Source organism: Diorhabda carinulata, chromosome 5 (genome assembly GCF_026250575.1).
Source record: "Diorhabda carinulata isolate Delta chromosome 5, icDioCari1.1, whole genome shotgun sequence".
NCBI lineage: Eukaryota > Metazoa > Arthropoda > Insecta > Coleoptera > Chrysomelidae > Diorhabda > Diorhabda carinulata.
The window spans coordinates 1,286,721-1,358,809 of record NC_079464.1 but is presented as its reverse complement, the minus strand read 5'-3'; the positions used below and the strand labels follow the sequence as shown (position 1 = coordinate 1,358,809).

Below are 72,089 nucleotides of genomic sequence, written 5' to 3'. Positions count from 1 at the left end.
GAAAGTGTTTCATTCAGTTCCTTATGATGGTGAATGAATACTAAGAGTACTTGTTCCTTTGAAGGAAGCCGAGCTCCTAAAAACTCACTACTAGGCACTTTTTCTAACAGCCAAATTCCTCTTTTAGTTGCCATTTTATATATTAATTACCTGAAACACAAGAAAACAAAGTCCATTAGAAATTAGTGTTTCCGATATAACTCAAAATTAGAAATACGCAAACCAGGTTGAAAACTGTGCAACCTCTAAATGTTGTCCGATCGTCCTGAAACTCGAGACAGTTAACGTTTGCATCACTTGGACGCAGGGCAAGAGCAAAGTCATTTGAAATTCAAACTTTTGGAAATTTTAAACACCCTAATATATATAAATATACATATACATATATATATATATATATATATATATATATATATATATATATATATATATATATATATATATATATATATATATATATATCCTTAAGTTTTGCTATAGAAAGTCTAATTTGATTCTTGTCAGTTTTGATGTAGGGTCTTTCATTGAAAATAGATGAGTCAATGGTTTGTGATCTGTTTTTACTATGAACTTCCATACAAGTAACATTTGAAATGGTTGATTCCCCAATGTATTGCTAATAATTCTTTTAATTGATAAGAGGTGTACATATCTCTGCAAAATTTGGAATGAAACGTCTGTAATAGTTACAGAATGCAACGAATATTTTTACTTCACTCGCATTTTTCGGGACTGGATACTGTTCGATTACTGAATATTTTGCTTTGCTGAGACGCCTTCACTTGATAAATTGTGACCTAAATAGGTGACTTATCGCCTGAAGAATCGGCATTTTTGTGGATTCAGACTCAAATTGTACTTTCGACAAGCATCAAAAACGAAATTCCTATTACTACTATGTCATCCATATAGATAAATGCTTTTTCTGGAGTTAAACCCGAGAATGCTATGGACATCATTCATGAAAAACTGTTTGGACTAACGTTCAATCCGAAATGTAGTCTCGTGAAGCATGTGAATTTTTTAGAAGATTTTAATGTTTCTCGTATTTATTTCAACATTCTCATAATTCATGTTTAAAATTCAAACATATGGATATTTACTTGAAATGATTGCTCTAGCTAAAAATACTCCCTGTGCTATCTCTTGATGTTCTACTATTTTTTCTTTTCTTAACCTTTTGAAATTTTCTGCCAACCTGTATATTTCACATCTAGGTGGTATAGCTAATGTGTCATATTCTGGGTTTTCAAAAATTTGGACAGATACTGGGATTCTATTTTTGCTCCTTATATGCAATTGCCATTGGTCATAATCTAATATACAATTATTGTTGCTAATAAAATCTCTACCTATTATCCCATTTGTAGGTAAAGGAAAATTTTCGTCTACTACATGAAAGTTGTGATAAAAAGTTATATTGATAATGTTAAGAATTATATTAATTTTTCCTAATGTTGTAGCTAATCCTATGCACATAATGCTTATTTTTTGATTAGTCTGAATTAATTGTTGTGGAAAATTTTGTGATATTTCAATTAATGAAATGTCTGCTCTTGTATCTAAGATAAAGTTGCAGGTGTTATCTGAGATATTAGTCTGAATTTCTACAAAATTTGAAAGTGATAAGTCAAGCGTATAAATTAAATAATTATCTAAAATCGTGGATTTATCATTTGTTCTACCCTAACTAACTAACCCCAACCGTTGATTTTCATTTACGGTTTCACTCTTGAAAACTTGAACTGTAATTTCTTGACCTGTAATAGTTTTGATTACTCTTATAATACAGTACTTGCCGATTTGTCATGTTATCTACTGAAACCAATTTCCTAATTATTTCTTGTGTCGATTGGAAGTTACCAGCTGCGATTAGTGTCTTGGTCGAATCGGATGTGACGTTTGTCATTATTGATTTTATTACCGCTTCCGTATTTTTCCGGCATTCCTTCGGATATGTAAGCTGTTTGCAGGTTTTCTGTCAACTTTTCAAGTTCTGTGGCGTAACTATTTATATCTTTTCCTGTTTGTTGTAGTTTATTCAGTTTTGCTAACAGGAGACTGAGATTATCTCCTTTGATTCCACTTTTCAACTTTCGGCTTATTTCCTCTAATGACGTTTCTGTAGTTATTAAATTGCTTTTCTGTAAGTCTTGTTTTAACAATTGCTACAGCATTTGTTTCGTTTCCCTGTATGTTCAATTGCAGAAACTCCAATGCGTCTAAAAATGATTGCAATTTGCTGGCTTCTCCTCTGAATTCTGTTGGTAAAATTCTGCTAGCTAAATTAAAAAAATTCATTCATACTCAACGCCATTTCACCTTGTATATTGTTTGTAAAATTTCACCCTTTAGTTCTTGCAAAATTGAGTGTGGTAATGAGATCTGATAATTTAATATTTCAAATATTCGTGATATTTTATCTTGAATCTTATCAAAATATAGTTTGCATAATTCCTGATGACTTATAATTAAATTTTTCCTTATTAAATTATTAATTTAATTAATTAATTAAATTATTAATATTAATTATTAAAAATAAAATTATTATAAGAGCTTAATGAATTACTAATGTATTTCGAGTTTCTTTAGAACCTCTTTTTTTTAAAACTCTTACTTTGTCTATTTACATTTTCCACTATTTCTTTTAGCTTCACATCAAATTCTTCCCAAGTTAATGACATTGATTAAGTTTAGTGTGTCTCGGCTCGTTTTAGTATAATCGTACAATACATAAATACATAAAATCTAGATATAGGATATAACCATGTATAGACATAAATATTAAAAATTTAAGAATATAGACACATAAAGAATAAGAATATATATAACCATAAATTACACGTACAACTTATCATACACGAATTTTGTAGAAGTACAGTTTTTATACACTTAGGGTTGCGACTAGTGACTTTAGATCTCAGGTATCTTCTGTGTGTTTTCCAGACGGACCATACCAGTTTCAGGATTAGAATGATCATTATTACGTACATTAGCTCTGTCATTTGATTCATTGATTGTTCGTCCTGGACTATGAAATTGTTATTTACGGCTCCGTTGTCTTGGACTTCTTGTTTTGATGATTTGCCTCCCATTTTGTTTCTTAATTAATGATGTTTTTGCTGAATCAGTTAGTTTACTTAACCAATGTATGTTGATAAGGATCATTAGTAGCCTTGTGTTTCGCAGGATCGCCATGTGTTGTTGGGGTATTTGGTCAGGAACAGTAATAATAATAACATACAAAAATCACTGGGTGTTTATTACGTTAACATAATACTTACGGCTAAGCCTTTTGACACTAAATACACTTTTCTATAATATACGTAAAACCGACCTAATATACTAAGTCGACGAACTACCATGTCGAGAAATCATGTTTCCATTAATACTCTCTCTTTCGTATGAAGTGTTAGCAATATATATGTGTTTTCATGGTTATTGTGTACTGGCCAAGGCTGGTATTGTTTACCTCTAATGAAAGTGAACACGATCTGTATTTGTTTCTAAACACGTACTGTTTTTAAATTCCTTCGAGTAATTTTAATAATTTAACATATAAATTATGTAATTAATTGAAAATATATATAATCAGATATGGAATCAGTACAGGGACGTATTTATACCTTTTCAATGGGGGGGGGGTTTAACCACTGATTTTTGTTTTGCTCCCCATAGGCTAAAGTGAGCTAACCGTATCTTGGTTTTGGAGTACCTATTAAAAAAAAAGAAAGTCATGCCAAAAAATTTATTCTTCATTCATTCTTTTTCTTCTTTCAGCTAACTTATTTATAATTTCGGAGGCATTTAATTTTATCGCGATATTTCGATGCACACTCATAAGCGCGAGGCCTGTAAGCCTCTCGTCTCCCATTCTATTTCTAAAGTACGTTTTTAGCCTCTTAAGAGTGGAAAAATTGCGTTCAGGCGTGGCAGTTGACACTGGAAGTGTCGCTAAGATTTGAAGAAGCTTCTTAACCGTTGGGAAAAAGAGTTCGTCACACCCGTCCATAGCTTCTAATACGGTAGAGGGCTTTTCCTGATTAGACCAATGATTGTGCCAGAGCTCATACTCGCTTACCAAACCTTTTATTTCCACTTCACTAAGAAATGTTGCTCCTATCCCTACTATACATTTCTTTGCTGCTTCGGTATTTTGAGTCTGGTTAGGCAGAAGCAACTGAATTCCTGAAATTGCTTCTTCGTGCATCAAGCTCGGTGGTTACGTGTTCGATAAACGGGTAGAACACATTTCGTCGATAATAAACTTCTGCAGTTTGACCTGGTATATTACTGCGATTTATTTGTCTACCACTTACTCTTGGAGCTCTTATATCAGTGGAACTCAACTTTCTTGCTTCCTCAAAAAGATTTGAGAATTCCTGTTCATTACGTAGGTTCTGCAAGGTGGTTTTAATTGTTGTCACATAATTGCAAGTATTAGCTTTATTGAGCTAATACTTGCAATATTGACTTTTTGCAGGACACGGTTCAAATTTGATGTATAAGAGAAAATTTTCTTTAAAACTATCATTGACACTATAAACTGGCTATTTTCCATTGCGACTTGCAACTGGTAAGCTTGGGTTGCTACTTACCTTTCCGACTCTTGGAGAGCTTGAAGTGTAGCAAGTACCACGGGAAACATCTCGGAAAACCTTTCAACGGCTGTGTGTTTCTCCGCCCATCGTGTCTCACAAAGCGAGATAAGGGTTGAATGAGGTGCTCCAATCTCGTCCGCAGTTTTTTTTAGAAGGCCATCTCGGAGTGCTGATTGTCTAAAGAAGTTAATTATGCTTTTAATAGTCCCGATACAGTTTCTGATTGCAGGGATCTGGCAAGAATGAGCCAAAACTAAGTTCAAAGTATGACCTGCACAGTGTACGAACTGTGCTCGGGGATATTTATTCGTAATTATGGTTCTTACGCCTTTCAACCGTCCGCTCATCACAGCGGCTCCATCATAGCCCTGCCCAACTAAATTCTTCAAATCTAATCCGAATGATTTTAGCCTTTGCATGATCGTCGAAGCTAAAGCTGCAGCTGTAACGTCACTAACATGAACAAATTCAAGAAAGTCTTCTCGAATAAGAGCCTTTCCAGAAGAGCAGTCAACATAGCGAAGGCAAAGTGACAGCTGTTCATGACGTGACACATCCTGAGTTTCGTCGGCAAGCACAGCAAAGAAACCTGACTGTTTGACTCTACCTATTAGTTCCTCTTGAATAGCACTTCCACATAATTCAATTTTTTCATTTTGAATAACGGACGATGTGTACATAGCCCTAGTATGAGTACTTTGAGTAAGTAAGTGATTTTTAAGAACTTCATCACCAGATCGTGCGCGAAAATTTCCATCATTATTTAACGGATCTATAATGCCAATTTCACCAGAGTCTTGATTTCCCCTCAAAGGCAACTCTTGACGTCCGCAAAATAAGATTGTGTCTATTATGGCACACAGCCTCTGTCTGTTTTCTTCGGCAATGATTTTATTTTGCGCATTAAATGATTCTGTAACATCACGGGATTGACCTTCCATAACACTTGCGAAATTGCTTGCCCGTTCAACAGCATATTTATGGTAATTTGTATTTTGATGTTGTTCGATCTTCTCCAGAGCTTTTTTCCAGTTATTAAATGGCTTTGTGACAAAACTTCCAAGTTTTTGATCACCGCGACCACCTTCAGTCTGTCCAAACAAAACGCACATTTTGCATAGTGCCCCTTGTGCTATATTTGAATAAGCTAACCATGGGTTCTTTTGGGTCCAATGACGTTGAAAACAAAGATTTCTGTTACCAGTGACGGGAAACTTAAAAGTCTCAGGAGGAGTCCAGGTTTCTTTCAAAGCTTTTAATTTTTCATTATCATTTTTTGGAGCTTTTGACACAAATTTGCCAATATCGTACTCGTCTTCCATTATAACAGAATCCAGGCTATCTAAAAAGAAAAACACGTTAAAGATGGGTGTGAGATTAAAATTAAAATAACTTACTGTGGCTTGTTTCATCTTTGTTCTTAGAGCTGGAGGGAATTGAAGCATCTGTATTGATATCCATACGCACACTGGGTGTACTTTCATTGTTTTGCGAGTTCGATTCGTCGTTGGTTTTCACCTTCTTTGGAAAAAATGTAAAACAATTTCTAGTGTAAATGCATAGAAAGTAACGTGTTTTCTAATAATAAAATAGCTTGAATTATAAAAGGACCGGTGCTAGACTTAGGCACCTTATAGCTAGAGAGGTAGTGGCACAGTGACTGTAAAAGTAAGTCATTTCATCCTGTCTGCCATTTTTAAAATTTGGTTAAATACAACTCAAAGACAATAAAAATATAAATGGGAGACCTCTAAGTGGAGCTTCTTGTCCAGGGAGGCTCATAAAGTTGCAAAAAAGTAGCTAACTAGCTACTTTTTTTGAAACTTTATGATTTCCTTATTTAAGCATAGACATGAACGGGCCTCTCCAAAACAAAGGTTTTACTGTGCTAGAGAATCATATCAGGTATGTTTTTCAGGCTATAATTTATAATATTTAATTTGGGATAAATGAACTGTAAATGAATAATTGGGACTCATAGATTTGAGATGGTGGTGAGCGAGAATCGAACCAGGCCCTTCGTCAAGTCTAAAAGCAGCCGAAATTACGTCACAGATAGACCTCGTCGGTTGTCTCAGCTTTTAGCTATTTAGTTTAGCTCTGTAAATTTGCCGACAGGCCGGTTACAAGTAAAACGCAATGCAAATACCCATTCCAAGATATTTGAAAGTCGTAAACCAAAGGTAAAGGGATTAGAATCATAAGCCCCTTACGTTACCATAACGATAGATCGACAAGCCAGCATTAGTGAGTAAATAACCTTTACATTCCAGGTGCCAGGGCCGGATTTATGTCTGCTTTGAAACTTAACAACAGGAACAGATATTTGCAAAATCTAATTCTATAAGAACATAAAAAAATTATATTGATAAATTAAGAAACAAATTAATTTCAATAAAAATTTTGGTTTTATCTAAATGAATTCGCTGGTAATTGAATTTTAGTGTTATTTTTATTTTAGAACTTAACATTTATTTGATATTTGCAATAATAATTTTTTTTTCATTTTTGTTTATTAGGATCAGGATTTACCTGTATACTGTATATTTTCTTCCCTTTGATCACAAAAAATGTAAAAAAAACCTAAGTAAATACAGGTAAACATGAACTTTTTTATATATTAAATCACACATTTATAACTATACTATGTATTATAACTTATAACTCGGAGATCAGTATTATGTGAAGTGACTAATAAATATAAAGTTTATATATTTTTATAAGTGTACTCAATTAAATACTTTTTTCATCCATAGATGAAATCATATAGGCAGCTATATATAATTCCACTACCTCTATTATGTAACTTTAGTGAGTTTTGCCATCTGCTTAGCGCATTAATTCTTTTTTATGTTGATTTTTAAGTTAGTTTTAACGTAACAGCAATTACATTATTAAATAAGTATATGTTAGGGAACTATAGATACTTACCACAGAGTTTCCAAGCTTAAAAAATTGCGCAGCACTCAAAAGTTTACTAAATTTGCACAATATAAAAAAAATGAAGAAAAGCACCACACGTATGTCGCACAGCTACTTTATCGCGATCACCACAAACTTTGCAAGTTCAAAAAACTTCGCAGCACTAAAAAGTTTACTCAGTTTGCATAATATAAACAAAATAAAGAAAAACAATACACATAAGTCGCACAACTACTCTAGTGATTCAGTACACAAGACTTAAGACTGTTGTTGACGTCCCACTCCCACGTACCCACGTTGCAGAAATCAAACGCGGAGTGGAAGACATGCAGCCACCTTATTGGTCAGCAACCGCCGTACAAATTTTCCTCCAATGTTGCTGATACATAAGTGCATTCAAAATAAGTTTGTTTACTTTAAGTCTAGTTTTTAGATTGAATAATTGTTTACGTAGAAGAATGATGATAATAATTGTATGCATGGACGGTTCTATGGGGGGGGGGGGTTTAAACCCCCTAAACCCCCCCTTATACACGTCGTTGATTCAGTACACTTTGTTTCTGGGTCGTAGAAATGTACCCAAGTCTCATCCATAGTTACAAGTCGGTTTAAGAAGTCTACATCGTTTTCAAATCGAGCACAGATCAAACGAAAATACTCTACCCTTCCACGCTTCTTGTCAACATTCAAACATTTGGGGATCCATTTTGCAGCAATTTTTCTCATGTCTAAATTGACGTAAACTATATAATGAACGCGTTCGTATGAAATATTCAGTGCTGCAGATATATCCGTTTTAGCCCAATTCAACGATCTGATAAAATCATGTCATGAACTACATTGATATTTTCGGGGATTGACACAGAAACTGGCCTTCCCGATCGGTCATTATCTTCAAAAGAAAATTTACCTGTTTTGAAGCTTGCAGTCCAATTTTTCACGGTCGCATACGAAGGACATTGATTACCAAGAGTATTAAGCATATCTTCGTAAATCTGCTTACCTCTTAACCCTTTTAATTAATAATTGGATTAATACCCAAATTTTATTTTTTGTAGACCATTGTGTTTGCCATTCATACTGGCACCGTTATCCTGACCTCTCATGTCGGCAATATTAATATCCATTTCTTTCAATTAATTCAATAAAAAATCAGATAATCCCTAGCCAGTAGTATTTGTAACTGGGCAAAATCCTAAAAAATGTTTTCGAATTTCTATACTTTTTGAATTGTCATTAATGAAAACGAATCTAACAATAATCGTTATCTGGTGGCTGATATCAGGTGTACAATCAAGAGTAATTGGAAAATATTTACAATATTTTAAGCTTTCAATAATAGTTCTCTTTACTTCTTCTCTTTACTTCTCCTATCAGGAAACTTAATTCATTTTGTATTTTATTGTCCAAATAGTGTGACATTTTTTTACTATCTTTTTGAACCTTATCAATATGTTCGGCAATTACGTTATCAAATGTTGCAATTGTCTCCATAAGTTTAAAAAAATTGCCGTTACCTTTTTTGAAAAGTGTTTGAGTGTCCATCTTTTATTTTCCATTTGAATTAAATTTTGATTAAAAGAGTCGACAGTAAAACTTTTCTCAATTGATTTCTTCAAAGTGTTCGTTGTAGCCTGATCCAGCGTGTCCTTTTCCACTTCTTCGGGCGCTTCGGCGTACGATTTATTTTCTTGCAATTTTTCCAGTCGTTTTTCTTTGTCCTCTTTTGACTCAAAATATTGAACATGTGGGTCTTGGCTACATGGAGGTTGTGGTTTTTTATTGCTCCTGGACACAAAAAATTTTTTTAATGATCCAGCTAATCGTTTTTTGTCTCTTTTTCTAACTTCCTTTTTCGGTATTGTAAACCAGAAAGTTTCTTTCGACCATCAGACATCTAAATAATTGAACTATGATTAAAAATTTTGGCAAATTTTCTAATATAAAATAATTAAAACCTACCGTTCAGTCCGTTCAAAATCACTGAATAAAAATAAATCAAATAGACACTGATCTCTTTCCCTAATTCGTAATATCGCAATCTTTACTCTTTGCTCTTTAGTTTTCAACTAATCAACTTAAATTAAAAAAGTTAAAAAAAGGCTACGCAAACTTAGATAAACACGGCATTAGAAAAATAAAAAAATCCCACATTCTCAAAGTCGGCAAAGAGTCTAAGAGTCAAAAGCCAAAAGAAAAGCCGCGATCCCTTTATTCAAGTAATCTATTAATATATTCTATCATTTTTGCGGCAAGCAGCTTATTCTTTATTATTACCTATTTATTATCTTTCTTACGCCGCCCGATTCGCCCGAACGCTCAACTCACTATTTTGGTATTGTTGTAATAATAAGAAAACAATATTTCGGAGAAATGCCCCTTATCAAAGAAAGACACTTTACGCTTTGCGATTGAATATTGCATGATAGGGCTCTGTTATTTTTTTAGAGATATTTTGCCTTTTGCCGCCCCGTGTCAGTGCCGTCCGGGTGCCATGCACCCCCGGCACGGCTCGGCTCTGATCTTTGGGAATAATATTTTTTTCTTTTGCCTGGATATTACCTTAAAATTATTTTCTTAAAATATTTTTGAATTTTTTTCTCGAGAAAATTATTAGTTATTAAACTAATTTCAGTCTGAGGCTGAAGTTTCTGCTCATAGTTCTATATATCACATAGAGATGACAACAATACACAATTTTTTTAAAAACTTCCTATTTCAAATTTTTTTTATTGATATTACGATTTTTTTGTTAAGAAGTATGTGGAATGTCTGAAACTATTTTATTATACTACTTTGAATAATTTAATTCACACAAATGATGAATTTTTTTTATTTGCGGGTTCAAAATGAGTAATTTTCTGTAACAACTCTTCATGATTGAGTTTCTCCATTCACTCAATGATTTTTTGGAAAAGTTTTTTATCATTAGACGAATGAAAAATTTGTTGTTCAACTTTATTCTGTTTACGATCTTTATTGCAGTAAAAACAAACATTATTAAGTCGTGGAACTTAAATGTTATGTCAGAAATATCATGAAAAACATTAGTTTCGTTGATACTTAAATAACAAGTCGAGCTGATAGCAACATCTAATGTTGACTGACTATCTAACTTGGAGCAACATCTTCTGAAAGTACCGCACTGTTGAAACAATAATTAGGATGTCCTGACATGCACTGATTATTTGAATTTTAAGCAACATGTTCTGGTATTATTTCACTATTTAAACTAGGTTCAGAATCTCCTGATGTTGGACTATTTAATCCCGAAGAAATAACGTTACATGCGATCTCATTGTTTGAGTCACGTCTTTCGCAATAGTTCTACTAATATCTTCTGGAATACTCGATAATAAAACGTGCGGACAAAAATATAATTTTTGAAACGTTAATGACGCAAAAAATGTGTGTCTGTGAGACCTATCTAAAGACAAAAATTTTAAAATTACGCGTTCAATAATTATTTAAAAATTCAGTATTATTATCTAAACAGGTAGGATGAGTATTAATAAACGCTACCGCCAGCCAGGTGGCCCAAACACCAACCGAAAGAGCAAAAAGGACAACACATATAAAATCATCTGACCTAAATTTCTTCTTTTCTAAACGTTGTCAGCTTTCATAATATAGAAAAACTATTGTTGATTTCGTTATTTGTTCCAATCGTTCGCGTGTCTTTCGTCAATTATTAAGGTTAAGACTACATGAAGGAACAGAAGTATAAATAATAGACTATAACAGCACATTTGTGATAAATTGTAACTTAATGTGCCAAAACCAAAAATTTTTAATTATAGCATTGTGTAAACATTACATAATGCCTTTGTCATAGATCTAGTTTTCCATTTTGTTGATAGACTACAAAATAGCAGCTGAAAAGGCGAGAAACGATTGAACCTAACCACAATTGAAATGTGTTATTGATGAATTAGTTATATATGTAATACTCCTGTATGGACCGTCGGTATAGGAAAAAACGTCCCTACGTTACGGTGCCGACAATATTCATTTTCTTTCTCGTTCGACACACTTTATCTATACTGCGCATGCTTCATGCACGCAAAAGATGCGCAGATCTAACTGAAGCGCCCGGAGAAAGAACGTTACACTATTTGTTTCACTTCAAAGTAATCCTTTTAGAAGAATTATCGTTGCTCTATGCATTAACTTGAAGTTTATAAGTTAATAGATGATTCGCCACACTTGATTACACCTATTATTTTTCTCACAATTCTAGCTCGTCAGTAAATCACAAAAAATAGAAGTAGCAAAAGAGTCTACGGAATTCAAGTATCACAATCATCAGTGAGAAATTGTATTAGAATAGTAACGAAATACAAAACAAAGTCAGAAGGAAATCAAAATATTCCTCTGTCAATCTACTGAACAATATCTATTTTTCTGATTCAAATTTAACATGATCTGCCATGGAAAAATCATCGCTGCTCTACGCATTAATTTGAAATTTGAAAATTAATAGATGATTTTCCGTTAACTTCAATAAAACATGTAGTTAAAGTATCTTGCCTTGTATAATAAATCCTTCTAATATTTCAAGATTCTAGAAATCAGTGTAGTATCATAGTGTCGGATCGTAAGGACTTTTTTCATATTCGAATGCTAATAACTTTTGAAGTAAATCTATTTGTGTGGTCTTAGTTTTTCTCATATTTGACCAGAAAACGAATATCTTATTCTTTCAAACGAAGGTTTCAACAAAATGGTTTTGTCTTTATGGGTAATAGCACAATTTTCTATGCCAAAAAAGTATCGAAATGTTTTTATTTTGAAACTGTCGAACTCTAATTCCATAATTTGTTAGATGTATCCCTTTAGGATTTTTTGGAAAATATTCGGTTTAATACGATCATGATGTCGGTCGTAATCATATGATAGGATCTTACTAAATGAAAATTTAAAGTTCTTGTAAAAAATGTTTTAAATTTGAAATTTCCACCAAATATTGGACGCGCCCGCCTTTCAAATACAGTCATCAAAATCTGGTTCTAGGTTAGGATCCACAATCAGCCGATAAATGATCTATCTCCTCTCAAATAATAATAGTGTCCGAGAGGCTCTTTTAATGATTTGACTTACCTGGAATTACATAAGCTAATTCAACAAGCAAAGATTAATCAATTTCTAAATGATCAGAAAATCTTTCAGGAGTGTGTTCTAAATATGGAAACGTTTCGAGACCATATTTCTGATTGAAACTTTCTCGGAGGTATCAATCTCAAAATCAGATGTTCTTTCCTTTTATTTCTGATATTTCCGTTTCGTTTAGTTAAAAACTCTTTCTTAATGATATTTGATATGCAGCTCGCGTGTCTTTCAAATTCTCACAATTTTCTTACGTGTCATAAGTTTATCGTTTTATTCTTAACTTGTTCCTGAGAAATGCGTTAAAGAAATTACTGTTTTTTTTAAACTTATTAATAGGATTTGATTTCCATGAAATGAAATCTCAATTGGTTGTGAGCCCAACGCTTGTGTTGGCGTCACAGAGCTGGCAGTGTGCCCATGGAACTGTCGATGCTAAAAAATTGCTTACGTCATTAAAATAAAAGAAAATGGCATCTTCGTCATTGTTATTTTGTTTTTTGGTTTTGATTATTTTCAACATTCTTTTTGAGACCAGGAACATTAGAATTTCACTTATTTGTTCTTTTAAATTAGCTCAACAACATTACGAGGGTTGCTACTTAAGTTTTGAGATATGGCATCACTCCATTCGTATACATTCAATATTGCATGAATATTTGGTTGTCGAAAAAGATTTTGTTCGAGTTTGATACCGCACAATTTGGCAATCGCTCAAAAAAGAACTAGTGAAAATTAGCTGAAAAATCGTGATACGTTTATAGGATCGTGAAAAGCGTCAAATCAGGGATCTATGCATATGATTCAGAAACTAAACAATAATCGATTGTATGAGTCTTGCAAGACGAACAAAATCCAACAAAAGTTGGAACCCAATGATTTCTTCTCATTTTCGCAGATCAAAAATAAATTGGGAGGTCAACGTTTTTCTACACCTAAAGAAGCGGTTGATGCGTTTTTTGAGGTTATCAGCGATTGAGACCGTCTAATCATCCATGTCCTGTCAAACCATGATATTTGCTTCCCATTGTCAACAAGAAATTTCCCTCGAACAGTTTTTCTTTCTTGTATAGAAACTGCGGTTTCTTTTGGGGGCCTTTTTAGGCAAGGCGCTAATAGGGAGACACGTATAGGACGTGTGGGGTAGCTTGATACGAAAGACGTTTACATGCTACACGTGCTGGCTGGTGGGGGTTTGGATTTGATTGACAGTCGGGACATTTGACAATCGAATAAAACATTTATATCTATATCACCTAATAAATTTATTCTATCGAAGAAGAAATAAACAGTGGACAATTCAGTTTCGTCTTTATATATTCTCGATTTTTTGTATCGTGAAGCTCTCCGTATTCCCTTACCGCCTCTAGTAACTTTTCTTCTGTCATTTAGTGAGCTCGTCAATGTATTCAATTTTGTAGATTACAAAATTACGTGCTGTGCGTTACCTCAAACGTGCTATACGTCTCCCGATTTGCCTCTGGTCTTAAATTTGTACAACGCAAGGATATAGAGGCAATCACGAATTAGTGCGCTGGTTAGGTACTGTAAAAGGCAATCATTAATTAGTGCGCTTGTGAGGTTAGGTAGAATTTCGGTAGACAGTTGATCGGACGATGTACTAGGTATGTCAGCAGGATTAGCACTTAAGTTTCTTGACTCAGAATAACTTGTGCTTGCCTTATAACTTTCCGACGAATATTCAAACGGCTCTTCATCTGATAAAATATCGTCCATCATTGCTTGTAAACGTAACTGTTCATCCTCATAATCACCCATCTCACTAATATCACTATCTATTTACTTTTTTACACAATTGAAGTTATCTTCGCGAATGACCAAGATAAACTAAGCAACTAGACGACGTAAATTTTATAACACGCATTTAAGTCTTGCAGGTCTATTCCTGTTCGCTGCGAAACACGGATGCATCGCGTGACGCCAGCATGGAAATGTTGTCTTTGGCGCCGCGCGATGCACACTTGCTTCGCACTTAAAAAATATACTTACAGACCAAATAAAATCCTATTATAGAATTCCATAGCCTGGTAATTAGGTTTATGAAGGTTTAAAACAAAAAAGCTTCGGCCCCAGAAATGTTAAATATGATTGCCACTACAGCGGTCAACGTGTTAAGGCCATATACCAAATTGTATAAGTGCTTTTATAGCGGTGGACATTGCTTATATTTCAAAAATTTTTCTTTTATGTTACTCATGAAAGAATCCTAAAATGGAATATATATTGCAATGCGGTAATAATGTTCGGTACTTTCCGAATCAACATTACATCTTTTCGTTTGATGTAGCCTAGTCCGCGGTTTATTTATAGGAAATTTTTTCCTATGATAGTACAACAGGATCATATAGCTCTAAAAAAAAGCAACAGAGTTGTACCTTTCTGTCCACCTAGTTCCGCTTAATTTTTCATGCCCAGAAACTACATTTGATTGTACTAAACACTGTTGAATAATAGCTTGTCGTTTTGGAGTGTGAAAAAAGTCGTACAAGTTTCCTATAGTACCTAAACAGTTTCTTCTTAGTAGATGAGCAACGTATGTCTGACTACAGAAATAGGGAAAACCGTGTGTTAGAGAGAGAGCAGCGAGACAATGTGTAAGAGAGAGAGACTTCGTTTTTGCGCATGCGTAAAGTTATATATTCGTTGCGATGATAACAGCGGGAGCGCTGATATACCAGGTCGGTTAAAAGTCTTTGGGTTTTAAAAAATTATATATACCATTATTATTCGCTAATCTTGTAACATAAAAGTATAACGTATAAATAAAAAGAGATTTTTTGTCAATGTAAGGTATCACGCACGTAATCGAGACATTCGTTGCGATGATTACAGCGGGAGCGCTAATCTTGTAATATAAAAATCTGCGGTTAACTGATAGCGTCTTATTACTGAAATACAGTTAAAAGTAACGTATACCGGGTGACTTAAAAGTAACATAAAAAAAAACAACAATAACAATAATAATTATTTATTTAAATCATTGATAACTTTAACTTTATAAAAGTATACAAATTCTCTAAGAGCATTGTGTAACATATCGTTTGGTGTAATAGAACAAAATGCGTATAAAATTTGTAAAGGACTTTCGGAGAAGGTATTTTTACAGAAATCCAAAACATTATAATAATATTCACAAAAATTCAAATTTTCTAACACAGATATACGTTGTATAATTAAATTATTTAATTCTAAAATTTGCGATACTTCTTCTTCATCCATGTAATACTCAACACCATGTTTCTTGACTAAAATTACCTTACTGTCATCGTAATTCAATGGGGTGATGGTACAGTAATCTCCACATGGTAATGAATCAGGTTTGAACTCGTCTCCGGTATGAAAGATCTGTTGTGACATAATTGAGATAAAGGTATTCCATTCATAAGTACTGAAAGATATTTTGCTGAACTTAAGATGTTGAGATAAGATAACAGCAGGTGTGAATGATCTTGCAGGACTTATTCCACATTTTACTTCATACCCCGAAATTGGATACTGTGTTGAAAGCAGGTAAATGTTTTCAGACTTGACAGCAGTCTCATAGTTTTCCAATATTCTATCTAACTCTGAACTGAAGTTACTCGAATCAGATTCGATGTCGACAATACCACTATTTTGGGAACTCATGTTGCTAACTGGGTTTGATATCCAAAGCTCACTCCAATTTATAGAGCTCTTTCAAGGTTTTTAGCGCGGCTAACCGAAAAAAAAAATCTATACAATATCAATATTTTCTATCCAACTGTTGTGTTTGCTATCCAAACCAAGCCACTTGACGTACATTTTGTTACCCTTTCTTCTGAGCACCTTTTCAACTAAGTAAATGTCTGGATTCGATGTTTTCTGTAGTTCTTCATGATAGAAGCAGCCGCTGATTGGTGTACCTTGCATGTCTTCAAGTAAATACGTAGCAGGATTGGTAATTTTAACTTTGGTGATTTTGAATAGTTCTGTAGTCCAATTGGGTGTATATCCTTTTTCAAAGACATGCTTTGCCTTGGATATGCGCACAATGTAGCCAACTTTAAATTTTCGTGGACCGGCTATCTTTAAATGACTATAGGTGTTATTCAAAATAGATTTTTCGTTGGATTTGTTGACTTGGGAAGGTTTATATTTTGATGTGGAATGTTTTGTATTGTTATAGTTTTGAGTTATTTCAGGCAGAATATCAATCCATTTGTAGGTGCCATTTAAACTGAAATACTTGTAGAGTTTCGATTTTAGCGTTCTTATAACTCGCTCTGCCATAGAGGCTTTCATTGTACTAAATACGCTATAATGATTTATGTTGTGTTTTCTCATTAAATTTTGAAATTTGCTGTTGTAAAATTCCTTTCCCTGATCAGATTGCAGATTTTTTGGAATTCGTCTAGTGTGAGCGAGAATGCCCGAGTAATCTCCTCTCCGGTCTTCGTTTTTAGTGGGCGTGTCCACACAAACTTTGAAAAACAATCAATGACGACCAGTATCATTTTATGATTCCTATTTTGTGATGCAAAATTCCTCATCTCCGCAAGATCCATTTGCCAAAGATCGTCAAGACCCTTAATAATAGTGCGTCTCCGAGGAAATTTTTTCCGTATCGGTTTGTGGAGTTCGTTTACAAGATGAATTTTTTCTTTAGAATACATATTACTCCAGACTGTTAATGCGGTTAACGGTATTCGTATTCATAACCTTAATATTGTTTACAATGCCCGAAACGTTAGTTTTCATATCAGAGACGGATCTGATATTTTCTGTAATTTCTTTTTGTAACTCACGTATGCTCTCAACACACATGTTAATAGAAGCAGTGAATTCTTTTCGAATAAATATTTTGGCTGCAACAATTGAATCGTCAACGTATTTCTTCGTAGCCATATCCCTAGCTGCTACAGGGGGATTTCGCGAAATAAATGTATCAATTTCGTAAGTTTTATTTTGTAAGTTAGTAATGTGCGCCTGTAATATGGGGATTTTCGTCTTATGAAGCTCATTTCTCATTTAGTTCAATCCTACAGCTAAATCCTTTATATCACGGTCTTGTTGCTGCAGCCCCACACCATGTGCTTGAATTAATGGTGAGTTGATAGCACGTAGGTCAATCAACTGCACATCAACATATTTTTTTGTTGCAGCATCACTATTTGTTGTCGGTTCCTTAACATTACAAATTTTCATATTTTCAATATCAATATTACCGTCCTGTGTATGAGGAAACGTAATTTTCACTGGTAAACGCGCATAGGGCGTCGTTTGATGTCTATGTCCGAATTTATCGACTGGCATAATTAAAATGAACAAGTTTCAACTTGTATTATTCTATTATATCAGCCTCCTTGAGTTCATTGATAATTGCTACTATTTCGTTGTCGTGTGACGTATTACCTGCCTCTTTTGAAGCAATCAACAACTTCAAACGTTCCACCAATTCATTCGCATCATCCCAATAAATATACTCCATAGGTTTATCATTATATCTTAAACGATCGATGCCTTTTCTTTTTGCTGAAGGAATCGATTTTAGACGAGTCAATACCTGCGACGATCTATTCGTCGTCGTTAGAGATTTTGTTTTGAATAAAGGTTTTATGATGTAGTGATATTTTTCAGTACTTGACCCCTTAAGACGATCTAACGTGTCTAAATGAACTTCAGTTGTTGTCAAAAGATTTTTATAGTTCTGTAAATCTTGATCATTGTAACTGGGGTCTCGGTAAAATAGAAGCTCATACAAGCCTGGTGTTCCAATTACATATCTTCCTCCTTTGTTTTTCTCAGGTAGTATGTTTATATTACCGGTTTTTCCATCAAATGCAATTCGACGTTTGCCTAATGACCAACCGATTTCATCGTTGTATATCGGACCATAATTTTTATCAATTTTATCATCTTTTTGGAAGTAATCTTCAATGAACTGATGACTGATGGCTGGATATTGGTCCAAATAGTCTGCGAAAGCTTCCTGGGAAATTTCGGGGCGCATCTCTTCTGGAGATTCAGAACGTGTAATATTTCCGGATTCATCGGTTTCGGCCACCGGTTCCGTTTCGAGAAAAGGTGTAAACACATCATCAGGTGGTTCTTCCTTCTTCTTTATTTCCTCTTTTGGATTTAAATTTGTAATCGTTTTTTGTAATGTCTTTGAGGATTGCACAATTTCTTCAAGCGGTTTAGATATCGGCTTGAATAGTTTATTAATAGACTCATCTTGCTCTGATTTACCTAATTTCAACGACAAGTATTTTTTGCGAATCGATCTGGCAAGTTCGGACACTTTTTTCTTGCGCAATGCATTAGCAACCTTATCGTCAGACATTTTGGTATGGACTAAAGATGCAGCTTACAATTTTATATATTTATCGAATCCTTTGCGATACCTACCACCATTAAGGGTAAAATCCTTCATAATTACCAAAGTACCATAGCGATCACACCAACACTTTGAACACACATTTTTGAATGTGTCAAACGTCATGTCTGGAGATACGTGTTCGTCGAATATATGTTTCAAGTTCACCTCATCCTGCTTGAATAACACAATAACATTACAATTGTCGCGAATAAGCTGTTTCGGTATTTTTGAGTATGTTTGACAAAGATATGCAGCATCAATATCTTTATGTCTACACATGGAGTAGTATTCACGAATTTTCTGCTGACCGTCACAGGCTACGTCATCGAATAAAAAGATGGAATTTGGTCGAGCTTTCTCTGGACTAATTATTTCCTCATTGTCTTTAAATGGGAAATACCCAACACCCTTGACTTGCGCTATAACTTCTTGTAGCAATTGATACTTTGGTTGAAATAACGATTTTGAATAGACATAAACATTTTTGAATTTCGCGCCATTTGGATTGAATAGGAGCGCCAGCACGACGTTCGTCTTACCACACCCACTGGGGCCACATATAATGGCACGGAAAGAATTTGGCAACAATTTACCATGTTTGCCAACAGTTGGTGTTGAGGTGAAATCCAGATTTTCAATGGGTATAGTCTGCTCTTGTTGAATTATTTTCATTGTGTGTGTCGTTTTTCGTAGTACTACTCTTTAAATATAGGTGTCACCAATTAAGCGTGTCAGTCTTAATGTTGGTGTTTGAAGGAGAGGGTATTTTGAATTCTCTCATCAATAAACTACCTATTGAACTTCACTTACCTAGCTATCAGTACTGTGGACGTAAGTAAACCACCGCTAAGACTATTTTTTCCGAAAAAATTGATTGTTTTTTTTTTAGCTGGTACAAAATTGGAAAAACGTCTTGATCGTGGAGATCCGGGCATCAACCCCTTGGACGCTGCTTGTAAACAACACGATATTTCTTACTGGAAGAATAAGTCTCTCGAAGAACGACACAAAGCCGATCAGATACTTGAAGATAAAGCTTGGGCACGCGTCAAATCAAAAGACGCTTCACTGGGAGAGAAAGCTGCTGCATTACTTGTAACAGGCGGAATGAAGGTGAAAAGAAAGCTGGGAATGGGTTGTCGTCGCAAACGTCGTTCCTTGCATCGAGATGTTATTCTGAAAGTGGGAAAGTCATTGAAGAGAGGAACATCTTTGAAAGACACCGCAACGTTTGCCTTAAGAGCAGCCAAAGCACTTATTAAAGAATTTGGTGGCAAAAAAGAAGTCGAGGTTCCTCGAGTAATACCTGTAGCGAAATCCGGAGGTTTCCTACCACTTATTCCTTTGTTTGCCGGTCTTTCGGCACTTGGAGCTTTGTTAGGTGGTGCTGCTGGGATTGCAAAAACCGTCATTGATGCTAAGCATGCGCAAAAGAAATTGGAGGAAGATGTACGTCATAATAAGGCTATGGAACGTGTAGGATCTGGCCTATACTTGAAAAAGTATTCAAAAGGTGGATTTGGATTGTATTTAAAAAAAAACAAAAAAAAAACTAATAAAGCTACCCAATCACGCACTATCTGACTTTGACATTGCGCATTATGCAAAATTACTTAAAATACCACATTTTCGAGGAGTTTTCATGCGAGACACCCTCTCCAAAGACGGTCCTCGAAGACAAGAATGCGCAGTGGTTAATTTAGATGTCTCTAAGAATAGTGGGAGTCATTGGGTGGCTTACAGAAAGATAAACAACGATGTAGAGTATTTTGATTCATTTGGTAATTTGAAGCCGCCGAAAGAAGTTGTTGAATATCTGGGAAAGAGTGCGAGAATTTTCTACAACAATACCCAATATCAAAACTACAATCAAATAAATTGCGGACATTTGTGTTTGAAATTTCTACAGCAACAATGACGAGCGTAGAACTATTACTACAACATATCTACCATGGAAAAACATTGAATAGTTTTACTGCCGAAGAACTAAAGCACTTTCCCATTGAACATCTAATAGAGTGTGTAAGACCTTGGGAATTGTTGGATATGTGGCATAAACTTCCCAATGAATATCGAGGAAATTTTGAACTACAAATACGACTACCTTGTTTCATCCATTACAACCGACCTGATTGGACAACACATTGTGATGGTCCTCCGAGTTCTCAAGCCACTTGTTTTATATATATATCCCCTTTTATAGCGTTATACGCCTTTGGGTTCCTAATCTCCAGGCCTGTCTATCTTGCCAGTCGTCGACTGCTAGGTTCCTTTCGGACATTGCTCTAGTGATTCCTTGTAGCCATGTTCTAGGTGGTCTTCCCCTCTTTCTTTTTTCTGTGGGGGTCCATTCTAATATTATTCTTGGTAGTCGTTCTCTTCCCATTCTCTTAACGTGTCCGTACCAAATCAACTGTTTCTTTTCTATATCTTCTACTAAAGTTCTTTCTACTTTCAATTGTCTTCTTATTTCCTCGTTTCTTATATGTTCCGTTCTAGATATTCTTGCTGCTCTCCTCCAGAAATCCATTTCCACTGCATTTAAGTTATTTTTTTGCTTTTCTGTAAGTTGCCAAACCTCGGAGCTATATGTAATTATTGGTTGTAAAATGGCGTTGTATATTCTCTTTTTTGTTTCTGGTCTAATATTCTTTTGCCACAGCACTGAGTTCAGGGCTCTTATTACTTTTCTTCCTTTGGTTATTCTGTCCCTAATTGTTTCCTCGTTTCGTCCTGTTGTTGTTAGTTTTACACCTAGGTATATGCATTCCTTACAGTTTTTAATTATTTTTCCCTCTAGATCTAAATACCCAGGTGAATCTTCTGATCCTATACATATGTATTGTGTCTTCTCCGTGCTAACCTGTAGACCCCATTTTTGGTATTCTTCTATAAGTTTTCTAGACATGTACTCCAGATCTTCTTTTTCCTGTGCTACCACTACCTGGTCATCGGCATAGTGCAGTGTATACAAGGTGCTCTCCCCAATAGTTAGTCCCATTCCTTTACATTTTTTCTTCCAAATTCTTAGGGCTTCATCTATGTATATGTTGAACAGATTTGGGGATAAACAACACCCTTGTCGCAAGCCTTTGGTTGTTTTGAAGCCGTCTGTCACCTTGTTACCTATTTTTATTTTTGCTGTTGTGTCTCTGTATAGTTCTTTTATAGCCTTTATTAGAGTGGTATTTATGCTCGTTCTTTCCAGAACCTCCCATAATTTTGAGACAGGTACTGTGTCATAAGCTTTCTTCAAGTCTACCAATAGTAGGTGCACTTCTTGTGATCTTACGGTTCTCTTTTCGATTATTTGTGATAGACAGAAAATACTATCTATCGTCGATCGACCTGCTCTGAAGCCGTTTTGTTCCTCGGATTCGTATGGGTGATATTCTTCACAAATGATCTCCTTTATTATTTTTCCGTATAACCTACTGAGCGTACTAGTCACTGTAATGCCCCTATAATTATTGCAGTCTTCCTTATTTCCTTTCTTGTATATGGACGTGATCCATCCTTCTTTCCACGTTTGCGGTATTGGTTCTCCATTTAGATGTCTATTGATAATTTCTGTTAGGATATTAAACAGCCTATTTGTTCCTGCTTTTATTAATTCTGCAGGTATTCCCTCTGGACCAGGAGCGCGCCCATTTTTAAGTAGTGTTATAGCTTTCTTTGTTTTTTCTACGTTGATTTTTATTGGTTCACCTGTAATCCGTATGTCTTCAGCCGGCATGTTACTATATTCAGATCTCTGTTCTCTGAGTAATGAGCGGTAATAGTCTTGCCATTTATTTGGTGATATGGTGCCTATTGGGATATTTTCTTTTCTGCCAGATCTAACATTATCTATAAATCTCCACGATTCCCTGGATTGGCGTCCTCCTAAATAGGTATCCAATTCCTTGCATTTATTTTCCCAGCTGAGGTTTTTGGCCTCTATCGCAGCGGTTTTAAATTTTGATACAGCTTCACTATATTGTTCCCTATGTTCTGCTTTTTTAGTGCTTACCCAGGTATGATACAATCGTTGTTTTTGTTCTTTTAAATTTTGCAGTTGTTCAGTCCACCAATAATTTCGTGTTCTCTTTCTCATTTCTTTATATCCTAAGGCTTCTTTGGCTGCTTTGTGTATGCTGTCAATTACTACTTTGGTAAGATTGTCTGTTGGTTCTTGTTCGTACTCCTGTGGGAGGTTTTGGTCCAGTCTTTGTTGGTATAATAATTTTGTGCTCTCGTTCATAAGGCTTTCTATATTATAGTTTGGTATATCTATATCTGTTAAATCTTTACTGTTTTGCAGTTGAGTCTTTTGTTTGTTGTCTTTGATTATTGGCATTATTAACTTAGCTTTTATCAGATGATGGTCACTTCCACATTCTGCGGATCGATATACTCTGACATTGTGCACTTTTATCTTCGTTTTTTGTTTCATTATAAGATAGTCGATTATTGATCTTAGATTTCTAGTTATTTGCGTCCATGTATATGTGTGTATTTCCTTATGTTTAAAATACCCATTCATTATTCTTAGTAAGTTATGTTGACAGACATCTATCAACCTGGAGCCATTATCATTCCTGGTATTTTCACCGTAGGGCCCTATTATCTCATGCTTCGTTTCTTTGCCAGTTCTAGCATTTAGGTCTCCCAGTATTATGATTTCTCGATCGTTACCTGTCTGAGATATTAGCTCATTTAGCGTTTCATAATACTTTTCTTTTTCATCTACCCGTGCGTCTTCATTAGGTCCATAAGTAGCAATTATTGTTATTTTGCAGCCTTTTAAATTGACATTAACTTTTATTGTTCTATCGCTTATTGCTTCCCAGCTGGAGACGTTCTTCTTATACTTCTCATGTATAAGGAGCGATATACCCCTTTTTGCATGTTCTTCTTTGTTAACGCCGCTGTATATGTGGATATATTCCCCGAGTGTTTGTGTACCTTGTCCTTTTTTCTTTGTTTCAGAGAGAGCAATAAAGTCCAGTTTATGTTTTTTAATTTCTTGTAAAATGTCATCTACCTTCGTTCTAATTCCCTGTATATTCCATGTTCCACAAATCATAGTCCGTTTTCGTTGCCATTGTCGTTTTCCATTTTGATCATCCATATTCCGAGGCCTAGTTTTCGGATTTTTAGCCAAAAGAAGTTTTTTCCAAGTGATAGGGGGCTGGCCTATCGACTTGACCCTCCTCCTTTACCCGGGCTTGGGACCGGCAGTTGTGTCCAGTGGGCTACTCAATCCACCACACCGAAACACACCAGGCGGAGTTGCCACTTGTTTTCTTTGTAACAATAAATAGAATAAACAAGTAGTATTATTTAAATTCAAACATCACCCGAATTCCATTAGTCACCATGTCACAGTTGCTGAGAGTAAACAGCATCAATCATGAATTTACCTTTCAACCTACTACGCCTATTGTGGTCGATCCGAATAATGATTACGAAATAGCTTTGCGATCTTTTCATTCTTATCACAGTATACCAAACATTGAAAATTGTAAGTTTTACTACTACGATACCAAGGGCAAGCTTCAAAGTTTTGATTTTTCCACAGGATGTTACGAAATTGCCGATCTTGAAGCGTTTATACGAGATAAACTGGGTGTGGACAATTCAACTAGACCAGAGGGTATATTTTCACTAAAACCCAATCACAATACGTTGAAATGTGAAATTTCCAGTAAATACAAAATTTCATTCAAAGAAGATAATAGTCTTGGGAGAATTTTGGGTTTTTCACCGAAAATACTCGACGCAAACAAAATACACTCGTCAGATCTCCCCGTCAAAATCATTAAAGTATCTAGTATTCGCTTCGATTGTAACATTACCACTGGAGCCTTCGATGCAAACAGACCTGCTCATACTATATACGAATTCGTCATACAAGTGGATCCAGGATATTCCATAGACGAAATTCCTCATAATTTGCTCTATTTACCTGTTATACCACAACGTGAAATAACCAATATCACCGTCATCGCTTTAGACCAAGACGGTCAGCCTGTAAACTTTCGTGGAGAACTAAGTACGTTGGTGTTGGAGCTTAGAGCGCGAAGCAAATGGGACTAATAATAAATCATAAAAGACAGTCTACAGAGCATTCAACTTCATTAGATAAGCTACCATCAAAGCTGAAGCAACTCACGTTCGCAAACAAATTGGTTCTGCAATCGTTGGGTTTTAAATTGAAAAATGACAACAATGTATGGAAAACGTCAACGCCAAAACGACAACATGCCTCCAATGTTTGATATCTACCGTAAGCCGATGTTTGACGATTCAATTCGAAAGGCTGAATACAGAACCTATGCTCCATTTATAAAGTCATTCAATTGCAGTGACATTGTGGAGTTTAGCATTAATCAGGTTGATTCGTTCTTTGCAATGAGCGAAACTTTGTTGTGCATTAAAGGTTCGCTTGAAATACACGGAGCTGGTGACGTAAAATTAGCAAATAATGTTGGAGCCTTTCTATTCGATTCATGTACGTACAGTGAAAGTGCCAGGGAAATGGAAACAGTTCGGGATCCTGGAATAGTGAGTGCCGTACGTGCTATGACTTGTTATAACCAAGAAGATTCCAATCATATGGCTATAGCCGGCTGGAATTACCCGAAAGATCCTATTCTGAATGTTAGCGACAAGTCCTTCAACCTTCAAATACCTCTCAAACATATTTTCAGCATTTTCAACGATTATTCAATGATTACATGTGGGCGTTAAACAATACGACTAGTTCGGGCACGAAATGATAATGATTGCTTATACATATATTACTGAAAAGAATGTCTCTGGAACGCTCTCCACTACAACAGCTAAAATAAACATTACAAGCGTTGAGCTAAAAGTTAAACATATCTTTCCTAATGACGACATAAAATTAAATCTCATGAAATCCATTCAAAAAGATCAACCTATAGTTATTCCATTTAGGAAGTGGGAGTTACACGAATTACCCTCAATTACTAAAGGAGCAAGACATGAAGTTTGGGCTGTCAAGACATCCACTTCAGTTGAAAGACCTCGTTTTGTTATTGTTTTCTTTCAAACCGACAAACGTAACTTGAGTACAGCTGACCCGACTTTATTTGACAATACCGACGTACAAAGTATAAGAATGTCACTCAATGGTGATTATTGGCCCAATGAAAGAATGCAATTGGATTTCGCTAAAATTGATTACAATGAAGCCTATTTTAACTATACTGAATTCTATCCCAACTACGCAAACTCCACACAGAAGTGCCCCCTGCTGGATTATTCTTCTTTCAAGAAACGAGCATTGTTTGTTATCGATTGTTCAAAACAGGAGGAAAGCATGAAGGCATCCACAGTCGATGTGAAACTTGACATTGAAGCAAACATAGGTTTTCCCGAAAATACCAAAGTCTATTGCATCATAATTCACGATTGTGTAATGGAATACTTCCCCCTCACCGAAATTGTTAAAAGCTTGAACTAGATGTTGTGAGTTAGTGTTCGAGCAGACGTCAACATGAGAGTAGCTTTTGTAGACATTCAAGGTTTTGTCGTAGACGGTCTTTTCGTTGCCAAAGAGCTCACCATAGAAATTGGCTTCAAAAGTTCACATTACATATTTTTTACCACCGCAACCGTTTTCTGCATTAAGTAACGAGGACAAAAAGACCACATCATACTTGGAAAGAAATGTGCACGGCATTCGATACTCTTCAGGAGATGTAGAATATTCTAAAGTAAATGAAATATTAGAAAGCAAGTTATTGTATGTCGCAGACTACATTTACGTTCGAGGACAACAAAAAGTCGAGTTTCTGCAAGAGAAATGTCACATTTTCGGTATTTTTCCACATATTATTGACGTTTGCAAATTTGATGGTACACCCTGTGAAACTGGAAACTTTGCTCAAGATCCAAACCCCTGTCACGCATCTGGACTATTTTCATGTACTGAAAGAAATGTACAACGTCTCCGTCACTGGTTTTTAAATACTGTATTACCATTATAAATAAAGTTTTTTTTTTTTAAATATGGGTTTTATTGAAACACTCTGTATATTCATCAACTTTTATATTACACGAAGATTGAAATTTTCGTTTTACAATTTTCAAAATAATTTTTAAAATTAAAACAAATACAGCCACTAATATTACACATGACATAGCAAAAACAGAATTAATTTCATTTTTTATATCCCCTTCTGTTCTGTTGAACATGGTGTAGGTTGAATACGTCTTAACGGATAAGTAGTTTGCGGCAGTCTACGGGCCAACTGATGGACCTATCAGACACCCAGTGAAGACTGCTCCACGTCACTTTCTTATCAAATAAACTAAGATTCTGTATTTGTTTCATAACCTCACTTTTATCTCCATAGAAAGCAATATCTTTCTTTAATTCACCAATGCTATTAATAAACTCTTCAATTCGACGTCTGTACTCTTCTGAAGACATATTACGAAAGAGAACATTCTCATACGTAGACACGTTTGATGGTCGTTTGACGCAGCACTTGACGTTTGACTTAACGACGTGACGTTTGACATAACGACGTGACGTTTGACGTAACGATGTGACGTTTGACGCAACGACAAGAGAGATACATTTCATGAATATTGTTTTTACTGCTATTACATAAAGATATATTGGAAACTAACAAAAACACAAGAATTTTAAAAATAATTTTATTATAAGAAAACGACAATATTCTACATTTATGAGAGAGATACATTCCATGAATATTGTTTTTACTGCTTTTTCTTAAATAAAAGCTCACATTATCGCTGAAACTCTTTATTACTCTCGTGACTGTCATAATATAACACTTATACATGAAGGATGACATCACAATGACCAGTGGAAAGAAAAAAAAAATAAAAATACATTTCTAATAAAGCCCTGTTGGGCACAGACTTATGTCTAACACTAACAACGCTCATATAAATCACCTAAAACGCATACTAAAAAACTATGATAAAACAGATATTTTGATGTGGCATTATGAACCGCCAACGTTCATAATACCGCAAAAACACAGGAATAATTTTATAATAAGAAAACGATAATATTCTACATTTATGAGAGAGAGAGAGAGAGATACATTCCATGAATATTGTTTTTACTGCATAGCGGCCTCAAAAGTATCAATGTCACTGTCTATATCAGAATCATCAAAACTATTATTTCTAGGCATCTCATGTAAATTATTAATACAGGACTCATGTGATTTTATCATGAATAAGACTTTGTTAAAACAACTCTGACACCAATAGGACATTTCTTGATATACACATTCAACAATTTCGTCACCATCAAATACTTCATGACAGTGATCATAATTAACAAAAATGTTCTTTTTTAAATATTTATGGACCTTTCTAAATACAAAATAACATGATTTACAAACATTTATACGATATTGTGGAAGCCAATATCCACTAGACCATACGCAGTAAGTAGATTCTTCAAACATATCTCCCCAATTTGTTTTACTTAATATAGTGTTTCTTAAATATAACGGTATTTCTTTATTATAGTCAATATATTCTATTCCAATGGATGAAGAATTTGGATTACTCTCAGCCTCTTTTATCATCGCATTCCATTTGTAAACAGGAAATTTTTTCACAATTTTTTCGGTCAATTTCCGAGGAAGAGGGGATTGCTCTGCGAAATCGGCTGCTGACTTTATCGTTTCACAAATTTTTATGATGCATAATTCCATTAATGTTGAGGAGTTCATTATCTACAAGAGAGTAAGTCTGGAATACTATAATAATTTTTGTCTGTTCTATGCTATATACGTTATGAGCATATGACCTAATATAGCGTTGAGTAATATTTTTTTCTTTGAAATCATTTAAACAGTTTACATAATCTTCAAAATTTATTTTGTTTTTTACTATATTATATCGAACTCCTTTTGCCTTTTTTACTATTGCACCTGATTGAACTTTAAAAGAATACATTTTAGACCTCAAGCCTGCAAAATGAGTCATAATTTGGCCTTTGTTTTCATCTTTCATAACTCCCAGAACTTTTTTATTTACCTGTGGAATATTATAGTTATTATTGATGGGGTAATCTGAAGTATCGAATTTTGTTAAATCAGCTTTTAGCACCTCCTCATATGCATCATCACAGATGAGCTCATACACAAAACTGTCTGTGTCCATGTACATTAATTTACATCTATCAATACCCAATTTCGGAATCATGTAATCATAATGGAATTGATACATACACAGCTTCGACAAATCCAAAACTGACATACCAACATAAAGAGGCTTATTGAAAACCAATTCTGATTTAGTGAGTTCTACTGCAATTAGGTTTTCATTAAAAACTGTTCGACTATGAAACCTTACACTAGATATCAAATTTTTGGCGCCGTATCGACCATTCCAGGTTTTAACAAGTTTTACAATTCCGTATATTTTCCATCGTCTTTCCAAACACAGCATTATTTGCCAATTTATATAAATTTTTCTCAAAGTCATTGGTAGCTGCAGCCCTCAAACGAGTATTTAGTTCGATATAGGGCCGCAGCCATGCAGATTGATTGAATTTCAGAATTTTATGTATCTTTTTAATTTTCAAACCGTTGGCTAACATTTGTTTTAAATTACGATAGTGAACTGTGTATTCTTTTTTACAATAAAGCGTTGTCATTAATTTGGAATAATTTGAGCCTACAGGCTTGCGGTGTTCGGGAGCAAATGGAAAATCTCTGTGAAGATCATGTAATTCATGTGGATACTCCAAGTCTACTTGTAATATATATCCTACGGAAGAATTATCTGTTACAGACATAACATCAAAATTTTCATTATCTAACCATTCAAATCCTCCGTATGGTAATGGTTCACACATAGCCCACCCGTATAAATTATTGACGTCCAGGTAGAGTAAGTACTTTGAGGGTTTTGTAGAATCATATTCAGGCATGTACTTATTGTTAGCATTCGATAATCTACTGCTACAAACCGAAATTCCTCCTCGAATTGCTTTCTCGATAAACATGATCATGTCTACGTCATGCAATAACTCTAATTTACATCCTACATATTTCAACATACAGTCCCAAGTATATCCAGGCATTGTATAGTACCATGCAGGGGCTAAACCATAAGTAATTGAACATTTTCTTCGAAATTGTTCGAAAACATCTGATAAAAGTAAAACATCGGTCTTTAAGTACAGATCAGAATACTGACCCAAATTTTCAATATCAAATGATTTCCACACTGCATGAGCATGAGAATACTTCTCAATACTGATGTTTTTATCCTCCAATTTATTATAAAATGCCTCTATTGGTGGTAGTTCACAAGTATTTAATTTTTCCCAACTATCTATAAAATCGTAACAGAAAACCCCTTTTTTGGCTATTAATTTAAATTGTTCGACACTTAAATTACTAAATTCTCTTTTGGAAATTTTTAAATCATTATCATTCAATGTAGCAGCCAATTCTTCCAAGGAAGCACCCAAAAACCTCAGTGAATCTATGAATCGAAATTTTATATTTGTATCTGAATCGTTAAGTGTAAATGAAATGTATTTTTCTTTACTTATGGGGAGTAAACTGATGTTTCCTCTTTTACTTAATTCCGAAATGATGAAATGGCTATCGTAGTTACTTAAGTTATGGAAAACTGTAGGTACAACAAACAGTTTTTTGAAATTTAAATTGCATGCTTGATGTGCAAAATTTCTAAAAACTGTAGGTACAACAAACAGTTTTTTGAAATTTAAATTGCATGCTTGATGTGCAAAATTTCTAAACTTCCCCGTAAAATGATCGTGATCTCTCACAATGATATCTGTAGAGGAAAAACCCTTTTCACATATGTGACACATTGTTGTCACACGTAAATCTGGTTTTTCTTCCATAGGTGTAATAGTTTTAATTTCTGATTTAATACTTTCAGCTAAATTCGATAATTCATTTGCAAACCAATCCATGCAATCTCTACCTCTGTAGCTCTTGAAAAAACTCAAGTCTTCGTTGTAGCTACATTTTACATAGTAACCAGCACTATATGCTATATGTTTTTGATATTTATTTGTCTTATTATGAAGCTGTGTTTTATCTGTAAATTGTTCTAGCATGCACTCAAAGTCGGCATAAACTACAAAAGGCGTAGTTTGTTTATATATATAATTTCTAAAACTAACAGATTCATATTTTGGAAAAGACATTTTATAATTATTTAATTCAGAGCATAATTTCAAGTGGACATTCAATTTACTTTCACTACTGAAATAATTTATGCAGCGATTGCAAATAAATTTTTTATATGTAGTTTTACTTAACTGACTATTAATTAAACGTGGCAAATCTTTGATCCAGCAGTAGTGATATGTGATTTCTGAATTGTCATTATCTATAGGAGGTGCTTCATAATCGTTTAGCTTTGGAAAATATGTATTTTGAATTAATAAAAGATTTACATGTTTCTCGTGTATTGATTTAGCAAGTCTTACTGGATATATTTTGTAAAATGGTTTTTTATTATTTATTTCAATTAAATCCAAGGCATAGACATTGACGGAAATGTTATTAGATTTTTCAAACTTTGAAATTTGATGCAGGGGCATCGGAGCTTCCAAGTCTCTGTGTATTCAAGACTGTGCTATAATATGGATATGAGGAAGTGAGTTCTTTATGATTTTTGGCTGGGTACAAAGCACTAACAATTGACCAATAAAAACATGCTTGGTCAGAATTTTTAATGTTTATGCACCCTCGCTTTTTTTGAATAGGTTCTGGTTTAATATAAGATGAGCCGTTTCCAATTTCAAATTTATTGATATTTACTTCTAAAGAAATAATTTTACTTAATGCAAAACCAGAGTCCCTCTCTTGAAATTCTGATAATTTAAAATTAATTTTGTCTTTGACGTTCTCGAAAAACCATCGCTCTATATCGGTCGATACATCGATAATAGAATTTTTAGTCATAAAATAATGGAAACTAGAAATTTCATTTTCACCAGATTTTTTAATGAACTCTCCACAAAAACAAACATAAACTTTAACAACAGAATATTTTTTCCTAAAAATTTCCCTTATTTTATTTTTAAAAATTATTTGACAATCATTTAAAAATTGCGTTAAGTCCTTATGATATAAATTTACTATAAGTCCGGTTTTAATTCTTCTTGTAAATGCAGAAGCTACATTTTCCCATTTAACCCTATTTTTCAGTTTATTATTCAGCCCCATACCTATATTCCTATTTGAAATAAGTTGTTTAAAATATTTGAAATGTCCTATGTATGTTTGTAATTTTCTAATTGTACCTACATGCAGTCCTCCTTTTTTAATTGTCAAATTACATACTTTAATTTGTTTTTTCAATCGATTCAACCAAATTTCCAGTCGTACTGCTGCTGAATGTTGTATATTCTTAAGTTCTTCAATAAGTTTAATATGCTTTACCCTGCCAAATGTCTTATGATAATCTATGAAGCACACGTTTGTGTTACCAGTTAATTCTTTCAGCTTCCTATGGAGATTTGAAATGTCATGTTTTAAATTTCCGACTTTCTCAATTGACTATGAGCCAGTAACACCGTATCATCGGCAAAGCGAATTGTATTTATTACGTCTTCGCCTATCTTCATTCCCTCTGTTCTTCCTCATAGTGCTTTTTTAAATATAACCTGAGAATATGAGTTGAACAGGACTGGCGACAGCACACATCCCTGTCTTACACCTCGCTCAACTGGTATTTCGTCTGTTAATAAGTTATTTATCTTTACTACCGCCGTCTTATTCCAATATATATTTTTTTAACGTTACATCCATTGCATCGAGATTGATATTCTAGAGTTCTTCAATAAATTTAATATGCTTTACCCTGTCAAATGCCTTTTGATAATCTATAAAGCAAATGTAAATATTTTTATTGTATTCACGTATTTATGTAGGAGAACATTCATCGCGAAGAGTGCTTCACGAGTTCCCATTCCTCCTCTGAAACCAAACTGGGTATTATCCAGTTGCTGCTCACATTTCTTATAGATTCTGTTTTTCATTACTTTTAATACTATTTTCAAAGGATATACCATCAGGCTAATTTAACTGTATTGATCGAATGTTTGAGGGTTATTCTTTTTGGGTATCGGTATGAACACTGATTTCAGTCATTCCTCTGGTATATTTCCTTGTTGGTAGATCTTATTTAGTATCTTAGTGAAGTTTTTTAAGTTCGATCCATCTAATGCTTCTAAAAGTTCCATTGGTATTCCATCCAACCCAGGTGCTTTTCCATTTTTGCTATTTGTTAGTGCATTTCTGACTTCTGATTCTAAAATATCAAGACATTCGTCAGAACTTGGTAGATCTATGTCTTGTGGTCTTCTTTCCCTAAAGAACTGTAGAATATATTCTTTTCAACACCTTTTTATATGTTCTTCTTCTAACTGGATCCTTTGTTGGCTAATCCTTGTTATGTATGGTATTCTTTTTTCTTTGTGTTACTAGTTAATTCTTTCAGCTTCCTATGGAGATTTGATATGTCATGTTTTAAATTTCCGACTTTCTCAAGAATGTGAAAACTGTTGACAGCAATCCTGCTACTTCATTAGATACGTCTATGTCTATGATAGTGTTACCTTCAGCTATTGATATGGGTTTCTCCCCCTCTCCTAGCTTAGCGACAATTAGATCATAAATAAGAGATCATTAGAATGTGTAGAACAAGACCTTCTAATGGCACATCCTTTTAAAAATGAAACAACATTAGATTTTGCTAAAAGACTACAAGTTTTAAGAAGTCATCTGGTTCAAATAATCAATAGCTTTTCTTTAGCAATAATGCCTGCTAATACTAAAGAAATATATCGCAGACAATATGACCAAATGGCTTTAAAAACGCTCATTAGGAATTTAACCGGTTTGCTTCAACATACAATTAGACTCAAGTTTCAATAGAAGCCGCTATTACATTTATTATTGAAGAAGAAAATTTCAATTATTCTCAAAATAATTTCAGATTTAAAAGTAATACGAGATATGTCACAAACTCAGAAAATTATAACAGACCAATATCAAATAGTAACAACCGATATTCAAATTATAACACATATCAAAATCAGATGTTCCGACAACAAACACCTCAAACTAATTTCACCTACCGAAACCCAAATCCCACACAAAGTCCAAACGATCAAAACCCAACAAACAATTTTCTTAGACAACCAATTCCAGTCCAACCTCGACAAATAACTAGACATTACCCGACCAATAGACAAGTATTTGGGCAACAAAAAAACGTCTTTGCACCCACTGGAAAAACTCCGGAAAACAAACCAGAACCAATGTCAATAAATTCAAGAAATACTTTCAGACCTAACCAACCTAATCATTATTTCAGACCTTCAAATCCGAGAAACTTCGTTTCGCAAGAATTACACCAAATTCAATCAGACTCTCATGATTCAAACACCGACTACTCCGATTTTCAGATAAATCACGATTCCGAAAACCCTGCTTATGAAAGCGACCCTGACTACTCAGATTCCGTCACATATAATGCCAATTTTCCAAATGAGAACACAAAAAATTTTCGTATAACGAGCCAGAAAGACAATGCAACATAAATGAAATATTTTCTGATTCTAATAACGTTCAATTACCATACATAAAAATCAAAAACCCTCCTATAAAACTCCTAGTAGATACTGGCAGTATGCAATCAATTTTAAACCCTAGTATCGCAGAAAAATTCTTCCCCAATACTATTTATCATGAAACAACCACAATATCGACAGCAGTAGGTCATAAAGATGCAAAATTCAAAGCGGATATTCCAGCTTTCCCCGAATTTAGATTTTATTTAAATTTCATAACTATTTCGATGGCCTCATCGGTCTGAATGTAATAAAAAAACTTAGATTATGCGTTGATTTTGAGAATAATATACTTAAAAATAATAATATTCAAATTCCGATTTTTTATGATTTTGATAAAGAAGATTTTAAAATATGTGTTGACTCCCACGAAATAGCTGCCGTAAGAATTCCAGTCAGTTGTTTCAATGGAGAAGTCATAATACCCAGTCAAAACATAGATAATCTTTATTTCCCAGAAACTATTACAATTGCAAAAAATGGTTTCGCGAAAACTGAAATAATAAACCGCAGCGATAAACGCGTTGAAATTATAATTAAAGACAGACTGAAAGTGATACCTCTTACTAATACTATAAAACAAAATTATAATTTTTATTATACCGAGGATATTTTACAAAATAGATATTCGGAAAATTATGAAGAAAATATACAAAACTTCATTAGAACAGAACACCTGAAAGAAGAAGAAAAAGAGGCTATTCTTAAATTATGCAACGATTTAAAGATATATTTCATAAAGATAAGGACAAATTGACTTTTACGAATGAAATAAGACACGAAATTAAAACATTGGACGAAGTACCCGTACACACGAAATCATACCGTTACCCCTATATACACAAGGAAGAGGTTCAACGACAGATAAAGAAGATGTTAGACGATGGAATAATTAGACCAAGCTCTTCCCCGTGGAGCAGCCCCGTATGGATAGTCCCGAAGAAAACCGACGCCAGCAATAAACAAAAATGGAGAATCGTCATAGATTACAGAAAAGTGAACGAGAAAACTTTGGAAGACCGTTACCCTGTACCACGAATAGAAGAAGTATTAGACCGGCTAGGCAGATGTCAATATTTCTCAACCATAGACTTGGCTTCAGGCTTTCATCAAATCCAGATGCATTCCATATCGAAAACAGCATTCAGCGTAGAGAACGGGCACTACGAATATTTACTTTCACTTTTCAGCGTGTCATGGACAACGTCTTGAAAGATCTCCAAGGAAAAATCTGCATGGTTTACATGGACGATATAATTATCTTCAGTTCAAGCCTAGAAGAACATATAGCTAATCTCAAGCTACTCTTTCGAAGACTCAGAGAAACTAACCTTAAAATTCAACTAGATAAATCAGATTTTGTTAGAAAAGAAGTCGAGTTTCTAGGCCATGTCATCACACCACAAGGCGTTAAGCCTAACCCAAAGAAGATAGATGCCATAAAACAATTTCCTCTACCTAAAACGGCTAAAGAAATAAAGTCATTTCTGAGATTGCTAGGCTATTATAGAAAATTCATCAAGAATTTCGCGAAAATTACGAAACCTTTTACCAAATGCCTGAAAAAGGGAGAAAAAATTGTTCATTCCCCCGAATTTATCGAAACATTCGCACTTTGTAAAAATTTCTTAACAAATGACCCCATCCTACAATTTCCTAACTTTGAAAAACCCTTTAACGTTACAACCGATGCCTCCAATTTCGCATTAGGTGCTGTGTTAAGCCAAGGACCGATTGGTAGCGACCTACCGATTGCTTACGCGTCGCGCACACTCAATCCCGCCGAAATCAATTATAGTACTATTGAAAAAGAACTTCTAGCAATCACTTTGGTTGTAAAGCATTTCCGACCATACATTTATGGGCGCAAAGTGAAACTAATCACTGACCACAAACCCCTTAAATGGCTCTTCAATCTAAAAGAACCCAATTCGAAACTAATACGATGGAGACTTCTACTAGAGGAATACGATTTCGAAATACAATATAAGCCCGGTTCGCAAAACTCTAATGCCGATGCCCTGAGCCGAATAGAAATCAACGCAATGGACATCGAGAACGAATCTTTATTAGGAAACCCAGGAGACATAGACGAAATAATAGGAACATATGCGGACGAAAATACCACAACAATCAAAACCTAACGGAACAAGAAATAAGGGACGAATTGGAAAAACTTTTGAATTCAAACGATAAAACTCCCATCGAAAAAGATGATGATGAAACAATACACTCAGCACAAGAAAATCCAATACTAGGTATACCATATAGCGAAAATATAACTAATTCTTACAACAATCAATTAATAATCAAGCAAAACGTACATAAAGCTTTCAACATAACTAAACAAACTCCATTTGACACAAAAACGCGTATTTCAATTAATTTGACTAATGATTTCGAAAAAGAACTCATACATGTTTTCAAAAACTTTATAGATCCGAAAAAACTATATTGTCTACATATCCCAAATTCCTCAACCGATTTAATCCCAAGATTAATAACTACTCTCCAAAAATCACGCATTCAAATTAGTAGTTTCGCGTAAATTTGTCAGAGATGTAGAAATGGCCGATGAACGCAAAGAAATTTTACAGTATCATCACGAAACTAAAACATGCCACAGAGGAATAAACGAAACGCTAGAAGCTTTAAAATCAAAATACTATTGGCCCGACAAGAAAAAGGACATTACTCAATATATAAATGCATGCGACATTTGTCAACAAGCGAAATACGACAGACACCCTCCAGTCATCAAATATTCACTCACGCTTACTCCCACAAAACCATTCGAAATGATTCACATTGATGTATTTCAGATGATGAAAACAAAGTTCTTAACATTTCTAGATTCATTCTCTAAATATGGCCAAGCCTATCTCTTAGAATCAGTAAACGCAATATCAATAATCGAAGGTCTATCTCTTTTTATATCTCACTTTGGCGTACCATCAGTGATAACTTGTGATAGTGGAACTGAATTCCACTGTCAGCTATTACAAGAGTTTTGTAAGCTACACAAAATCAAACTACATTTTACTACACCCAGAAATTCTAACAGCAACAGTCTCGTTGAAAGGTTTCATTTATCATTATTAGAAAATGCTCGCGTTATTCACTTGCAAAATTCAAACATGTCCCCTAAACAGATCATTCAAAATGCTGTGTTAGGATACAATTCTTCTGTACACTCAGTAACTAAATGCAAACCTTTTGACATAATCCTAGGTGACACTAAAGCACTCGACCCTTTCGACCTCACCGAAGAAACTATTATAAATGACTTTTTAGAGAATAGACGCAAACGACTTAGTAATCTTTATCAATCAATAGCAGAACGGTCATTAAACGAAAAAGAAAAAGTAATTTCAAAACGGAACGAGAATCGCGAAGACCCTATAAATTTCGACGACAATCAGACAATATTCATTAAAAACCGTAAAGCAAAACGAAATAAAATAAAACCTCGACATGTGAAATCTAAAGTAAAACGTGACTTAGGCACAAAAATACTTTTAGAAAAAAATAAAAAGATTCATAAATCTATTGTTAAGAAACCTAGTAATAAGTAAACTCTTTCTTTACAGAACTATGAACAGAACAAAAACAAATCTTATCCTTATCATATTTCTAATCCTAATTCCCATCTCAATAACTTTCGACATAGAAATTCATGAATTGGACACTCCAATTATGCCACTTGACCAACTAAAGTGATTGAAACGAAACATACATTCTTACACTATATTCAAACAACTCAACTAACTAACCAACTACAAAATATAGAGTACTTTTACGCTAAAATGGACAAACTTTTGAATATTACAAATTTAGGATACAATAAAAATATGATAATTGATTTATTTTCCCATGCTAACTACTTATTGAAAAGAACTACAGAAAAAATTGAACAATCTCACTCCTATTAAACGGCAAAAGCGCGGATTAATAAATGGATTAGGAACCGCTAGTAAATGGCTATTTGGTACTCTCGATCACGACGACGAAATAAAATATAATTCTCAAATAGAGAAATTGCTAGAAAACCAAAATTCTATCAAGCATCAATTAGAACTTCAGACATCATTAAATTTCAACCTTATCGACCACTATAACAGAACCGTTCTAAGCCTAAACAAAAATCAACTCTCAATAAAAGTCAAACTAAAAGAACTCTCTACAGAATTAAGTCATTTTACCGAAGATATATATAACTATGTAAGATTTTCCAACGCTTTAGATCAAATAACATTAAACTGTCAAAATCTTATTAACTTCTTAGACAATTTAGAAACCGCCATTATGTTTGCTCACTCAGGAGTTTTACATACATCAATAATACCAATTAACGAACTACTAAAGTTAGTAGATCATTTAAGTAAAATCTACGGAGAAAATAAAATCATTAGATTCAATAATCCATTTTATTATTATGAATTAGCTGGTATACAAACTGTAATCCGAGAAACTAATATAATCTTTGCAATACACTTACCTATCTTAAAAAACGATAATTACCAAATCTTCCATCTTATTAGCCTCCCCTACCATAATTCCATAATTATTCCCGAAAAATCCTTTTTAATACTCGGTACAAGCAGCCACCAGTATGAAGACACCCTGTGTCCAAAGCTGAGCAGTCTCTACTTGTGCCAAAATCATGAAGACATCAATGCAGACTCCTGTATTATTCCATTATTAAAAGCCGAAAAACCCACCTGTCAAGCAAGCCCAGCAGTTTTGACCCATCTAGTCATCACAAGAGACGCATACTATTGATTAAACAAAACACCTTAATCAAAATTCCTACAGGTTGTCAAATCAATACGGAAAATTCCACGTTTAGTAATACTCAAGAAACAACCGATGTAAACCCTCTAATACTCCCAAAATTTGATTGGGAATTCGCTGGAACAGAAAAATACACAAAACAACCCATTAAACTAGAAACAATCGACCTTCAATCAATCAAAGATTTGAAACTCCAAGCTGAATCAACAGAACCAATACAAAATCAAACAGTACACCCTGCAATATGGAATATTCCCGGACTTCTAGCAATCATAATACCAGCCATGATAATCTGGATATTTTGGAGACGTTTCAAACTGAAAAAGATGAAGAAAGCCAATCAACAACCCCAGCAAAACAACCCCTTTGACGGTGTCGTTTTAACTTAAGGAGGGAGGAGTTATGTGAAGTTATTTTGCTCACTTTATATAAAAATATCTGTGTCAGCTTTTAACGATAAAAGAACTTTATAAATTCATGATCATTCATTCTGTTTGTAGTTCTGAAATTGTAAAATGGTGTAAAAATAATGTTTATTTTTAAAAAGATATTTTTTATACAAAATATCTTAACTAGTATATAAATTAACTTGAGAATATAAGTTAAACAGCACTGGCGACAGCACACATCCCTGTCTTACACCTCGCTCAACTGGTATTTCGTCTGTTAATAAGTTATTTATCTTTACTACCGCCGTCTTATTCCAATATATATTTTTTTAACGTTACATCCATTGCATCGAGATTGATATTCTAGAGTTCTTCAATAAATTTAATATGCTTTACCCTGTCAAATGCCTTTTGATAATCTATAAAGCAAATGTAAATATTTTTATTGTATTCACGTATTTATGTAGGAGAACATTCATCGCGAAGAGTGCTTCACGAGTTCCCATTCCTCCTCTGAAACCAAACTGGGTATTATCCAGTTGCTGCTCACATTTCTTATAGATTCTGTTTTTCATTATTTTTAATACTATTTTCAAAGGATATACCATCAGGCTAATTTAACTGTATTGATCGAATGTTTGAGGGTTATTCTTTTTGGGTATCGGTATGAACACTGATTTCAGTCATTCCTCTGGTATATTTCCTTGTTGGTAGATCTTATTTAGTATCTTAGTGAAGTTTTTTAAGTTCGATCCATCTAATGCTTCTAAAAGTTCCATTGGTATTCCATCCAACCCAGGTGCTTTTCCATTTTTGCTATTTGTTAGTGCATTTCCGACTTCTGATTCTAAAATATCAAGACATTCGTCAGAACTTGGTAGATCTATGTCTTGTGGTCTTCTTTCCCTAAAGAACTGTAGAATATATTCTTTTCAACACCTTTTTATATGTTCTTCTTCTAACTGGATCCTTTGTTGGCTAATCCTTGTTATGTATGGTATTCTTTTTTCTTTGTGTTACTAGTTAATTCTTTCAGCTTCCTATGGAGATTTGATATGTCATGTTTTAAATTTCCGACTTTCTCAAGAATGTGAAAACTGTTGACAGCAATCCTGCTACTTCATTAGATACGTCTATGTCTATGATAGTGTTACCTTCAGCTATTGATATGGGTTTCTCCCCTTCTCCTAGCTTAGCGACAATTAGATCCTTCTTTTGCTACCGGGGCCCCCTATGTTTGGTAATATCTTCTGTAGGGCGGAAGTCCTTTCCTCAGTTTTTCGCACCGCTGCTTCCACGTGTTTCGAGAAGATCAGTCTATTATCGAAGGTAACGCCTAGGTATAGAGCTGCTTTGCTGTCCAGGAACTTTTCTAATCTTTTTTCAATTAGGATTTCGTAATATTTTCCCAGACAGTCTAACAAGCATACCGGCCTATATGAGGCCGGCGAATCGGTGGGTTTCCCAGGTTTTAATAACAATATTAAATTTGATATTTTTAATTCTCTGGGGAACTCTTGCCTGCACAGTAGTTCGTTAAAAACGGATGTAATAATTTCAGGCCTCGTTTTGATCAGGGTTTTGATGGCCTTTGGTGGCAGGCCATCAGGGCCGGGGGCTTTACCCTGCTTGATATCTTCGGCAGCGGCTAGGATTTCTTCCGTCGTGAATTTTGGTAGAGCCGCGTCGAGGCTGCCCTCCCTAGAGAAGTTTTCTTCCCTTTTTTTAGGAAAGAGCAGGGACGCGGCCTCTAGCCGCTGCTCTTCGTTTAAGTTGTATGGGACGACGGCCTTCAATGCTTTCATTGTGATTTTATATGCGTCGCCCCATATATCCTTTTCGAGGTCTTCACATATGGCCCGCCATCTTTTCTTCTTTTCATTTTTTATTAACTTGCCCAGAGCTTTTTTTTCTGTTTGTAGGTTTCCCTATAACTTTCTTCGCCCCAGCTTCTTGTGTATGTCCTCCGGGCAAATAGGCAATCCTCTCGGAGTTTCTCTATCTCATCGTTCCACCAATAAGGCATTTGCCTGTTGTTATTTTTTTTGTTTTTGTTTTCCTTTGATACTTTTTCTTTAATGTCCTTTAATACTAACTGAAGAGACTCGTAGTTCTGCTTCTATATTTTTTATTTTTTCTTTAGTTTTTCTTTATTTATATTTTTATTATTTTTGTTTTTATTTATTTTGATTGTTTTATTTTTAATGTCAAAGGTGATGAACCTGTGGTGGGTAAATATCTGATCATCGATAACGTCCCAATTTACAATTTTTCTGGATGACCCCTCACTAGCAAGAGTCACATCAATGTGACTCCTGCCAGTGCCCCTTACGAACGTGGGTTCTTTGTTGTTTAAGGCTATTAGGTTCATTTGGGCCATCCAGTCGTCCCAGAGGTCACCCCTCTCATCATTAATAGGCGATCCCCACTGAGACGATTTTGCATTAACATGATCACTCCCAAATATTTTCTTTTCTTTTTGGCCTCGACTCTTTGTCTTTCCACTACCATTTTGAAGGGGCCTTTTGTTTTCCGTGTCCCTTCACCGTCAGTATCTCCGTTTTTTTTTGGAGCAATTTTTAGTCCGTTTGTTGTGATCCATCGGACCGCTAGAGCTACAGTATTCTCTGCTCTATTCCTGACCTCATTTTCTTTGTCTCCTACGATGTAGAATACGAGGTCATCAGCGTACGCGATAGTGGAATCTTTTGGGCCGTAGTCCAATTCTAGGATACCGTTGTACATAATGTTCGGTCCAAGGACCGAGCCCTGCGGAACACCCATCGTGCACCTGTGTGAAATGATGCCGGAAGTCACCCTCCTGCCACTCAGATAGTTCTTTATGTATTTCGTTAATATAGGCTGATTCCGTTATCCTTAAAAGCCATGACTATTCTATGCCATTTCGCGGTATTGAAGGCATTTTTTATGTCAACCGCCACAAGTACACCCCATTTGTGGCTGGTTTTACCTACCATTTCCTTTAATTCTTTGATTGCCGACACCGTTGATCTTTTGGGTCGGAAGCCATGCTGGTGTGGAGATAAGAGGTTCTTATTCTCGATCTCCTCAGCCAATCTATTTGTAATCGTACGTTCTAGTCATTTTCCGAAAGAGTTGATCAGGCATATAGGGCGGTAGCTGCCTGCCTCGTTTGGGTCTTTACCCTTCTTCGGAAGTAGAACGACTCTCGCTGTTTTCCAGCAGTCGGGAAACCGTTGTTTCAATAGTTCGTTTAAATATTTTAGAATTTGCAACGGTTTAGTTTTTACCGCGATTTTAAGAGCTTCGTTTGGCAGGCCATCTGGTCCTGGTGCCTTGCCGTTTTTAATATCCCTAATCGCTATATCGAGCTCATCGCTGGTAAAACTATTTGGTACCTCGTGTAGTGCGGGTTCGTCATCGTCGTCATTGTTAGTCGTTTTCCCTCTTGTTGTCGGGAAGAGGGTGCGGAGGATCTTTTTTCTCCTTTTCGCACTGAGTTGGCCTTGTGTTCTATTGGCCATCTTGCCCGTCACTATCCTGTAACCCTGACCCCATATGTCGTTTTCAAGGTCTTTCATGAGGTCCTCCCAACATCTCTTTTTGGCTTGCAGAATTAATCTTTTTAGTAGTTTACTTTGTTCCTTCATACTGTCTTCCCACTTTTGTCTTAGCTGTGGGAGTTTTTCTCGGGTGTATCTACATCTTTGTCTATTGTATTCATTTCTGGCATTTTGAATTTCAGGATTCCACCAGAATGGTTGCATCGAGGTGTTATCGTCGTTTTTACTGGTAGCATCTTTATATGCCTTCAGTATTTCCTCGTATGTTCCATTACTTTTTTTTAGTATTTGTACGTACTTTTCAGTGTCCAAGTAAGTCCTTTTCCTGTGCATATTCTGTGCACCAGTTGGTGATCTTATTATACTGGCTGGTATGATAGAGCGTAACATCTATGTGTGATTTAGAGTTACCTCTTTCAAAGGTGTGATGGCCGTTGTTGATTGCTACCCATCCTGTTTGAGCCAACCACTCCTCTACCATTTGTCCTTTTATATCAGATATAGGAGATCCCCATATTGCGGATTTCGCGTTTATATCTCCGGCCATTATGGATGGTCGTCTTCCGTTGTTTTTGGTAGCCTTTTCGAATGTTTTATCTATGACCTTTTGGTATTCTCTATCGCTGATGTTCAGTGGTATCAGGCCCACATTCTCACCACACTGTGCAGCAAGATACGTGACCCCGGGCTATCATATGGGAAATTTATTATATTATTAATCTTATGAATAACTGTAGGTATCAAAGTTGGAATTTTGTAATAAAAGTCGGGATCAGCTCTTCTAAAACCTAGATTAAAATAAATAAATAAAACATAAATAAAACCTTTGTTGTCGTCGTGTTGAGAGTATAGGGATCAACCGACGACAACTTCCTAAAATGGGCCTCCGGTGTATATTGCCGGAACCTTGAAACGACAACAACAATTGCAGATACATTAAAATCTGAATTTCTTCTTATAAGGTCTAGATCCTGGACAAAGAGGTTGTAAAAGGACCTTTTGTCCATATTAATTGGTTTAGACCCTATTTATGTATTTAGTCCTTATTTCCTAGGATTAATTTTCTGTACTCTGGACACCTCATGGCGTCCATCCTATGCCCTTCAACTTTACAGGCCATACACTTCGATACGGCCTTACACTCGTGGGCTCTATGGTTGAGCCCACTACAATTGAGGCATTGCTTGCTTCTGTCCTCCCCCTTACAGGAGGTCAGACTATGTCCGTATTCCAGACATTTAAAGCACCTCAGAGGGGCTATTCGCTCCCTCACCCTGCACGCCGACCATCCTATTTTGATGGTTCCAAGCTCTCTAAGCTTGCCGGCTTTATTGTTCGGGACGGAGAGAAGACACATCTGCCCTCCGAATTTCGTCTTTCTAAATAGTTTCATCTCCACAAGACCTGCTAGGCCGGTCTGCTTTTCGACCTCAGCTTTCACCTCCTCTGAGGTCGGGTCGAGGTCAGTGACGCTGAAAACCGTCCCCCTATTCCTGGTCGTTACGCTGACCTCCTCCATTTTATTCTTTATCGCATTTTTTAGGGTCTGTGCCTGACCCTTGCCTTTGAGCCGGATGACAATGTCACCGCTATTTGTTTTTTTTTACCTTATTCATGTTGAGGCTCGCAACGTCAACTTTCTCCTGCATGGTTTTCAGCCTGTCTCCTGTCCTGACCAGAACAGATTCACCCTCCTTTGACCTCCTATCTCTGGAGGCTCTCGGGTGTACAACTATATAGTTACCACCGCTTTTGGTAGTGAATTCTATCATTTTTCTCGTGGGAGCTACCTCCCCACCGAGAATGAGGACATTCGTGTCCTCGTCCAGGTTCTTCCCGACGCTGATCATTTCGAAGTCTTTACCGGGTTCTCCATTAAGTCTGGCGACATAATGCCTCCAGGCTTTTTTTGTTTTTAAGGAGGTTACCGAATTCTCGATAATCTCGTAGTCCCCTGGGTTAAGGGATTCCACTAGCTCCCTAATTTCCAGAGTCGTGCTTTCCAACTCTTTTTCGTGGTTTGGATATATTAGGACCATACAGTCCTTTCTATCCAGCGCGTCCTGGCTCCTCATAGGGAGAATCTTGGTTTTGGAGAACACTTGGTCCTCCCAATATTTATCTTTGATTCCTTCAAATTCCTTGAAGGAGCCTCCCATTTCTAGCGCTGCCTTGATTTTTTTGGCAGTCTCCGCTTTTTTAAGCTTTTCAGCTTCTTTCCTACAATCTGCTATTTTTTCCATCCGTACCCTTGATGATTTTTTTTGTGAGGGTTCTCATTTCCCCCATCCTCCTTTTGATTTCCTCATTGTTGATGTTTAGGCTCGCGATGATCTATTCGACCTCGCTGAGCTTTCGTATAATAGCCTCTGGAGCTGTCTCGTCATTCCTGGAGTTTTCTTCCCTCCAGGATTTTTTTTTGCTTTCTCCTCTTGTTTGGAGCTTTGGCACCAGTAGGGTGTGGTGACCTTTTTCTCGATACCGAGCAGGATCGAGAATAGGTCAGACTTTCTGAAGTCAAACTCCTCGCTTGACTCCTTTTCCTCTTCAACTATATCCTCCTCCATCATGGTCGATTACCTGACCGTTGAGAAGGATTTATTCACCATTTCTTTATGTTTCCTTATCAGCTCCTGTTCAAAGAGCTCCCGGGCGAGGTCATCCTCGACGGTTTTTTTATCCTCATCAAAATTTTCGTTGTCCTCTTCACCAGAAGACGACGTGCATTCCTCATCATCTACCTTTCTTTTTCTATCGTGAGACAGAGATGCCTCTGTCTCCGACGAGATATTCCTCCTCCTACGATGTTTTTTGTTTTGTTGAATAAATGAATCCATACAGATCCCACGAGTGGGGACGAAGTAAAGGTCCGGCGAGGCAGTGCGCCCTTACCTCGCTAAGGCTAGGTTCTCTGGGAGGTCGCCTGGTATCCCAGAGGCACCGTTCAAGACTGACTTCGCGCAGTCATTCATCCCATAGCCACGGTGGCTAACAGCGTAGGATTACGGATTTTTTCTCCAGGTTTACTCCTGTTTTTTGAGCTGTTTTTTAGCTTCACTCCACTCCACCCGTCCGGCGAGACGGTCCGAGAAGAGAGGAAGTTACTGAGCCACTACCAACGTCAAGATCTTACAGCTCTTAGTAGTGGGACTCACTTCCTGCCTCCTCCACTCGACCTCTCCGGGCACGAAACCTAACGTAACCTTACCTAACCTTTTTTTTTGCGGCGGAGGGGAAAATCTGCAAACAGATTCCCTGCTCCCGGTGATCAGGGATATGTCGGGTTGGCTAGATGTTAATGCCGACCGACTAAAAACCCCTCCGCTTTGGGCCAGATGTTCGTTTCTTTCACCAGGAATCGGACCGATATTGACCATATCTCTGGTGGAAGTCACGCTGCCGTCTCTTACCCATCCTTTATCCTGTCCTCTCTCTCTTTTTCTTTCAGGATCTTAACTATATAGCTTTCAAAAGCCCTCCAGTTTTCTTTGCTCTCAACGATATGGTCAATCACATTGTCGGGATCAGGAATTGGGCCATATCTTCTGGTGTATTCTTCTCTCATCTGATCCCACCTGCTGCAGTCCAAATAGGCGTGTGATGGGCTGTCAGGCACATTGCATGTCTCGCACAAGTCGTATTCATCTTCCCGATACGGTGAGTGTAAGTTCGAAAAGATCCATGTCCTGTCAAAAATTGTGTCATAAAATAGTTCGTCGACCTGTGTGGACAGTCAACCCATGCGGCGAGATTTTTTATTAGCCTTTTTGTCCATGATGATTCGTTCGTGTCTTTTTTCCAGCGATCCGACCACTTTGAGATTGTTCTTCTCCTAGCCATGCGTCGATTTCCTGGCAATTTGCCGCCTATGGTGTATAAAAAACACGACTCACCAACCATCAGATCAATGGGGGGTATCCCGCAATAACTTGTGCCGCGCTCGCCGAAACTGTGCGATATCCCGCAATCACCCGGAGAAGACCCTTTCGTTGGAGTGAGGTAAGTAGGTTCTTATATTTTCAATTTTCAGGACATCACTCCATGCCGGGGATGCATATAGGACCACACTGTGAAGGACCCCCGCGAGTAGCCGCCGTTTCATGTATCCAGGGCCTCCTATGTTTGGCATAATTCTGGCCAATGCGTTTATTTTTGCTGTACCTTTATCAATTATTTACTTTATGTGTCCTGAAAATTCCGGCCCTCTTTTCAAGACTACACCAAGGTAAGTTACTTCCTTTTTCGCCGTAATTTCTTTATTTTGTAGCTTAAACTTGACATCTTTCTTAGCATTTCTAGGGCTTTTAATTACCAGGACTTCTGTCTTGTCTATGGCCAGTGTGAGGCCCTTTCGTGCCATCCATTTCCTGACCTCTTTTACGGCATCTTCAGTTTTTCTCACCATGCTCGCCTCGTCCTCGCCAGTTACCAGGAGCGCCAAATCGTCGGCGTATGCGACCGCCTTTACCCCCGCCTCGTGTTCGATCTCCAGTACCCCGTCATACATAACATTCCAAAGGGTCGGCCCAAGGACCGATCCCTGTGGAACCCCCATAGTGCATTTTAGTTTCAGCCTGCCCGACACGATGTACCTTTCCCTAAAGTAAGCCTCTACACAATTTATCAAGTACACGCTAACACCTTTTTCCCTTAGGGCACTCACAATGTGGTTCCAGCCGGCGGTGTTAAAAGCATTCCGGACATCAAGAAGTACCAGCGCACACCATCTCCCGTTCGAGTTCTTCACGAAACAGATGACCTCCTTTATGGCAGTAACTGTCGATTTCTCTGGCTGGAAGCCATGTTGCTGCGGTGACAATTCGATCTCCTCGGAGATTCGATCAACTAAAAGTCTCTCAAACAGTTTTGCCATGGTATTGATCAGACATATGGGTCGATATGACGTATCTAGTTCCGGATCTTTTCCTGGTTTGTATATTAAAGCGACTCGGGCTGTTTGCCATTTCACAGGGAATGTTTGCTTACTTAATAGACCGTTATACATTTTTAGGAACGCCTCCGGGGTAGCATTGAAGAAAAACGTCATCGTCTCCACATCCATATCATCAGGGCCCGGAGCCTTTTTTTTCTTCATTCTTTTAATAGCTTCCTCTATTTCTTTCAGAGTGAAAAGTCGGTCAACTTCTTGGACGGTCCCGGGTCCACTGAAAATTTCCCTACTTGTTGGGAAGAGTGTCTGCAGCACCTTCTTTTTTCGTCTATAGGTAAGTTCGTAAGGAAGTCCTTCCACGCCAAAACGCTTAGCAACAATCCGGTACCCCTGTCCCCAGATGTCTTCCTCTAGTTCTCCGATGACTTGTCTCCAACACTCCTTTTTAGCTTTAGAAATTAGTTTTTTTAATCTATTTGTTTTAGTTTTCAGGTCGCGCACGAGTTCCAGGATTACATCTTCGTGAGGATTATTTAAAGCCCTCGCCCTTGAGGTTTTCCTTCGAGCTATATTTGCACTTTTCCATGTCTCATCGATTTCTGGCGACCATCAATATGGCTGTTTTCGCTGTCTGCTTTCCAGGTCTTTCTGCAGTACTTCCCGGTAAGTATTAGTCATTTCTTCATAAATATCCTCCCCAGTCATTTTCTCAAATTTAGTTTTTTTGTTTTCCAGCGTTTTTTTCAGTTTTATTACATCAATATAGGTCCTAACCGGTTCCCTCGAGTGCACCTTTACTCTGCTGTGCAGGTGGAAACTGATCTGCGCGTGACTGGTAAAAGGGTTATCATAATTTGCTTTCCAATCTTTAACCTTTTTTATCATTGTAGGTGAACCCAGGGTAACATCAATGTGGCTTTTAGAGTTTTCCCTTACGAAAGTGGGCGTGTTATCATTCGCTGAAGTCCAGTTCAACTGAGCAACGTATATATATTCCCCGCGGGCATCAGTAAAAGGTGATCCCCATATTGGGGATTTCGAATTAACATCCCCAATCAAAAGGGTCTTGCTTGGATGTTTGTTTACTTCGCTGAAGATTTCATCAACTGATTCCCGGAACTCGACCAACCTCTTGTTTGGTGATAGATACGCCGCAATGATACAGCAGTCCGGTAAGTTTTTACAAATGAAATTGTCTTTCTTTTTAATGGACTCAATTTTCAGCTTTTTATTCAAGATCACCACCGCCACGGATTCGTTCGCGTCAGTTATTCAGCCACTACTTTTTGCGATTTTTTTGTTAGGCTCACTTACAATTACCAGATCTGAAGCGAGTTTATGTGAAGTTATCTGCATAGTGTCGTGCGCTGCTCGCGCACGTCCTAGGTTCACCTAAGGTATTTTAATCGTCCCAGCCATGTTGATCGACGTATTTGGTAAGAATTAGTTTTAGATTATTTATTTACTAGGATTTAGTTATTAGTTTTAGATTGTTTATTTACTAGAACTTAGTTATTAGTTTTTGATTGTTAATTTACTAGGATTTAGTTATGAGTTTTAGATTATTTATTTACTAGGATTCAGTTGTTTGTTTTACTATTTGGATAAAATTAATTAATTTGAATGAGCTTCTTTTTTTCTCACCTCTGCCCTGTACTTTGGGCATGCTAATGTACTTGCTCTGTGTCCCTCTTTGTCGCAGAGTGGGCATCGAGGTTCCTCCTTACAGTCTTTCGCGATGTGGCCCTCTCGAGCACATTTTCGGCAGCAATTTCTCCTATCGGGGCCAGAACATCTTGTGGCAACGTGCCCAATACCCCAGCAGCGGTAACAGGTTGTAATTTCCACGCGTTTTCTAATATTACAACTTGCCAAGCCGACTTTCAAACTTCTGGTTTCGATTAATCTCTCCGCAGTCTTTGAGTCCGTGATCAGTGTTACCGCCTGTATGCTCCCATAATTCATTGGTCTAAGATTTCTGTTCTCTACAACACCTCCGCCGAAACCTGCTCTTTCCATGGCCTCTGATATTTCACTAATAGTAGTTATCGCGTCCATACCGATCATGTGTAGAGTTTTCCTTTTGTTTCCCGCGACCCTGATTTTGTTTCTTGCCATATTTTGTTTCAGAAAATCCATAATCGGGGCAGCGTGTCCGTTCCCGGCCAAAACCAGTTTCACCGCTCCTGTCCTGGTTTTTTCAGCGGATTTGATGTTGTTTATCATTTCGGTTCCATTAATGTTATCGCGAACTTCCCGCAAAGTTTCAGCAAACGTGCGTTCCCCCGTATCCACCAACACCACTTCGTTTCTCGGCCGTTGTTGTTTTCCTTCCCCTCTAGCAAATTTTCCAGACACATGCCAGAAGACTGGTGTTGGGTGATTGTGGAAAATACACTCCATGATCTTTCTAGTCTTTTCTATATCTGGGCCGAACCATGCGAGGTGCAGGTCTCCTCTACCATTTTCTTTGTGCGCTTTCGCTAGTGTTGGCAACAGATTCCACATCACCGTCTTTTGCGCCAGCGAAGAAGAAACACCTGTTTTCTCTGACAGTTTCTCTTCCGAGATTAACGGAGCCCCCACCTTCGAAATAGATGATTTGCTCTTCCTTAAGCCTACCCGCCTTGATGTAATTTTGGATTGTCTCTGACTTGCCCGCGATTTTACTAACCAATCTATTGTCTTTGAATTTGATGAAGTCGCCGACAATCGCAATATCGCCATCTCCCTCACAACTTGTTATAGGTTTGTCTGACATTTCGAGTACATATTTCCCTTCCGGCCATTCCATTTCTATCATGTCTTTGATGTCGTCGTTGTCCTCAGCTGCTTCCATTTTGTAGACAATCTCTTTTCTTTTTATTTCTTTGAACACGTCCTCAGACTGCATGGTTTGTGTAGCCATATCCTGACATAGAGGTTTAATTTTTTCTATCTATCTATATGTTCCCTGCCTCCAAGCGAGTTTCTCCTAGAGATATTCCCGACTTGTCTTTTCATTTCCACCAGTTCCGACGCGCAGAAGCTCAGGGAGGTAACTTTGGCCTTAAGGGCATCATTTTCCTCCTGTAGCATCCTCAATTTCTCTTCCAGGTTTCTGCTAGAGCCACATGTTTCCAACTCCTCTTCCAGAATTGTCTTTTTTTCTGCCTTCCTAGCACGTTTGAGATCAGCCATACCGCTCATAAGAGATGATGCGAGGTTCTTTATTAATGCGTGTACGTTCTTGTGTTCTGTGCAGAAGCTCTTTAAATCCGCGGCCATTTTTGCTGCCTTGTTTATTTCGTTATCTATATCTTTTTCAGGATATTTAGGGCTCAGATCATTTGATGGTAGCTCTCTTTTGCTCCTTTTCCTTTTTTGGCCCGTGGTCTCTTTATTGCTGCTAACCTGCACCACCATGAAAACATCGTCGGCTTCCATCTCCTTCCGCATCATATCAACGAAGAAGCTCCCGTCCAGATCTGGAGTATCCAGTGGAAGATTATTATCTCCTTCATTCACTTCCGTCTTGTCCTCTGAAATCGCATCCTTTTCCATGTTACTTTACTTACTAGAGTCCATGTCTGTCCTTAGACTTCTAAACTTATAACTCAACGGCGTAGAGCCAGGTACAGCATGCTTCTTCTTCTTCGTTTCCACCTCTTCTTTTTCTGTATCGTCCTCCGAGTCTATTGTTTTTGTTCCAGTAGCATTACCCGAAACGTCGCCCTGGTTCCCTGGCGGACTTTTCTCGCGATCGCTTGCTGACGGTCGGGAGTGGCTCGCGGCACAACCCTCCCCGACCGGAACTGAGGTTTCCCTCCTCTGTTCGGTAATCTCCAAATCTTTTTCCTCTTCCATTGCCATTTGTCATCATAGGGGTTGGGGGCAGCGCGAGCGCACATCCACCCGGAAAGGATTTGGGAAAGGGGAAATTGGTAAGTATTAGGGAACCCCTAAGGTTAGGGATACCGTCTAGGCTGGGAATGTCCTAGACGGGAGGTAAGGTCGGGGTTTTCTGTCATGGTTTTCCTTCCCTTAGCCTTTGTGGTTTCTCCCACTTCCTGCAAGGCTGCAGTTCTTTCCCGGGTACACCCGGTGTGCTTGGGTTTTCTGTCAGGGTTTTCCTTCCCTTAGCCTTTGGGTAAAAACCCTACGCACAAGGCAGTGCTCTTTGCTCACCCCCCTCATATCAGGCCCGGCAAGCCGTATACTGGCAGAGGGAAGCGGAAGAGCATCGAACGGGACTTTTTGTTTCAGATCGCCGCCAGCTCCTGGACAGACGCGACCCGAAACGGAAGGAAGACTGCAAGCAGCCAAGGATGGGGTAAGTATTTTCACGATATCCTCCTAGCCCTCGGGTACCCTAATAGCATCGGAGGGGGAACATCTTCGGATAGTCTAGGTTGGGAAATCGACTAAAGCTTGGACTTGGCTTTGTCGTAGGATTGGGAATCGGTCAGTCTTAGTTTTCGTCGTTTTCCCCCGGACCTGAGTTACGAGGGATGTTCCCCGTGAAACAGCCCCGAAGGATCATCACGACTACTTCAGCCTCTCACCGCGACAAGGTGCTGACCCCGGAGAGGAACCTAACCTAACCTAACCTTTTTTTTTGCCCCCAAGGTAGGGTGGTAGCTAATGCTGTCCTCACAGCGGGCGGGAGCAGTGCTGTGAGTTTGTGTGGGACTCTCACCCACTAAACCACCCTCCTTGTTTACGCATCTCTGGGGATTTACGTGCGCCGGGAGGACAACAAGTTGTCATTACATCGGCGCACCTCCCCTTTGAAAATCCCATTCCTTATTCAATCACTATCCCTGAGAGTTTCTATCCTCTTTTTCCTTTCTGTTCATTACTACGGTCATGTAAGTCGTTACCGCGTTCCAGGTTACTTTGTCCTCCAACATTTTCCCTATGATCTCGGTTGCCGTAGGCAAGTTACATCCTAGTTGTTCTTTCAGTCTGGTTCTCTCCTCACTCCATCTCGCACATTCGTAGAGGACATGGGCCGGGTCGTCCCTTTGCCCACATGTTTTTCATGTGTAATCCTCGGTTTTACGGATTTTTTTAGTGAAGGTACCGAACGAACCATGCCCCGTCAGAACCTGCGTGATGTAGTAAGAAGTGGTTCTGTGTTTGCACATGACCCAGCTTCTTATGTCTTTAATCAATGTTTTTGTCCACTGGGCCTTCGTCTCCAGACTATCCCACCTCTCCTGCCACTTTTTATATGTTCTTTCTCTTGCCATTCGTCTATTACCGGCTAACCTGCCTCCTATGTTATATAGAAAGCATCTCTCAGTTATCATGAGATCGATCAGTGGGAAACCTGCTATATTCTGGACTGTCTCGGCCGATACGGTCCTATAGGCAGCGGCGACCATCAGTAAGCCTTTTCTTTGCGCGGCCATTAATCTTTCCTTGTATGATAGTATCTTCATGGCTTCGCGCCAGGCTGGCGCCGCATACAGGAGGACGCTGTGCATTACTTGGCACATAACCCTGCGCTTGCAATAACCAGGCCCTCCCACATTCGGCATCAGTCTCCTTAGTTGTGCGATCTTTTTATCGGCTTTTTCGACCGTGTATTTCATATGTTCTAGGAAGTTGAGGTTTTTTGTTATTATTACTCCCAGATATTTTATTTTCTTTTTGGCCACGACTCTTTGTCTTTCCACTACCATTTTGAAATGACCATTTGTTTTCCGTGGTCCCTTCACCGTCAGTATCTCCGTTTTTTGAGGAGCAATTTTAAGTCCGTTTCTTATTATCCAACGGACCGCTAGAGCTACAGTGTTCACTGCTCTATTCCTGACCTCATTTTCTTTGTCTCCTACGATGTAGAAGACGAGGTCATCAGCGTACGCGATAGTGGAAACTTTTGGGCCATAGTCCAATACTAGGATACCATTGTACAGGATTTTCCACAGAACTGGTCCAAGGACGGAGCCCTGCGGAACACCCATCGTGCACCTGTATGATATGATGCCGGAGGTCACCCTCCTGCCACTCAGGTAGTTCTTTATGTAATTCGTTAGATAAGGGCTGATTTCGTTATCTTTACAAGCCATGACTATTTTATGCCATTTCGCGGTATTGAAGGCATTTTTTATATCAACAGCCACAAGTACACCCCATTTGTGGCTGGTTTTACCTACCATTTCCTTTAGTTCATTAATTGCCGACACCGTTGATCTTTTGGGTCGGAAGCCATGCTGGTGCGGAGATAAGAGGTTCTTATTCTCGATCTCCTCAGCCAATCTATTTGTAATCATACGTTCTAGTAATCTTCCGAGAGTTGATCAGGCATATAGGGCGATAGCTGCCTGCCTCGTTTGGGTCTTTACCCTCCTTCGGAAGTAGAACGACTCTCGCTGGTTTCCAGCAGTCGGGAAACCGTTGTTGTTTCAAAAGTTCGTTTAGATAGTTTAATACTTGCAACGGTTTAGTTTTTACCGCGATTTTAAGAGCTTCGTTTGGCAGGCCATCTGGTCCTGGTGCCTTGCCGTTTTTAATATCCCTAATCGCTATATCGAGCTCATCGCTGGTGAAACTATTTGGTACCTCGTGTAGTGCGGGTTCGTCATCGTCGTCATTGTTTGTCGTTTTCCCTCTTGTTGTCGGGAAGAGGGTGCGGAGGATATTTTTTCTCCTTTTCGCACTGAGTTGGCCTTGTGTTCTATTAGCCATCTTGCCCGTCACTATCCTGTAACCCTGGCCCCATATGTCGTTTTCAAGGTCTTTCATGAGGTCGTCCCAACATCTCTTTTTGGCTTGCAGAATTAGTCTTTTTAGTAGTTTGCCTTGTTCCTTCATACCGTCTTCCCACTTTTGTTTAGCTGTGGGAGTTTTTCTCGGGTGAATCTACGTCTTTGTTTATTATATTCATTTCTGGCATTTTCAATTTCAGGATTCCACCAGAATGGTTGCATCGAGGTATTAGCGTCGTTATTACTGGTGGCATCTTTATATGCCTTTAGTATTTCCTCGTATGTTCCATTACTTTTTTTTAGTATTTCTACGTAGTTTTCGGTGTCCAAGTAAGTCCTTTTCCTGTTGTTAGGGCTCATCTTTTTTATTGCTCCTTTCGTTTTTATCTGATATCGAATATGTCCATGGTGTGTATAAGGGTTGACATATTCTATACACCAGTTGGTGATCTTATTATGATGACTGGTATGACAGAGAGTAACGTCTATATGTGTTTTAGAGTTACCTCTTTCAAATGGTGTGATGGCCGTTGTTGATTACTACCCATCCTGTTTGGGCCAACCACTCCTCTACCATTTGTCCTTTTATATCAGATATAGGAGATCCCCATATTGCGGATTTCGCGTTTATATCTCCGGCCATTATGGATAGTCGTCTTCCGTTGTTTTTGGTAGCCGTTTCGAATGTTTTATCTATGGAATTTGGTATTCTCTATCGCTGATATTCGGTGAGATATAAACGGCCGTCATGATGGTGCCCTTGGTTTCTATTTGTACGCAGTTATCACCTCGAAGCGTCTTATCTATTTCTAAGTTTTTATTTATAATGGCTATTGCCACTCCTGCATTCTTATCTACGAGATATCCTTTTTTTTGCGATGTTTTTGTTTGGCTCGGATATTATCATAATGTCGATGTGGTGTTTGTTTGCTTCGTCAAAGGCGATAGCATGCGCTATCTTGGACCTTCCCAAGTTCACTTGCAGTACGTTTATCTGGTTTTTGCCTATTTTTTTTATCATTAGCCATTTTGCTTGTAACAGGCCCACATTCTCACCACCCTGTGCAGCAAGATACGTGACCCCGGGCTATCATATGGGAAATTTATTGTAATATTAATCTTATTTATAACCGTAGGTATCCTAGTTGGGGTTTTGTGGTAAAAGTTGGGATTCGTTCCTCTAAAACCTAGGTTAAAATAAATAAATAAATATATAGATAAAAAATAAATAAAACCTTTGTTGTCGTCGTGTTGAGAGTATAGAATTCAACCGACGACAACTTCCTAAAATAGGCCTCCGGTGTATATTGCCGGAACTTAGAGACGACAGCGACGACAATTACAAACATATTAAAATCCGAATTTCTTCTTGTGGGGTCTAGATCTGGGACAAAGAGGTTGTAAAAGGACCTTTTGTCCATTTTAATTGATTTAGATCCTCTTTAGTCCTTATTCCCTAGGACTAATTTCCTGTACTCTGGACACCTCATGGTGTCCATCCTATGCCCTTCAATTTTGCAGGCCATACATTTCGCTACGGCCTTACACTCCTGTGCTCTATGGTTGAGACCACCACAATTGAGGCATTGCTTACTTCTGTCCTCCCCCTTACAGGAGGTCACTATGTCCGTATTCCAGACATCTGAAGCACCTCAGAGGGGCTATTCGCTCCCTCACCCTGCAAGCCGACCATCCTATTTTGATGGTTCCAAGCTCTCTAAGCTTGCCGGCTTTATTGTTCGGGACGGAGAGAAGACACATCTGCCCTCCGAATTTCGTCTTTCTAAATAGTTTCATCTCCACAAGACCTGCTAGGCCGGTCTGTTTTTCTACCTCAACTTTCACCTCCTCCGGGGTGACCGCAGGGTCGAGGTCGAGGATCTGTTCGACCTCGCTGAGCTTTCGTTTAATAGCCTCTGGGGCTGTTTCGTCATTCCTGGAGTTTTCCTCCCTCCAGGATTTTTTCTTTGCTATTTTTTCTTCTTTGTTCGTGCTTTGGCACCAATAGGGTGTGGTGACCTTTTTCTCGATACCGAGTAGGATCGAGAATAGGTCAGACTTTCTGAAGTCAAACTCCTCGCTTGACTCCTTCTCCTCTTCAGCTATGACCTCCTCCTCCATCATGGTCAATTGTCTGACCGTCGAGAAGGATTTGTTTACCATTTCCTTGTGCTTCCTTATCAGCTCCTGTTCAAAGAGCTCCCGGGCGAGGTCATCCTCGACAGTTTTTACATCCTCGTCAATTTTTATATTGCCGTCTTCACCAGAAGACGACGTACAATCCTCATCATCAATTACAATTCTTTTTCTGTCATTAGACAGAGATGCCTCCTACGTCTTTTCTTATTCTGTTTTAATAGATTTTCCATTCAAATCTCTGGGAGGTCGCCTGGTATCCCAGAGGCACCGTTCAAGACTGACTTCGCGCAGCCATTCATCCCATAGCCACGGTGGCTAACAGCGTAGGATTACGGATTTTTTCTCCAGGTTTACTCCTGTTTTTTGAGCTGTTTCTTAGCTTCACTCCCCTCTACCCGTCCGTCAAGACGGTCCGAGAAGAGAGGAAGTTACTGAGCCACTCCACCAACGTCAAGGTCTCACAGCTCTTAGGAATGGAATCTAACCTAACCTAACCTAACCTAACTTAACCTAACCTAATCTAACCTAACCTAACCTAACCTTTTTTTTTGTGGGTGGGAAAATCTTCTAAAGACGCCTAGGAAGGTGCCCAGGTGTGCCGGATTCGTCCGTTATCCAGACGCCTACCAGCTAAAAACCCACCCTCTTCTCCGCTGGCGCGTGCGGTACCGCTCTCAGCGAACATCGCTTCGCCCGCGTCAGCTTTGCCATTTTCTCCTTTTCCTTACCTGTGAAAAAGAAAAAATAAGAATAAAAACACAATAAATAGAAAATAAATAAATAAAACTTATCCTTAGTTGTATAAATAACATTTTAAAAGTTGTTGTATAAATAAAATAAAATAAAAAAGCTATGATGTGAGATAAAAACAGTAGGGCCGAGGGAGGACATATAGAACCTCTATAGATAAAATAATAAGTATATAAAAAGCCCTAAACTATAACAACTTCGTAATAAATGACGAATAAATAAATAAATAACAAAAAACTTAACCTAACTGTATAAATAAAAATTTCCCTACACTAATTGTATAAATAAAATTTAAAATTGTTGTATAAATAAAATTTAAAATTGTTGTATAAATAAAATTTAAATAAATAAGACCTTAACCTAACTATATAAATAAAACTTTCTAACACTAGATGTATAAATAAAATGTTAAAATTGTTGTATAAATAAGATAAATAACTAACTAACTAAATAAGACCACATAAACTTAACCTAACTGTATAAATAAAACTTTCTATCACTAGATGTATAAATAAAATGTTGAAATTGTTGTATAAATAAAAAAATTTAAATAAAATAAATAAGACTACCTAAACTTGAACTAACTGTATAAATAAAACTCTCTAACACTAGATGTATAAATAAAATGTTAAAATTGGTGTATAAATAAAATAAATTAATAAATAATTAAAATTTTGTATAAACAAAAAAGGACAAATACATGGAATAAATAAATAAATAGGTAATTAAAATTTGAATAAATTAGAACGAACACATTTAAAATTCTTCTAAACCTAATTCAGTCGTCACGTTCTTTATCCTCTTTCTCTTTAGCCTTCATTAGTCCCGTCACAATTTCAATTATCTGGTCATAGACTTTTTTTGCTCAATGGCAGCCTTCATAATGGTCGTACAGTCAAAGTCGCCTCCCTCCTCCTTGTTTAGGATTTTTTTTATTTTGTCTTGAAAGTTTCTGTGGACTCGGCACTCCAATACCACGTGCCGCGGGTCCTCTGTCACACCGCAGCTGGGGCATAGGTCGTCTCTAGTTTTTTTTATTCCGTGTGTGTACTTTTTGAACGACCCATGCTCCGTTAGAAATTGAGTAAAATAATAGTTGGTTCTGCGGTGTGCACATTTGAACCAGCTTTTGACGTCCGGTATTGAAGTCCTCATCCACGCGGCTTTGACCTCTTCCTCCTGCCATTCTTGCTGCCATTTGTCCAAACTGACTTCCCTTTCCAAATCCTTTATTTTTTCTATATTTTCATTGTCAGTTTGGACCCTTTCGTATATCCTGACCCTCTCCTCCACTAATATATGAATAGGGATAGCACCCGCTATCACCTGCAGCGCGATAGCCGATACCGTTCTATACGAGCTGCATACCCGAAGCAGCGGTTTCCTTTGAGCCTTTATGTATTGTTGTTTATATTTGTTTTTCTTCATGACTTCCGCCCATACCGGAGCCCCGTATAGGAGGATGGAGTGTATTGCCTCCAATGTAACCCTCCTCCTTTGGCTACCGGGCCCACCCACGTTTGGCAGCATTTTCTGCAGGGCGGAAGTCCTTTCCTCCGCTTTCGTTACCGCTGCTTCTACGTGCTTCGAGAAGGTCATTCTATCGTCAAAAGTCACTCCCAGATATTTAATTGTTTTTTTAGGAGTAATGATTTGGCCTCCGAGATCAAATTTTATTTGGTCCCGGGTCGCTCTAGATCCCCTTAACACAATAATCTCCGTCTTATCTACTGCTAATCGTAGGTCCATCTGCTCAATCCAGCATTTTATTCTATCCATATTTTTGTTTACTATGCCCCAATTCATATCGCTTTCCGCTAGTATTGCCAGGTCGTCAGCGTATGCGATCGATCTGGCCCCGCCTTCTAGTTTTATTTTGAGTACCCCATCGTACAATATGTTCCATAGGGTCGGTCCCAACACCGACCCTTGGGGTACCCCTGCGGTTAACTATATGTGTTGCCTTCTCGATACGCATACTCTTCTTTCGGTTAGGTAGTACTTTACTATGTTGACTAAGTATACTGGGGTCTCTATTTTATTTAGTTCCTGTATTATGAGACCCCAGTTTGCCGAATTGAATGCATTTTGTATGTCTAGCATTATTAGGACTACCCACCTTTTTTTGGAAGCTTTCGCCGCGTCGTGTACCCACTTTGCGGCGTCAACTGCTGATCGACCTCTGCGGAAGCCGTATTGCTGTTTGGAGAGAGCTGTTTTGCTGTCCAGGAATTTTTCTAATCGTTTTTTTATTAAAATTTCGTAGTATTTTCCCAGACAGTCTAACAAACATACCGGCCTATAAGAGGCCGGTGAATCGGGGGGTTTCCCAGGTTTGAGTAACAAACCAAGTTCGCTATTTTCAGTTCTTTGGGAAACTCTTGCCTACACAGTAGTTCCATAAAGACGGTTTTTATTAGGTCCGGCTGCGTAGTAATCAGGGTTTTGACTACCTCTGGTGGCAGGCCATCATAGCCGGGGGCTTTACCCTGTTTAATTTCCTTTGCAGCGGCTAGGATTTCCTCCGTTGTGAATTTTGGTGCAGCCGCGTCGCTCTCCTTTTGAAATTTCTCTTTCTTTTTTGTTGGAAAGAGTAGCGACGCGGCCTCTAGCCGCTGCTCTTCACTCAGATTTTATGGGGCGATGACTTTTTTTCATTATTATTTTATATGCCTCGCCCCATATATCTTTTTCCAGTTCTTCGCATATGGGCTGCCATCTTTTCTTTTTTTTATTTTTGATCATTTTACCCAGAGCTTTTCTTTTTTGCTTATATAAGTCTTTATATTTTTCTTCCCCCCCGCTTCTGGTGAATCTTCTCCGGGCAACGAGGCAATCCTCTCTTAGCTTCTCTATCTCGTCGTTCCACCAATATGGCACGTGCCGATTTTTATTATTATTGTTGGTTTTTTTATTGTTATTCTTCCTTTCCATTATTATTGACTTGACAACTGACTGAAGTGTGTCATAGTTCATCACCTCACCTTCCTGTATTTTCTTATTTATTTCTTTTAGTACTTCTTTGGTATCTATTTTGTTTTTATTATTTATAAAGTTGATTTTTCTGGTTTTAATTTTTATTTCGAAGGTGATGAACCTATGGTGGGTAAACACCTGATCTTCGAGGACATCCCAGTTTGCGACTTTCCTGGACGACCCCTCACTAGCAAGAGTCACGTCAATGTGACTCCTGCTAGCGCCTCTTACGAATGTTGGTTTTCCGTTATTTATACATATTATATTAAGTTGGGCCATCCAGTCATCCCACAGGTCGCCCGCCCCTCTCATCATTGATTGGGGAACCCCACTGGGACGATTTCGCGTTGATGTCCCCAACGATCAAGTAATTTCTTTGTTTGATGGCGGCGTTCACTATGTTTTTTACTTTTTTCCTGTATTCTATAAAAGGGATGTTGGGGGATATATAACAGGCCACTATCGCAATTTCGCTGTTAAGCTCCACCACGATGTAGCCCGATTCTCGAATAATTTTCCGTACCCCAACATCCCTGTTTCTGAAGAACACCGCCACATCCTTACTTTTGTCCTGTACCCACCCGCATCCCTCAGTCAGTTTCTTGTTTGGTTCGGCAACAACGAGAAGATCCGCTTCGAGCTCCGCAGCTTTCACGTGGGTTAGGTCATGCGCTAGCCTGGCCCTCCCCACGTTAATCTGCAAAACCCTGATGCCGTCCTTGTAGTTGTTAAGGGCCATATTTTTTTTTCTAACATGACGACTGTATACCTAACCTAACCTATTTTTAACCCTAACTTTTCCCAAACACGGCTCCCCTATATTTTGGACAGTCCATTGTATCTGTCCGGTGTCCCTTTTCCTCGCACGAGAAACAGTACGCTTCATTTTTACATTCTTGGGCCCTGTGCCCTTCCTTAAGGCAATTGAAGCAGCTCTCACTCCTGTCCTTGCCCTTACAGGAGTATGTGCTGTGCCCGTATTCCAGGCACCTATAGCACCTCAGGGGGGTAAATCTTTCTTTTATGGTACATAGTTGCCAGTGTACTTTTATTTTATTTGTGGCCCTTACCACAGCCGTCCTTTCTTCCCTCACCGCGACTGTGGCTGTTTGGCCTTCCCCCCTGCTGTCCCTCATGCTTCTTATATTTATGTCATCATCCTTGAGGCCGGTCTACTCACAGATAGCCGTCTTAAGCTCTTGTTAGCTTACCGACGGGTCTACCTCCATTACCGTAAAGACGGCCTCCCTCCTCTTTACTGTCATTGTCATGTCCTCCATTTTTTCAGTTAGGGCACCTTTCAGCTTTTCGGCTTCCCCCTGTCCCTTGAGTTTAACCAGGAGGTCCCCCCCGGTTTTCTTTACCGCCTCTACCTTGATGCCCAGTTCGTCAACTTTAATGTTGGACTTCATATTCCTCAAAACCTCTGTATATTTAAGGGAGCCGGTTTTGATGAATAGTGATTTCCCCCCCCCCCCGTACCCCCATTATTTACTGCATCATCAACTCTAGATATTATTTTGTACTTAACTTCTACTCTCCTGTTTAGGAATTCTATAATTTTTCTGATTACTGTTTTATCTAATCCCTCCCCTATCACAACCGTTACTTCCTTTTCGGCCCTACAGAAGGTTGAGCGACTCAGGACCGACCACTCCTTTCGGAGACACCCTATGGGCCATTGGGACGCGTTGTGTCGGGTAGACCAAACCCCATCCCAGGGAACTCGTGTCGAGGATTTGGGCTGAATCAATCCCTACCTCCTCTACCCGACCTTCCTGAGCACGAAACCTAACCTAACCTAACCTTTTTTTTTTGTGGGTGGGAAAATCTTCAAAAGACTTCTGGGGAGGTGTCCCAGGCGTGCTGGATTCACCCGTTACCCGGGCGCCTACCAGCTAAAAACCCACCCTCTTCTCCACCGACGCATGTGGAACCGTTCTTAGCGAACATCGCGTCACATGCGCCGGCTTTACTCTCTTTTCCTTTTTCTCTCTTCCTTTTTTTTTTTCTTCGTTGGTCTGTAATTTAAAGAAGAGTAAAAAACTACACAACATATAAATAAATAACACATAAACATATAAGACACTTACACCCGAAAAATTGTATAGATAAAAATTCCTACTCCTAATCTTACCCCTTACTTATTGTATAAATAAAACCTATGCTAATCCTATTTTTTTAAAAAATTTGTATATATAAAGCTTTGAGTATAAATAAAACTTACCCTAAAAAACGCTTAATCCTACTTTAAAATACTAGGTAAATATAAAAATCTAAATCTAGAATTAAACTTATCCTAATATAAATAAAACTTATGTCCTAATCTAATTCTACGTTAAAATTTTTTGTATACTTTTAAAATTGTATAAATAAAATTCTTATCTAAATCTAAGTTGTATATATAAAAGTTTAAAATTTGTGTATAGACATTTATTAAAATTTTAAAAACTTGTATGGATAAAATTTAATGAAATTAATAAATTAAGACGTCACTAGTTATTACTACTACTACTACTACTACATATTAAAAATCGCCACGCCTTCTTTCCTTCTCCTCTTTGGCTTTTATCATTCCCGTAACGATGTCTATAACCCTATCGTACACCTTCTTTTCTCTAATGGCAGCGATCATAATGTTCCTACACCTCAGGGTGCCATTACTCCTTATTATTTTCTTTAATTCGTTTTGTTTTTGCCGGTGGACACGACACTCCGTCACCACGTGACGGGGGTCCTCCGTCACACCGCAGGTGGGGCATTGGTCATCTCTCGTTTTTTTTATTCCATGAGTATATTTTCTGAAAGACCCATGCCCCATTAGAAATTGCGTAAAGTAGTAATTCGTTCTGCGGTGTACGCACTCCCGCTGCCATTTGTCCAAGCTGACTTTTCTTTCTTCTTTCCTTATCGTGTCTATGTTGTCTTCCCTGTCAGCCTGGACTCTTCTATAGATTCTGACCCTCTAGTCCACCATTATATGAATGGGGATCACTCCCGCAATCGTCTGCAGCGCAATTGCAGAGACAGTTCTGTATGCGCTGCAGACCCGGAGCAGCGGTTTCCGTTGTGCCGATATATATAGATTTTTGTATTTTTGTATGTTCATAACTTCCGCCCATACCGGTGCTCCATAGAGGAGGATCGAATGGATATTTTCTAATAGTACCCTCCTCTTCTGGCTACCAGGGCCACCTATGTTGGGTAACATCCTTTGTAGGGCGGAAGTTCTTTCTCCTGCTTTCTTTACCGCTGCTTCCACGTGTTTCGAGAAGATCAGTCTATTATCGAAGGTAACGCCTAGGTATTTTACCGTTTTTTGGGATTTGACAAATTGGCCGGTTCCGAGATCGAATTGAATTCGATCCCGGAACACTCTAGGACCTCTAAGCACTATTATTTCCGTTTTTTCTACTGCTATTTGCAAGTCCATCTGCTCTATCCAGCTTTTTATTCTAATCAAGTTTTTTTTATTATATCTACAATGCCCCAATTCATATCGCTTTCCGCTAATATAGCTAGATCGTCAGCGTATGCGATCGATTTGGCGCCGCCCTCTAGTTCTAGTCGGAGTACCCCGTCGTAGAGTATGTTCCAAAGGGTCGGTCCTAACACCGACCCTTGGGGTACTCCGGCGGTCAGTGGGATTGTTGCCTTCTCGATACGCATACTCTCCTTTCCGTTAGGTAGTCCTTTATAATATTTACCAAGTATCCTGGGGCCTCCATTTCCTGTAGTTTTTTATTATTTATCATTATGAGGACCACCCATCTTCTTCTCGAAGCTTTCGCCGCATCGTGTACCCACTTTACGGCGTCCACTGCTGAACGACCTTTGCGGAAGCCGTACTGCTGATCTGACAGAGCTGCTCTGCTGTTCAGGAAATTTTCTAATCTTTTTTTTATTAAGATTTCGTAGTATTTTCCCAGACAGTCTAACAAGCATACCGGCCTATATGAGGCCGGCGAATCGGGGGGTTTCCCAGGTTTCAATAACAGTATTAAATTTGCTATTTTTAATTCTCTAGGAAACTCTTGCCTGCACAGTAGTTCGTTAAAAACGGATGAAATAATTTCAGGCCTCGTTTTGATCAGGGTTTTAATTGCCTGTGGTGGCAGGCCATCAGGGCTTTACCCTGTTTGATATCCTCGGCAGCGGCCAGGATCTCCTCTGTCCTGAATTTTGGTGCAGATGCGTCGCTTTCCCTGTGGAAGTTTTCTTCCCTTTTTTAGGGAAAAGTAGCGACGCGGCCTCTAGCCGCTGCTCTTCGTTTAAGTTGTATGGGGCGACTACCTTCAATGTTTTCATTGTGATTTTATATGCGTCGCCCCATATATCCTTTTTGAGGTCCTCGCATATGGCCCGCCATCTCTTCTTCTTTTCGTTTTTTATTGCCTTGCCCAGAGCTTTTTTTTCCGTTTGTATGTATCCTTATAAATTTCTTCGCCCCCGCTTCTTGTGTATGTCCTCCGGGCAAGGAGGCAATCCTCTCGGAGTTTCTCTATCTCATCGTTCCACCAATATGGCATTTGCCCGTTGTAGTTTTTTTTTGTTTTTATTCTCATTTTTTACTTTTTCTGTCAGAGGTCTTGCATTTGTTTTGTAAATATTCAAATTATTATTGGCATAATAAATTATTTGGGAATTTATTCCAGCAATATTTATTAAGGCAAAAAATATTACCATTGGCCATCTCCGAACATTTCTTGCCACATTGTAGGTTGCACATAGCTTGTCGACAACATCAACTCCAGACTTTAATCTGTTGTATTCTAGAATTATCTCCGGTTTTCCAGACTCTTCATCTACTTCATTGTCATTGTGCATGCTGGAAATTAGTAAGACATTTTTTCCTTTTTTTGGTATATAAGATACTAATGTACAATTTTTAGTAAAGCCAAATGAATTGCTATTTATTGGCCTGTATTTAGTGTTGATAAACTCAGGGGGAAGTTGAGGCTTGTTTTTTCTTATAGTTCCCAGCAAAGACAATTTTTTTTCTTTCAAAAATTGCAACAACTCAAAACTTGTGAACCAGTTGTCACAAGTTATGTTTCGCCCAGTTCCGAAAATAGGCTGTGATAATCTTAAAACAACGTCTTTCGGTGAATTGCTCATTTTGTAGGGTCCCTCTGGCTGCTTGCCAGCATAAATTTCTAGATTATATGTATAGAACATTTTAGCATCGACAAGAGCATAAATCTTCACTCCATATTTATTAGGCTTAGATGGTATGTATTGCCTAAAGGAACACCTTCCGCGGAACCCTTCCAGCTTTTCGTCTATTGTCACGTTTTCCCCGACTGAGTAGCTTTTTTGGCAGTTGTCTACAAATAATTGGAAAATATCGCGGACAGCTGCCAATTTGTCTTGAGCTTTTCTGGACTCTCTGGTGCTAATGTCATCAAATCGAGTGCATCTCACAAGAAATTTAAATCTCTTTAAATTCATAACGAGACGAAACCGTTCCACACCACACCCGTCCTCTCCCCACAATTCTTCCAAGGATTGCCGATTACTCCTAAGTACCCCAGCAAGATAGAGTAATCCGATAAACGCCTTGAATTCAGCTACATCTGTAGGTTTCGCGTCTCTATCTCTTTGAAAGCGGATACGAATGCTTTCAATAAATATGTTTGTGTAATTCACAATCATGTTTATTATTTCCTCAGACATAATGCATTTCCAGCATTCTAATGGAGAAGAAGCATTTCGTGCTTCCCCTATCACACCCGGCAAATGCATCAAAACATTTTGACTTGCTCGTTTTACCCGGGTGTTAGGTTTTTTTTTTGACCATTTTGTAATCTTATCTTTACCGAAACAAACATCGGTACAGCATTCATCTTCTTCAGAGCTATCTCCTTCTTGCTCTGAATCAGAGTCTTCTTGCCTTTCTTCAACTATGTCTTCTGCGTCGGTATCGGATTCGTCGCCATTGTCTTCATTTTCCAGCACGTCCTCTTCATTGAATAATAATTCATGAATGGCTGCGAGGTCGTCTGGGTTCTGGGTGTTAAAAAGTTCCCGTCTTTTTACCATTTGATTCTGTAATAAAAAAAATAATAAAAGTATAAATAAATCTCACGTTCGGGCGCAACTCATCTGACAGATTAGTTCAGGATTAATGGTTTTTAATTTTCAATAAGTAAGTATGTAATCCATAATAAGTAAAATTAAATAGTAATATCAAAATTAATTAAGATAAATTTGCAAAAAAATGAAATTAGTTAACTTACGTGATCAGGCGCAATTAATCTCACAGATTCAACCTTCTCTGACGACATCATAGAACGTACTGGATCTAAAGTGGGGGTAGGGTCGGCAAGGAGGGTAGGAGTCAGGAAGATAGCGGGAAGCCCTGCTCTCTGTGGTGAAACACTGAAACTTGGTAGACCAAAACAAATTCTACTCATCTCACAGATTAAATGCGCCCGACGGAAGGTTAATATTTTTTAGTACTAACTGAAGGGACTCGTAGTTCACCACCTTGTTGTCCGCCTCCATATTTTTTATTTTTTCTATGAGTTTTTCTTTGTTTTTATTTTTATCATTATTTTTGCTTTTATTTACTAGTTTGTTTTATTTTTAATGTCAAAGGTGATGAACCTGTGGTGGGTAAATATCTGATCGTCGAGAACGTCCCAGTTTGCGATTTTTCTGGATGACCCTTCACTAGCAAGAGTCACATCGATGTGACTCCTGCTAGTGCCCTCACGAATGTGGGTTTTTTGTTGTTTAATGGTATAATGTTCATTCGGGCCATCCAGTCGTCCCAGAGGTCTCCCCTCTTCTCATTAATAGGGGATCCCCACTGGGACGATTTTGCATTGACATCCCCAGAAAGTTCTTCTTGCCGGTGACGGTATTCATCATTTTCTTTATTATTTTTCTATAATCGATCATAGGGATATTGGGGGAAACGTAGCAGGCCACAATCGTGATCTCGCAATCAAGCTCGACTACGACGTAGCCCGCCTCTCTTTGTATATTCCTCACCCCAACATCCCTATTTCTAGCCCTTCCCACGTTAATCTGCAAAACCCTGATGCCGATCTTGCTAGAGGCCATTTTTTTTATTACTTTCTAAAGGAAAGCGTGTCGATTAGGTCCGGAGGTTTATCTCTCTACTTTTCCAAACACCGCGTCGCGATATTTCGGACACGCCATGGTGTCCGTCCGATGCCCACTTTCGCTGCACAAGAGACACCATGCTTCGTTCGGGCACTCCTGTGCCCGGTGTCCCTCCTTTATGCAGTTAAAGCAGCACCTACCACGATCTTTTCCCTTGCACTGGTAGGTGCTGTGTCCATATTCTAGGCATCGGAAACACCTTAGGGGGGTGAACCTTTCCCTTACTTTGCAGTACTGCCAGTGGATTTTAACCTTATCCACTGACCTAAGGGCCGCCGCCGCTGGATTCGCCCGTTATCCGAGAGCATCTTAAAATTTGTAGAAAAAATAAAATTAGAAATCTAATATAAATAAAATACCCTTATATAAATAAAACTTAAGTATAGTTTAAAATTGTATAGATAAAATGTAAAGTATAAATAAAAAAAAGTAACCTAAATGTATAAATAAAATCCTAAATCTAATTTTAAAAATTTGTATAAAAAAAATTTATCCTAAATCTAACTTTAAAATTGTATAAATAAAATTCCTAACTCTACTTTGTATATATAAAATTTTAAAATCAGTGTATAGACATATAATAAAAATTTAAAAACTTGTATAAATAAAATCGTTAAAATCAATAAATTAAGACGTCACACGCTACAATTACAACTACATATTAAAAATCGTCACGCTTTCTTTCTTTTTCCTCCTTGGCTTTTATCATTCCCGTAACAATATCAATAACCTTATCGTACACCTTCTTTTCTTTGATGGCAGCGATCATAATATTCCTACACCTCAGGGTGCCACTTCTTATTGCTTTCTTAAGTTCGTTTTGTTTTTTGCCGGTGGACTCGACATTCCGTCACCACGTGACGGGGGTCCTCCGTCACACCGCAGATGGAGCATAGGTCATCTCTCGTTTTTTTTATTCCATAAGTGTATTTTCTGAAAGACCCATGCCCCGTCAGGAATTGTGTAAAGTAGTAATTCGTTCTGCGGTGTGCGCACTTGTACCACTCCGTCACATCCGGTATCAGTGTCTTTATCCACGCGGCTTTGGCACCCTCCTCTCCACTCTCGCTGCCATTTGTCCAAGCTGACTTCTCTTTCTTCTTTTTTTATGCGTTCTATGTTGTTTTCCCTGTCAGCCTGGACTCTCCTGTAGATTCTGACCCTCTCGTCCAACATTATGTGTATTGGAATCACGCCCGCGATCGTCTGCAGCGCAATTGCAGATACGGTTTTGTATGCGCTGCAGACCCGAAGCAGCGGTTTCCTTTGTGCCGTTGTGTACAAGTTCTTATATTTTTGTATCTTCATAACTTCCGCCCATACCGGTGCCCCATAGAGGAGGATCGAATGGATATTTTCCAGTAGTACCCTCCTCCTCTGGCTACCGGGGCCACCTATATTAGGTAACATCCTTTGTAGGGCGGAAGTTCTTTCTCCTGCTTTCTTGACCGCTGCTTCGACGTGTTTCGAGAAGATCAGTCTATTATCGAAGGTAACGCCTAGGTATTTTACTGGGATTCGATCCCGGAACGCTCTAGGTCCTCTAAGCACTATTATTTCCGTTTTCTCTACTGCTATTTGCAGGTCCATCTGCTCTATCCAGCTTTTTATACTAATCAAGTTTTCCTTAATTATATCTACGATGCCCCAATTCATATCGCTTTCCGCTAATATGGCTAGATCGTCAGCATATGTGATCGATTTGGCGCCGCCCTCTAGTTCTAATCGGAGTACCCCGTCGTAGAGTATGTTCCAAAGGGTCGGTCCTAACACCGACCCTTGGGGTACTCCGGCGGTCAGTTGGATTTGTTGCCTTCTCGATACGCATACTCTCCTTTCCGTTAGATAGTCCTTCATCACGTTTACCAAATATCCTGGGGCCTCCATTTCCTGTAGTTTTTTTATTATTAGGCCCCAGTTGGCTGAATTGAATGCGTTTTTAGTATCGATCATTATGAGGACCACCCATCTTCTTCTCGAAGCTTTCGCCGCATCGTGTACCCACTTTACGGCGTCCACTGCTGAACGACCTTTGCGGAAGCCGTACTGCTGATCTGACAGAGCTGCTCTGCTGTTCAGGAAATTTTCTAATCTTTTTTTTATTAAGATTTCGTAGTATTTTCCCAGACAGTCTAACAAGCATACCGGCCTATATGAGGCCGGCGAATCGGGGGGTTTCCCAGGTTTTAATAACAGTATTAAATTTGCTATTTTTAATTCTCTAGGAAACTCTTGCCTGCACAGTAGTTTGTTAAAAACGGATGTAATAGTTTCAGGCCTCGTTTTGATCAGGGTTTTGATTGCCTCTGGTGGCAGGCCATCAGGGCCGGGTGCTTTACCCTGCTTAATGTCTTCGGCAGCGGCCAGGATTTCTTCCATCGTGAATTTTGGTGGAGCCGCGTCGCTGCTGCCCTCTCTAGAGAAGTTTTCCTCTCTTTTTTTTGGAAAGAGCAGGGACGCGGCCTCTAGCCGCTGCTCTTCGTTTAAGTTGTATGGGGCGACGGTCCTTAACGCTTTCATTGTGATTTTATATGCGTCGCCCCATATATCCTTTTCGAGATCTTCACATATGGCCCGCCATCTTTTCTTCTTTTCATTTTTTATTAACTTGCCCAGAGCTTTTTTTTTCTGTTTGTATATGTCCCTATAACTTTCTTCGCCCCCGCTTCTGGTGTATGTCCTCCGGGCAAGGAGGCAATCCTCTCGGAGTTTCTCTATCTCATCGTTCCACCAGTATGGCATTTGCCTGTTGTGATTTTTTTTGTTTTTATTCTCTTTTGATATTTTCTCTTTAATATCTTTTAGTACTAACTGAAGAGTCTCGTAGTTCATCACCTTGCTGTCTATATTTTTTATTTTTTCTATTAATTTTTCCTTATTTGTGTTTTTATTATTATTTTTATTTGTTTTGATTGTCTTACTTTTAATGTCAAAGGTGATGAACCTGTGGTGGGTAAATATCTGATCATCGAGAACGTCCCAATTTACAATTTTTCTGGATGACCCCTCACTAGCAAGAGTCACATCGATGTGACTCCTGCTAGTGCCCCTTACAACCGTAGGTTTTTTTATTATTTAGTGCTATTATATTCATTTGGGCCATCCAGTCGTCCCAGAGGTCACCCCTCTCATCATTAATAGGGGATCCCCTTGTGGGGACGTTAACGCAAAAGACGATTTTGCGTTAACGTCCCCGACGATCAGAAAGTTCTTATTGCCGGTGACGGTATTCATTATTTTCTTTATTGTTTTTCTATATTCAATCATAGAGACATTGGGGGAAACATAACAGGCCACGATCGTGATCTCACAATCAAGCTCGACCACGACGGAGCCCGCCTCTCGTTGTATTTTCCTCACCCCAATATCCCTATTTCTGAGTAATACCGCCACGTCCATTCTCTTATCTTGTACCCAACCACCCCCCTCAGTCAGTTTTTTATTAGGTTCAGAAATGATAAGTAGATCCACTTCGAGTTGAGCAGCTTTAACGTGGGTCAGGTCATGAGCTAGTCTAGCCCTTCCCACATTAATCTGCAGAACCCTGATGCCGGTCTTGCTAGAGGCCATTTTTATTTTAACCTAAAGGCGTGTCGATACTATATCCTAATTCCCAAGTCGCTATTTACCAAATACTATGTTTGTGTGTTTAGGGCACGCCATCGTGTCCGTCCTGTTGCCTTTATCATCACAAGAGAGGCACCACGCCTCATTTTGGCACTCTTGTGCCCGGTGTCCCTCTTTAATGCATTTGAAGCAGCACCTACTTCGATCTTTGCCACTACAATTGTAGGTGCTGTGGCCATATTCCAGGCAACGGTAGAACCTAAGGGGGGTAAACCTCTCCTTTACGGAGCAATACTGCCAATGAACCTTTATCTTCTGGGCAGATCTAAGGGCGGCCGCTCTTTCTTCTCTTATTGCTAGGGTGGCCGTCTGTCCGCCTCCCCTGCTCTCCCTCATACCTCTCACCTCTATTTCTTCCCTATCGATTCCGGTCCACTCACAGACGACCTCCTTTAGTTCTGATGGAGTGATCGAAGGGTCTACCTCCATGACGGTGAAGACTGATTCTTTCCTCTTCACCGTCATATCCATTTTTGTCCCAATTCTACTTTTTATTTCTTCTTTTAATCTTTCGGCCGCCCCTTG

General features: G+C 38.0%; 3 protein-coding genes across 4 annotated transcripts in view; 2 read left to right on the top strand and 1 right to left on the bottom strand.

Annotated features, from left to right (window-relative positions):
• The first annotated feature begins 23,716 nt into the window (after positions 1-23,716).
• LOC130893980 (uncharacterized) lies at positions 23,717-49,867 on the top strand. 2 transcript variants are annotated; one of them, XM_057800454.1, is made up of 8 exons: positions 23,717-28,737; positions 47,155-47,577; positions 47,643-47,955; positions 48,007-48,577; positions 48,729-48,906; positions 48,979-49,078; positions 49,134-49,415; positions 49,468-49,867. In XM_057800454.1, the coding sequence occupies exons 2-4, from the start codon at positions 47,493-47,495 to the stop codon at positions 48,575-48,577; spliced, it is 969 nt and encodes a 322-aa protein (XP_057656437.1). In that variant the 5' UTR covers positions 23,717-28,737; positions 47,155-47,492; the 3' UTR covers positions 48,729-48,906; positions 48,979-49,078; positions 49,134-49,415; positions 49,468-49,867. The 2 variants fall into 2 exon arrangements, with proteins under 2 accessions (XP_057656437.1, XP_057656438.1); XM_057800455.1 differs by lacking the exon at positions 23,717-28,737 and adding an exon at positions 42,124-47,009.
• LOC130894148 (uncharacterized) lies at positions 25,195-25,725 on the top strand. Its single transcript, XM_057800752.1, has one exon. It carries the CDS (start codon positions 25,195-25,197, stop codon positions 25,723-25,725), a length of 531 nt encoding a protein of 176 aa, XP_057656735.1.
• A 21,691-nt stretch (positions 49,868-71,558) lies between the features above and the next one.
• Positions 71,559-72,089, bottom strand: part of LOC130894134 (uncharacterized) — a 1,735-nt gene continuing 1,204 nt past the window's right edge. Inside the window, exon 2 of the mRNA XM_057800734.1 lies at positions 71,559-72,089. This exon is cut by the window's right edge and continues 227 nt beyond it. Within this exon, the coding sequence (XP_057656717.1) occupies positions 71,559-72,089 (531 nt within the window).

Bases quoted from the DNA above. Each gene is read 5' to 3' on its own strand.
- LOC130894148 (XM_057800752.1), top strand. From the start codon at position 25,195: ATGACAACAATGTATGGAAAACGTCAACGCCAAAACGACAACATGCCT.
- LOC130893980 (XM_057800454.1), top strand. From the start codon at position 47,493: ATGCGTTTATTTTTGCTGTACCTTTATCAATTATTTACTTTATGTGTC. The intron at 47,578-47,642 runs GTAAGTTACTTC...CATCTTTCTTAG, and splicing joins CTTTTCAAGACTACACCAAG to CATTTCTAGGGCTTTTAATT. The intron at 47,956-48,006 runs GTAAGCCTCTAC...TTTTTCCCTTAG, and splicing joins ACGATGTACCTTTCCCTAAA to GGCACTCACAATGTGGTTCC.